The sequence below is a fragment of the Pocillopora verrucosa genome, chromosome 12 (genome assembly GCF_036669915.1).
Source record: "Pocillopora verrucosa isolate sample1 chromosome 12, ASM3666991v2, whole genome shotgun sequence".
Taxonomy (NCBI): domain Eukaryota; kingdom Metazoa; phylum Cnidaria; class Anthozoa; order Scleractinia; family Pocilloporidae; genus Pocillopora; species Pocillopora verrucosa.
In genome coordinates this window covers 5820155-5885742 of record NC_089323.1, presented here as the reverse complement: position 1 = coordinate 5885742, position 65588 = coordinate 5820155, and the positions used below count along the sequence as shown (strand labels likewise).

General features: G+C 39.7%; 2 protein-coding genes and 2 pseudogenes across 3 annotated transcripts; all 4 read right to left on the bottom strand.

Annotated features, from left to right (window-relative positions):
* Nucleotides 1-11747: 11747 nt before the first annotated feature.
* On the bottom strand, nt 11748-43628 carry LOC136277491 (uncharacterized). Of its 2 annotated transcripts, none has more exons than XM_066159691.1 (20): nt 43547-43628; nt 42910-43265; nt 40388-40433; nt 40140-40213; nt 39293-39440; nt 38836-39051; nt 38079-38286; nt 37647-37735; nt 36810-36950; nt 34587-34730; nt 33614-33810; nt 32681-32756; nt 32538-32575; nt 32167-32248; nt 32028-32065; nt 31584-31668; nt 31442-31479; nt 30325-30388; nt 24188-24322; nt 11748-17558 (listed from the first exon to the last, which is right to left on the bottom strand). In XM_066159691.1, the coding sequence occupies exons 1-20, from the start codon at nt 43575-43577 to the stop codon at nt 12469-12471; spliced, it is 7296 nt and encodes a 2431-aa protein (XP_066015788.1). In that variant the 5' UTR covers nt 43578-43628; the 3' UTR covers nt 11748-12468. The 2 variants fall into 2 exon arrangements, with proteins under 2 accessions (XP_066015788.1, XP_066015789.1); XM_066159692.1 differs by having other exon boundaries at nt 34587-34727.
* Nucleotides 43629-54850: 11222 nt separating this feature from the next.
* On the bottom strand, nt 54851-56984 carry LOC136277111 (putative ankyrin repeat protein RF_0381; annotated as a pseudogene).
* Nucleotides 56985-61749: 4765 nt separating this feature from the next.
* LOC136277110 (uncharacterized) overlaps nt 61750-65588 on the bottom strand; it is a 5079-nt pseudogene continuing 1240 nt past the window's right edge.
* On the bottom strand, nt 62527-64841 carry LOC136277493 (uncharacterized). The gene is made up of 2 exons (XM_066159704.1): nt 64516-64841; nt 62527-64212 (listed from the first exon to the last, which is right to left on the bottom strand). The coding sequence occupies exons 1-2, from the start codon at nt 64811-64813 to the stop codon at nt 62921-62923; spliced, it is 1590 nt and encodes a 529-aa protein (XP_066015801.1). The 5' UTR covers nt 64814-64841; the 3' UTR covers nt 62527-62920.

Sequence of the window (65588 nt, the reverse complement as noted above, 5' to 3'; positions counted from 1 at the left end):
GGGAGGACCAGATACCCATATAAGAAAAAAAAAAAAATTTTGAAAATCATTAAAAAAATAAGCATCGGTTATTGTGGAAAGTTTTAAAACAAAAAAAGGATATAGGAAAAAAACGATAAAATGAAAAACAAGTGACAATAGTTAAGAGAGAAATATTCTTTATAATGATATATTTTTTATACAAAATAAGACACCAGTACAGAAACTAGCACAATATGTCGTTTTTTCATCCAAACGCATCTTGTTCGTTATCAATTCCCCCTGTTTTGGTCCTATTTCCGCCCAAAATATTGTTTTTGCTCTATTATTTTTGAATCAGCATTAGACATTTTTTATTGTATGAAAAGACAAGGAAAACCCAGGAAGAAATCTTATTGAGGTCTCAGTAAGAATCTCATTAAGTTTCTTCCACACAGGGGCGCCAAAATCCAAAGGTGAAGTAAGCAGAGAGATTACCACCGCTGAAACCTAAAGTAAGTACTGGAGATGGTGTCCAGGTTTTCAAATGTTCAAAAAAATGTTGGGGTGTCAAAGAATACCACAGACAATCAAAGTTTGCCATCAGTAATTTTGATTTACACAGTTTACGATTTATTTTTCTAATTTCATTTCTACAACTGTAATTACGAATGGAACAGCGCTTGACCCAATTGGATGAGTGTCCTTCAAAAGATCTTGACTGTCCATTATTTGTGAAGCTATTTACACTGTATACAAAAAACTTGAAAGGGAGAAAGTATCAACGCAGAGCACTTTTTTGAGCTTAAGATGTAAGCTCTTTGATGGATTATTTACCCGTGAGAGATGCTTATGTTAAACACTCTTGTTCAAGTGATGCATGTGACAATGAATATTTTTATTGAGAATCTTTTAGTTGCATCACTTATTGCGATAGCAATTGTGTTCTGCCTTCGGTTTGGATCACCTGGACAAACTCCAGCATGAATGTGAACGTCATTGAGCTATTGGTCATCGAAAAACTCGTTTAGCATCTCACAGTAATTATGTAAAACACAGCTAGCTGCGATGACATTGCAGGCATTTTCAAGTTTTAAGTCCTGTCTCTCTCCAATGCTTCTCAGCCTTCCCTTCAATCGACCAAAGGAATTTTCGACAACTACTCTAGTCGTGCTGAGTTTAATGTTGAAACTGCGTTCCCCTGGGGTCAGATTTCCATGATCAACATATGGTTTCATCAACCAATTGCTGAAGGCATAAGTTGAGTCAACTAATATCATGGGAGGAACTTGTACACCAGATATCATCACCGACATGTCGAGCGGAAGAAAAGCTCTGGCATAACATAAGGCAAACAATGGAGAGTTCTTAAAGACACGTACGTCGTGTAATATACCCGGCCATCTAACTCATATATCAAGAAATAGATAATTACAATCTACTAGCCCCTAAAGGATTAATGAGTGGAATCCCTTCCTGCCGTGGTCCAGTGATTGGGACATGGCAACCATCGACTGCTGCAACCACCTGGGGAAAACCCGCGCGGCTTTTAAAACCTTCAATTTTTATCTCGGACTTCAAGTTGATTTTGGGGAACGTTTATATAATTTGGAAAAAGAACGCTCACTATCACATCGCATACTTGTCGCACAATACCACAAACAGTGGATTTTTTCGACTCCAAATGGATTTCCGATGGTTCGATCGTGAGCCAATATAATGTTATGGCGACTCGATGACGCACTGCAATGGCTTTCCTGTAATTGGTGTCCTTTTTAGAGATATTTGGCGAAAGTTATCGGCAAAGGCGATTAAAAGCTTCTTCAGGTATAGGAAAATTCTCATTCCAGTCCTTTTCTTCTCAATCTTGGTAAGTCTCTTCCCTAAATATCTGCGACTGGGGTTTTAGCCAAATACGGCGAACAGGAAGATGTTGGAGAAGAAATCGAATCATAAAAAGAATAAAACAATGACGAAACTAGACGTCTCCGAAGCACATGACGATTAAACCGTCTCTGTGCGTTTTTCTGTCGGTTTTGTGTAATTCTGGGGTTTTCTCGCAGCCGTGACTGCGCCAACAAAAACAGGATATTGTGAGTTAAACTGACCGCTATTTTGTTTGCGTGTTTATTTTTATTGACAACAACCAACATCAAAACAAGGCTGCGCAATACCTATCCGACTCTGCAGAGTGAACGGTTCTTGAATAACACGTTTTATAAAACCATGTTTTAACAAACTACGTTAAATGAAACTTGTTTAAATTGGTGTGAAACTGCGTTCCCCTGTGGTCAGATTTCCATGATCAACACATGGTTTCATCAACCAATTGCTGAAGGCATAAGTTGAACCTAGGTCGGTCCGTATTTGGAAAAAACCGTGCCCCTTGTCTTGATTACTTAAGACCTCGGGCACGGTTTCTCCCAATACGGACCTCCCGGCTGGCGAATAACAAATATACATTTGTATAATATAAGAAAATTCCAGACCAAATTAAAATAATTTCATATTTAGTGTTTCTTTTTCGTCTGTGGGATTAATTCGTGTCTACCGAACTAAAATGCCTTACAGTTTCCACGCTACCACATAAAATTTGAACATTTTCACGACCTTTATTATTAGATATGTACGTAATTACTTGTATTTGAAAACACACTTCCCATCTGCGCGTCCGTAGATTTCAATGACTCGCAAGGCCACTCTTATTTTGCAAAAGCCCTTCTCACAGGACACTTGCCATTCGTATGGTGCTCACGTGATAGGCAATGTAAACGTGGTTTCGGAAAGTAAGCAGACATGAGCGGAGGCTCGGTGCCGGATTTCGTAGTCAGAAATCGACACGAAATGAGCTTCTGATGGATTGCGAGGTGTGCGCTTGATTGACTGTCGTTACATGTGACGCACATGTTGAAATCCATTCCGCAAACCGCCCACAGTACTTACTTGAGGTTTCAGCGGTGGTAATCTCTCAGTTTACTTTACCTTTGGATTTTGGCGCCCCTCTGCGGAAGAGACTTGATGTGGTTCTTACTGAGACCTCAATAAGATTTCCTCCTGAGTTTATCTTGTCTTTCATACAATAAAAAAATGTCTAATGTTGATTCAAAAATAATGGAGCAAAAACAATATTTTGGGCGGAAATAGGACCCCATGTGTATCGAGGTAACTCCCGGTTGAAGAAATGATGTTCAGGAAATTTTAGAGCAGTATCACTGAAGATTTTTTTAAATTGATAAGTGGTGACTCAGCTCACCTTCTATAGTAACTTATCTCAGCAACACAAAAGAGCACCGTAAGATATAAAATAACACAAATGATAGACAAGCATCTTTTCTTATGGGGACGAAAATAGTCACAGAAACCACAATCACCGCATTATCATTAATGCAGCTATGCTTGTTTCTGTAGCTGTGTCGGTAAATGTGTCCACCGGTGCCGCTATGGTTGTCTCTGAGAGAAAAAACTAAATATTGAAAGAACTGATAAGTTCTAATATAATAATTTTGGTCGTGAGTCAGTAACTGAGTCAGTGGATGAGTCAGGGAGTCAATGAGTGGGTAAATCAGTCAGTCGTCAGTCAGCGGTCCGTCAATCAACCAGGAAGTCAATCAATCAGCTAGTCAGATAGTCAGTCAGTAAGTACCAGCAAGTCAGTCAACGAAAACCAAATCAATTCGATGAGGTAGCCATGTTCCTGCAATGAACAAGAGAAGAGAGAGAAGCGATGGCGGGCGGTCGACTGTTGAGTCGCTCTGCGACACTAGTAATCCTTATGGTAGTTGAATTGCTGTTACAGTCGTCTGTTCAGAGAGTTAAGATTATAAACCCTTCCTCGTCACTTGCTATTGCGTCGAACGCCGACGCCGCGACGCGTCGCCGCCCACGTACTCATGATGTGCCGCCATTGTGTAAACTCCAAGCTGACTTGAAACTACTAAACATCTCACTCGCCGCTTCGTTCCTAGTGGTTCTTGCGGGTGATGTGAGTTTAAATCCTGGCCCAGAAACAGATCCTTGTGCTCTGTGTACTAAAGGTTGCCGAAAAAATCAAAGAGCCGTGCAATGTGATGAATGTGATCGCTGGTTCCATGCGAAATGCATAAACATGAATCATCGTGAATATCTTGATATTAGCGACTTGGCCGCACATTGGTCTTGTATGGACTGTTTGTTTCCCGGACCCTTTTCTGCTTCAAATGTTACTTGCAACCCAAAAACATCAACGTCTAACGATTCCATCGACGCTCCTAAAGTTTGTCTGGTGAGAGGACTCAAGATCGCCCACCTAAATGTCAATAGACTTGTTAATAAATTGGATGGTGTTCGCAAATTGATGTCACCTTACAATTTTGATGTGCTTACACTAAGTGAAACCTGGCTTTCCTCGAACATACCTGACTGTGAAGTCACTATACCAGGGTACACACCAGTTCGAAAAGACCGCAACGGATCGACAAAGTTAAACGGTGGTGGAGTTTTGTTTTATATACGGGATAATATTCCTTTCACTGTCAAGAAGGATCTAGCAACGAATAAGGAGGAGCTGTTATGGGTTGAAATTAACAGACCAAAGTGTAAACCTCTTCTGATTGCTGCTGCATATAAACCCCCAAACGTGAAAGAAGCAAATTTTTTGGAAACTCTAAGCAATTCCTTTGCAAAGATTGACCTTGATAAGAACGGATTAGTACTAATGGGTGACTTAAACATCGACCAACACGGGAAAAGTTCCGCAAGCAGATTGCTGAAATCATTTGCCGTAGTAAATGACATGAAACAGCTTATAAATGAACCAACAAGAATTACAGAATACTCAAAGACCCTTATTGATCTTATTTTTACAAATAGAGAACACAAGATTGTTCAATCTGGCGTCATCCATACAACTCTAAGCGATCACAGCTTGGTTTATTGCGTGATGAAAGGAGGCGTTCCAAAAATTTCACCAAAGAAATTTGAATATCGGTCTTTCAGGAATTATAATAAGTCGGAGTTTATAAAAGATCTTAATCAAGTCCCCTGGCCAGTTGTTGAAAAAGAACGAAAAAAGGAAAACAAGAAAATGAAAAGTGCTTAAAAAATGCGACTGTAAAATATATTAAAGTTCACACGGCAACCAGGTAGACAATCAGACATAGTTTGATGCTACTCTGGTTTGCAGATTTAATGAATGTAACCGAAGAAGTTACAATTCATAGACCCAACGAGAGGAGATTAGACAAAGGTTGAATTACATCATATGATAAGGTGACAAGCGTAAAAGGAGCCTTAAGCACGAGACAAAACGCGAGGGAAGGAGGAAGAAAGAGAGACCGCCATAATTTTTTTATCGCACTCCTCCTTTCCCACGTTTCTCGCCTCACGCGTTTCTCCCCTAACGCGATTCTCCCCTCGCATGTCATCTGCTTTTCGCGCATCTCGCCCGTAGCGTGCCTCAACACACTCGAAAATATGACAGACACCCTGCTGGCTAGTTTCCTTATACCAACATAGAGATTCTCATTACGATGTTAGGACAAAGACAAATTTCAAGGTGATGAGATTATTTGAATGTAAAAACAAATATCCCAAAGGAAAATACTCTTGCAAAAGCATTCTCGCCCCAGATTCATATCAAACTCTTTCCCCAGTGCGACGAACATTTGTTTTTCTCGGTTCCAGGTGTACGCAACCACTAACCCCACGTAATGCGCATGCTCTCCGTTACGAATTTTCAAAATGGCGGACAAGCCAAAGAAAGAAAAAAACAAAGCGATGTTGCAATGAATACTCAACATAAACCCTCGTTAGAAAGGCGAATCCACGGAGGAAAGATACAAAACTGTATGATACTGAGATCGATATGATATTAAATCGATACCAAAAGCCCGTTTCCAACTTGCTAAGAAGCGCATTTAATTGCCTTCCGCCACGATCACTAGCTTTCTTGACAGCCTTCTGAAGACAGAATACTTTCTTTCTGAAGACTTCTAATGTGCGGCTATTGATTATTACACCTCGAATACCTGATTGCTCAAACACTTTGTTTACGATTGTTGAAAGGACCGACTCATGGTTCTCCGTCTTCGTCTTTACATTGCTATGAAATAGTATAGATTAGTAAGCTGAAACGAAAAACTAATCAGGGATGTTTACGAAAAATCCAGCAAACAAGCTTAAAAAAGGCATATATTTAGACTTCGTACTTCAACGAACTTCACAAATCTTACTTGTTTATCTTGTAAGTAAACGATGGCAGACTAATTCCCGAAGCGCTTTCTGAGTTTCCCGATCCCTCTCCTACTGCTTTCACGCTTACAAAACAGGAAAAAATCAAAAGGAGGAAGATACAGCTGTTTTGAAACGCCATTTGACGAGGGTAAATCTGCTCTTTGTTCGACACTTTACATATCAAAACAAAGGAAATTTGTTCCTCTTTTTGATTCTGGCGGTACATTTTTAATTTGCGCCTGCGTAAAAGAGATATCGCCCGAGACCCTTCGCTCGGTCGTGTTTTGATCAAAAACGCCTTGTTAATTTCACGCAACCGCTCGGAGAAAAGTTAAAAATGACGAGGGAAAAACTTTACCTTCAAGTTAGAAAATTAGCGAAATAGAAAGCCACAATATTATAGTTTAATATTTCAGAGGTACATTGAGTGCTTTTTCCGTAGAGAATCCGCACAATGGTAAAACATTCGAAAATTAAACTCGATTTGAGTGGGGTGTTGAAGTGGGCGTGGTCACTACATTCATTTTAAGACTATTTGTACCCCATGAGTTTGATATGCTGCTGCCGAATGTCAATTCTTGTCGAATTCAACCTTCGAAACTAACCATGTACCTCTTACTCATTAAGTAAGAAAGTACGTGCGCCTCACTCCCAGAATTCCGCTCGGCACTCTAACATCAATTTTTTTCCATTGGCCGACAAGCATGGACTGCTTATAGTCTAATTGTGGTCACATGTAACATAATTGAAAAGCCCAATAGTCAGCATTACTTTATCCGACAGTAAATCTTTCATACCTCTCTAAAGAATCCTTTTGGATGGAAAATTGTATAGAGAGCAAAAATGGGAATGGCCAGAAAAGAAGATAAAGCCAGCAGCCATGCTACAGCTTGTGCTCAGTCGGGGTACATGTATCCATTGTACGTGATACTCTTCCACTGGGCGATGCTCCCAGAAATATTAGCTGTTTTATAAAATGCGACATACGATTAGTAACATAACATTTCAATCAGATAGGGGAGGGGGTGGGGTAGTGCAGGGGTTAATTTGGCGAATGAGTATACTGAGCTTTCTCCTGGTGGCTGTGATGATAACTTTGGAATTGGTCATTTGCGTTTCCCGGAAGCTTGAAATTTTCATGCATCTTCACTTTGAATTCTGCTTGGTTACTGGTGATTTTAGGCTTTATGCTGATTGGTCTAGGTGATAACTTTGATTTACGACACTAAATCCAAAAGCCCTCGTACAGATTCTCATGACATGAACTAAGCACTCGATCTGTGTACGTATGAACGGAGCAAGACTTATGTATCACAAACGCATGGCCTTACCGTCGCAACAAGAGGTGTGATGTATTTTCAGCAAATGACAAAGTACTTGCTGGGTTTCCTTCCAATCATATCTTTGATATTATCAGAGAATTTATCAACTCAAACAAGGTGGAAAACTTTAGCCCCTCAAAATCGTCAGTAAAATTAATGAAACATTTTCAAAGCACTGTCGCACTAAGGAGAATACTCACCATATCCCCAACTGACGCCAACAGCTTCGAGAACAACTACACAAATCAAAGAAAAACCTCCACTTTGGCTGTTAAATATGTTTAGGACATAGATTCCTCCCTGATAGAAAATAATAAAAAAAGTTAAATTGTACAAACTCTTAAGAACCCTTGAGCAGAGCCCCCCACAGATTGCGAAGAATGATGTTGAAGTTGCAGAAATACCAGTTCACTGTTCGTTATAAGAAAGGGAAAGAGCTTTTTATAACAGACACACTGTCTCGCTCAGCCACCAGTGTTCATGATGACTTAACCCCGACAGTCATGCAAGAGTGCGAAGTGTTTCGTGTAGAACTGGCACAAATGGACCTAGGGGCAAATAAAGTAACCGTTGACGCATTAAACCAGATCAGAGAGGAGACCTCAAAAGACCCTGTTCTGGCAGTATTGCATAAAGTGGTGCTAAGGGGATGGCCTTCAGAAAGGAAGGAAGTGCCCGTGCAAATCAGAGTTTACTGGGACTCAAGAGACGAGATCACAGTGTATGACGGAATCCTTTAAAAGTCTCATCAAGTTATCGTACCCACATCCTTGCGATCTGAAATGTTATGAAAGATCCACAAAGCTCATCAAGGCGTAGATAGCAGTATACGACAAGCACACCAATCCGTGTACTGGCCAGGTATGCAAGCAGCAATCAGGCAGACATGTTAATCTTAGGGAGTTTGTGCCCAGTACTTGAGCGAGCGACCTCGAGAACCTATGGGGTCACACGACATACCTTTTCGGCCTTGGTCAAAAGTGAGTGCAGACCTATTTCAACTAAATGGCAGCAACTACCTCCTCCTGGTGGACCACTACAGTGACTGCTTTGAACTCAAGCCTTTGCAAAACACATAGGCTAGCACAGTCATACAAGCCATGAAAATAAATTTTGCCCGATACGGAATTCCAGAGGAATGCATTACTGATAACGGTCCAAAGTTTGTCAGCCATGAGTACTCGCGTTTCGCTCGCGAGTGCGGGTTTACCAGTCCAAAATCGTCACCCTACCACAGCCAAGGAAATGGAAAGGCAGAATCGGCAATTAAGATTGTCAAGAATATGTTGAAGAAACTACGTAACGAGGACCCGTACTTAGCTCTCTCAGCGTACCGAAACACGCCCTAACATGGCTACAACTATTCTAGCTCGTCCCAAAACTAGCATGTCCCAGGGTTGTGTAAGAAAACATTGCAGAAAAGACAAATAGGTCAAAGGTGCAGCACGACAAGAAGGCACTAACCCCGCTTAGAGTGTTCACAGAAGGAGAAAAAGTGTACCTCAAACCCCGCCCCACAAACAGGTCTCAACCAGGGATCCATGGGGAGGTAGTAGAAAAGCCCACACCAAGGTCCTGCGTGGTCAAAACAGTGATGGGACCAGTTCGCCGTCATCGTTGCCAAATCAGGAGAGCGAAAGCAGAGCCAGCTGATGGATACAGCATAGTGATGGACCAGCTTGAAATCGCATCTACGCACTCAGAGCAAGAACAGGAGATACAACCTCCAAACGCTGACTCAACAAGAGAAACAATGCCCAGCACACCCGGAATCGAATGAGAAGACACGTTACCTGCAACGATAGAATGTGGACCGCGCCGATCACAACGCGAGCGTAGAATGCCCTCAAGATTCAGAAACTATGTAATTTAAAAAACTGTTCTTATAGAACTTGTTTCGGAGACTACGTCAAGTCGAGACTATTTTAATAGGACTGGTTTTCTTTGCTTTCTTTTTGCTTGTTTTTTGTTTGCGTGTTTTTATTTAAAAGGGGGAGGGTGTTACTTAACTATGTATCACATGCTTCGTTGCACCAACATATATAACTATATTATTGCACGGACCTTTGTATACTTTACACCTTTGCACACCTTGTACATATTAAGTGATTTCAATGCATTAAATATTCAGTTTTTGGACATGTAACAAAGACGTTAACAAAAATGTTCTCCTCCAGGTCACCAGGGTTTGGGATCTCATCAGTTGCAGAATCAACAACTGGTGCCATGCCAAGTGTTCAGACATCATCTACCTCAGTAGGGTGGGTCAGCCAGTTGTCCCTGAGGATTTTGGCAAACAGGTAACTGAAATGTTACTTGAAGAAATTTTCAGGGTAATTACAATTTTTTTTTTCATAGTGAAGCAAATTTCAATTGGGTGTTGAAATTAGTGCAGGATTGCTTTGGTTCACCTTTACTATACCTCACTCTGTGATTGGTGTAGAAAAATCACATTGGTTTGTCAACCAATCTGATTAAAAGGTAATTTTAATTTATTGGCTTGTGATATGTTCCTTTGTTCTGATTGTCTGCTGTGATTGCTTTATTTTGGATTTAAGACACTCAATCAAAATGCACTTCATTAAGGGCTCTTGGATGATGATCAGCCTTACATTCATATTAGCTTTTAAAACAATGATTTAAAGTACAGCTGTATACTCTGAAATGAAACACACCATCATTATTTATCTTTCTCCTCTCATAGGGAGGCTGTGCTGACTCTCACCATCAGAGTGTTGTTCTCCTTTACATGATTCTGGGACAAAGGGATATTTCTTAAATTCTCACTGGCCCACTGTAGTAGTTGATAATGTCTCTCAATGAAAATACAAAATAAATTCACACATTTTCTGTTTGCTGGAGTTATGATCTGTTGTGAGCTGTTTGGAAAGATGTTTTTTGACTGCTTGGCATCAGTCTGGCTCTCATTCAATTGTAAAAAAGAGAGAAGGGTAAAGGAGGAGAAACAGAGAAAGTGAAAAAGATAGAGGGAAGAGGCAGTGTTGGGAGTATGATGGAGGGCACAAAGGAGGGAACAGAGAGGCAGTGGAAGGGAGGTAGTGGGAATAGAGAGAAGCATTGTTGGGGAGGATAGGGAGGGCACAGAGGAGAGGAATGAGGGGGCAGGAGGAGGGAGAGAAATATAAAGGAGTGAGAGAAACAGAGAAGGAGAGGAGATGATGAGGAAGGAAAAGATGAAAAAGATAGGACAGACAGAAATAAGGAGAAAGACTGGGTGGCAAGGAGGTGAGGTATAGAGGATGATTGGAAATGAAGGTGAGTGCAGCTCAGATAAAGAGTAATGGGAAGAGGGAGAGAGGAAAGGTAGAATAGATGATAGGTAGAGAGGGAAGAAGGGGAGATGATGAGGAAAGGAAGGAGATGAAAGAGAGGTGACAGACAAAAGAAAGGTAGGGAATGGGAAGCAAGTGGGAAGAAGGGAGGTAAGGAGAATGATAAGGAGGAAGACAGGAAGGGAGGAGGCATGGAGAGGGACGGGAATGGAAGGGAGATAAGGGGAATGATTCGAAGGGAGGGAAAAAGGGAAGATGAAGAAGGGATTTAGGTTGACAAGAGATGAGAAAGGAAGAAAGGAAGGCAAATGGAGAAGAGTAAGTGGGGAAAGAAGGTTGGGCTTGGTGGTGACACACAGTAGGTTCATTATCAATGTTATTGTTTTCTCTCCACTCTGTAATTTTTTTTAAAAATTTTCTTAATACTATCATCAACTCTTTTACATCATTCAATTTTTGAGGCATCTGAAGGAATTTTTTGGAGTGTTGTTCAAAATACAAGCACAACAGAGTGATGATGACAACAGTGTAGCAGGGGGAGAGAGTAAAATCTTGCTATCATGTGTAGGAGCTGGATACACGAACATCAACAAGACTATGGGGTAGAAAACTAACAGTAGAGGGGTCAGGGATATTGAGACCTTGATTCTACAACTAGGGGACTTTTGTCTGTGCATTGCTGTAACTGTGAGTCTGTTCAAGATGTCTGGAATGCCTCAAACCTTATGTGTGCTGGTGTCCATTTTAAGTAATCGAAGTCGTTTGTAAAGAAATTTTTTTCTCGCATTTTTTATTTCCGTAACCTAAAATACATGTTCTAAAATTTGTAATGAGAAAAATGTCATAGGCTGAGACAGGGTCTGAGAGATGGCGATTTAATTATTTTTTCATATTATAGAGTGAATGTAAACTGTCTTTATCTCAAATAAATTCATATTGAGACATAGAGTGTTATTAATGGAGTTCTATTTTATTTGTAAAAACTGTAAGACTAAATGCTTCATTTTAAGGTTACACAAAATCACTTAATTTCTTGTGAATCCAAGTCACCTTTCTTCCAAGAGGGACCAGGGTTTACTCTCGTTCATAGGTTAAAAGGGAAGGGGTCCCTCAGCTGGGTTTTATCATTAAAGGGAGTAAGTTACTAAAGAAACTGTGGTGCTGTGTCGGTGAGGGAGTATAAAAAGATAATTAAGCTTTATCAACTGAGTTGTTAATGTAAATTGGCCACCGTAGAGAGTTTCTAAGCGTTAGCCCTTCGTCGCTCTGACGAGAAATATAAATTTACAAATGTTTTTTGTTATCTTCTCTTTTGATAAATGATTGACACGCTTTCGACTATTACGCAAACTAAAATTTTTTTGGTATATAATTATGATGTTTTAATTGGGCGTAGATCAAGCCTAAAAGGCTCAGCGGTGTTTCTCCTACGCATGGTAAGGGAAGTACCACACACACACCAACACCGCATCGCCCCCCCCCCCCAAACAACTGCCCTTTTCACCAATTAGACTTAACGTCATTGATCCCGCTAATACAGTTGCGCAGTATATACTCTACTGCTTGACTTGATGTTCTACCCTTAACAGTTTTGATCTTCAAGTGTGCAGCTCAGATAGAGTCGCCCAGATACTTCTGTGCTACTCTAAATCATTGCTCTATTTGCGTGCTTCTCCACGAATAAATCAACTCATTTGCAAGGACCGCCAGAAAGATTGAAAAGCTGACAAGAAGTGCCATGAGGAAAATTGGGTTAATCCGAGACAAAAGTAACATTGAGCTGTGTCTGGGTGTTTTTCCCCGAAGAGTTTAATACTTATGTCAAGAGCACGCTGATTGGACTGAAGTGCTGAAGAGAAGTCCCCTATTGCATGCTGGGTTACTCCGAGAGAAAGGTAACTTTGCGCTGTATCTGGGTGTTCTTCCCCGTAGAGTTTAACTCTTATGTCAAGAGCACGCTGTTCAGACTGAAGTGCTGAAGGAAAGTCCCCCAAGGCATATTGGGTGACTCCGAGAGAAATGTAACTTTGAGCTGTATCAGGGTGTTCTTCCCCGTAGAGTTTAACTCTTATGTCAAGAGCACGCTGTTCGGACTGAAGTGCTGAATGGAAGTCCCCTAAGGCATGTTGGGTTTCTCCGAGAGAAAAGTAACTTTGAGCTGTATCTGGGTGTTCTTCCCCAAAGAGTTTAACTCTTATGTCAAGAGCACGCTGTTTGCACTGAGCTGCTGACGACAAGTCCCCTGAGGCATGTTGGATGACTCCGAGAATATGGTAACTTTGAGCTGTGTCTTGGTGTTCTTCCCCTAAGAGTTTAACTGTTATGACAAGAGCACGCTGTATGGACTGAACTGCTGACGACAAGTTCCGTGAGGTATGTTGGATGACTCCAAGAGAAGAGTGACTTTGAGCTGTGTCTTGGTGTTCTTCCACTAAGTGTTTATCTCTTATGTCAAGGGCACTCTGAAAGGACTGAAGTGCTGACAAAAAGTCGCCTGAGGCAAGATGTGTTAATCCGAGGTTGAAGTAACTTTGAGCTGTGTCAAAGTATTCTTCCCAAAGGAGCTTCAGTTTTATTTCAAGAGCATGATGATCAGCCTGAAGTGCTGAAGACAAGTCCCTTAAGGTATGTTGGGTTACTCCGAGAGAAAGGTATGTTTGAGCTGTATCTGGGTGTTCTTCCCCGAAGAGTTTAACTCTGATGTCAAGAGCACGTTGTTTGGACTGAAGTGCTGAGGAGAAGTCCCCTAAGGCATGTTGGGTGACTCCAAGAGAAAAGTAACTTTGCGCTGAGTCTTGGTGTTCTTCCCCAAAGAGTTTAACTCGTATGTTAAGAGCACGCTGATTGGACTGAAGTGCTGAAGAGAAGTCCCCTAAGGCATGTTGTGCTACTCCAAGAGAAAAGTAACTTTGAGCTGTGTCTTTGTGTTCTTCGCCAAAGAGTTTAACTCTTATGTCAAGAGCATGCTGATCAGACTGAACTGCTGAAGAGAAGTCCCCTAAGGCATGTTGTGTTACTCCGAGAGAAAAGTAACTTTGAGCTGTATCTGTATGTTCTTCGCCAAAGAGTTTAACTCTTATGTCTAGAGCACGCTGATGGGACTGAACTGCTGACGACAAGTCCCCTGAGGCCTGTTGGGTTACTCCGAGACAAAAGTAACTTTGAGCTGCATCTAATTGTTCTTCCCCAGAGAGCTTAACTCTTATGTCAAGAGCACGCTGCAAGGACTGAACTGCAGAAGAGAACTCCCCTAAAGCATGTTGGGTCACTCCAAGAAAAAAGTAGCTTTGAGCTGTGTCTGGGTGTTCTTCCCCGAATAGTTTAACTCTTATGTTAAGAGCACGCTGCAAGGACTGAATTGCTGATAAATAGTCGCCTGATGCATGTTGGGTTACTCCGATATTGGAGTAACTTTGAGCTGTGTCTAAGTGTACTTCCCCAAAGAGCTTAACTTTTATATCAAGAGCATGCTGCAAGGACTGAACTGCAGAAGAGAAGTCCCCTAAGGCATGTTGGTTTACTCCGAGAGAAAAGTAACTTTGAGCTGTATCTGGGTGTTCTTCCCCAAAGAGTTTAACTCGTACGTCAAGAGCATGCTGATCAGACTGAAGTGCTGAAGAGAAGTCCCCCAAGGCATGTTGTGTTACTCCGAGAGAAAAGTAACTTTGAGCTGTGTCTTGGTGTTCTTCGCCAAAGAGTTTAACTCTTATGTCAAGAGCACGCTGATCAGACTGAAGTGCTGAAGAGAAGTCCCCCAAGGCATGTTGTGTTACTCCGAGAGAAAAGTAACTTTGAGCTGTGTCTTGGTGTTCTTCGCCAAAGAGTTTAACTCTTATGTCTAGAGCACGCTGATGGGACTGAACTGCTGACGACAAGTCGCCTGAGGCCTGTTGGGTTACTCCGAGACAAAAGTAACTTTGAGCTGCGTCAAAGTGTTCTTCGCCAAAGAGCTTAACTCTTATGTCAAGAGCACGCTGCAAGGACTGAACGGCCCAAGAGAACTCCCCTAAAGCATGTTGGGTTATTCCGAGAGAAAAGTAACTTTGAGCTGTGTCTGGGTGTTCTTCCCCGAAAAGTTTAACTCTTATGTCAAGATCACGCTGATGGGACTGAACTGCTGACGACAAGTTGCCTGAGGCCCGTTGGGTTGCTCCGAGAAAAAAGTAAGCTTGAGCTGCATCTTGGTGTTCTTCCCCAAAGAGTTTAACTCTTATGTTAAGAGCACGCTGCAAGGACTGAATTGCTGAAAAATAGTCGCCTGACGCATGTTGGGTTACTCCAAGAGAAAAGTAACTCTGAGCTGCGTCTAAGTGTTCTTCCCCAAAGAGCTTAACTCTTATATCAAGAGCACGCTGCAAGGACTGAATTGCCGAAGAGAACTCCCCTAAAGCATGTTGGGTTACTCCGAGAGAAAAGTAACTTTGAGCTGTGTCTGGGTGTTCTTCCCCGAAGAGTTCAGCTATTATGTCAACGGCACTCTGCAAGGACGGAAGTGCCGACAATAAGTCGCCCAAGGCACGATGTGTTAATCCGAGGTTAACGTAACTTTGAGCTGTGTCTAAGTGTTCTTCCCCAAAGAGCTTAACTCTTATGTCAAGAGCACGCTGAAAGGACTGAACTGCAGAGGAGAAGTCCCTTAAGGCATGTTGGGTTACTCCGAGAGAAAAGTAACTTTGAGCTGTGTCTGGGTGTTCTTCCCCAAAGAGTTCAACTCGTACGTCAAGAGCGCGCTGATGATACTGAAGTGCTGAAGAGAAGTCCCCTAGGGCATGTTGGGTTACTCCAAGAGAAAAGTAACTTTGAGCTGTATCTGGGTGTTCCTCCCCGAAAAGTTTAAGTCTTATGTCAAGAGCATGCTTATTGGACTGAAGTGCTGAAGAGAGGTCCCCTAAAGCATGTTGGGTTACTCCAAGAGAAAAGTAACTATGAGCTGTATCTGGGTGTTCCTCGCCATAGAGTTTAAGTCTTATGTCAAGAGCATGCTTATTGGACTGAAGTGCTGAAGAGAGGTCCCCTAATGCATGTTGGGTTACTCCAAGAGAAAAGTAACTTTGAGCTGTATCTGGGTGTTCTTCCCCGAAAAGTTTAAGTCTTATGTCAAGAGCACGCTGTTTGGACTGAAGTGCTGAAGAGAAGTCCGCTGAGGCATGTTGGGTTACTCCGAGAGAAAAGTAACTTTGAGCTGTATCTGAGTGTTCCTCCCCGAAAAGTTTAACTCTTATGTCAAGAGCACGCTGATTGGACTGAAGTGCTGAAGAGAAGTCCCCTAAGGCATGTTGGGTTACTCCGAGAGAAAAGTAACTTTGAGTTGTGTCTGGGTGTTCTTCCCCATAGACTTTAATTCTTATGTCAAGAGCACGCTGATTGGACTGAAGTGCTGAAGAGAAGTCCCCTATTGCATGTTGGGTTACTCCGAGAGAAACGTAACTTTGAGCTGTATCTGGATGTTCCTCCCCATAGAGTTTAAGTCTTATGTGAAGAGCACACTGTTTGAACTGAAGTGCTGAAGAGAAGTCCGCTAAGGCATGTTGGGTTAATCCGAGAGAAACGTAACTTTGAGCTGTATCTGGGTGTTCTTCCCTGAAAAGTTTCAGTCTTATGTCAAGAGCATGCTTATTGGACTGAAGTGCTGAAGAGAGGTCCCCTAATGCATGTTGGGTTACTCCAAGAGAAAAGTAACTTTGAGCTGTATCTGGGTGTTCTTCCCCGAAAAGTTTAAGTCTTATGTCAAGAGCACGCTGATTGGACTGAAGTGCTGAAAAGAAGTCCCCTAGGGCATGTTGGGTTACTCCGAGAGAAAAGTAACTTTGAGCTGTATCTGAGTGTTCCTCCCCGAAAAGTTTAACTCTTATGTCAAGAGCACGCTGATTGGACTGAAGTGCTGAAGAGAAGTCCCCTAAGGCATGTTGGGTTACTCCGAGGGAAAAGTAACTTTGAGCTGTGTCTGGGTGTTCTTCCCCAAAGAGTTTAACTCGTATGTCAAGAGCATGCTGATCAGATTGAAGTGCTGACGAGAAGTCCCCTAAGGCAAGTTGGGTTACTGCGAGAGAGAGGTAACTTTGAGCTGTATTTGGGTGCTCTTTCCCGTAGAGTTTAACTCTTATGTCAAGAGCACAGTGTTTGGACTGAAGTGCTGAAGAGAAGTCTCCTAAGGCATGTTGGGTTACTCCGGGAAAAAGGTAACTTTGAGCTGAGTCTTGGTGTTCTTCTCCCAAGAGTTTAACTCTTATGTCAAGAGCACGCTGATCGCACTGAACTGCTGACGAGAAGTCGCCTGAGGCTTGTTGGGTTACTCTGAGGAAAAAGTAACTTTGAGCTGTGTCAGGGTGTTCTTCCCCAAAGAGTTTAACTCTTATCTTAAAAGCACACTGCAAGGACTGAAGTGCTAATAAATAGTCACGTGATGCAAGTTGGGTTACCCCGAGAGAAAAGTAACTCTGAGCTGTTTCTGGGTGTTCTTTTCCAAAGAGCTTCACTCTTATCTCAAGAGCACGCTGCAAGGACTGAAGTGCTGATGAGAGGTCGCCTGAGGCATGTTGGGTTACTCCGAGGTTCAAGTGATTCTGAGCTGTGTCTGGGTGTTCTTCCCCGAAGAGCTTAACACTTATATCAAGAGCACGCCGTTTGGATTGAAGTGCTGACGAAAAGTTGCCTGAGGCATGATGGGTTAATCCGAGAGAAGAGTAACTTTGAGCTGTGTTACACTCTCTCTGATGGCCAGTGAAGTGTGGAACCTTTGAAGGAAGATTTGATGGCGGGAGGAATGGCTTTGAACCTTAAAAAAAGCAAATTGATACAATCATGAAAGAGCTCATATCGGTATTTTAAAGAGCAAATAAAAATGATCATGTAAAAGGGTACAATTTACAGTAAGAATAAAAATCTAGAAAATCAAGTTTTATGGAAACAGCTTTAATCATGAGCTTCGTGCTTTTTTCCGTGAAGTTGTAATATTAACAACATCCTACAAGAGTCACAATGCCCGTAAATATAGTGAATGCAGAAAAAATTCATCTTAGGGAAGAATAAAGGATTTTTAAGACATGTACAAAGCATTTTTGCAAAAAGTGGAAGTTACCCCGTTGAACTATTTCTAGTTAAGTACAGAGTAAAATTGCTGCTGTCTCTAAGTTGTGTTAATAAGACTCTGCCACACTGCATCTTAAAATTGCTGTTAATCTAAAAATCGTGTACAGTTTTTTAATCAGTTTACACCTGTTTGATCTTGATTCATCTTCACGAGAACTATACTTGCGATTGACAGTATCTAGGTGACCAAGAATGACGAGGGTGGGAGTTAAGCCCTACTGTTGCTTGAACTCTGCTTCACACTGGCTTCCATACTCTCACCGTCATTCTATTTAGCTTCTTTGCCTCTCTCACCCTTATATTGTGTTGGGCAAGTCGTATCAACTCTTCCGGGGTATTTTTTTGCTTTAGTCTCTTCCTCAGTCGAAGTGAGCTGCTGTTGAGGTACTGGTTCCCCTGGTTCATTGTCAGCAAATTTATGTCTGGATACATGATTTGCAGGCACTTGCTCAAGTCCTTGTGTAGTACCTCTTAAGTACCTGTCAGGTCCCTCTTTAGTCCCTGTCAGGTACCTGCTCAAATACCAGTCAAGTTCCTCTCAAGCACCTGTCACCCACTCTTGAGTGACAAGAACTTCACCCCTTCCACATCTGTACTCAATACTGTCAACGATCATTAGACTATTCTTGATTCCCTAGGTAAGTCTGCTCGCACTTACTCTGAACAAGTCCATAGCCTTTTTCGGAGCTCTGAATTCAAACCGCTATTGCTCCTTGGTGTCGCTCTTAGTGAGGACTGAGTAGATCTTTATGCCCTTTTCTTCGCCATGTCCATGAGCACATAACGAGTCACCTTGACCTCAGATTCTCTCTTCCCTAGGATTAGATCAATAAGGTCCTTCTTCTTCAAGTAAGGGCAGTACTTTAGACCAGCTACTGCTGCCATGATTTACAGTTCAACCAAACTCAAAGCCTTCGCTTCCGTTTTGCTCAAGCTTGTCATTTAAGTAGGTGCAAAAAAAAAGTGAATTTTGCAATAGGACCACCGCCAACCAACCTAACAAGTGCCGTGTTTAGATATGGTCAGAGAGAATCCATTCTGTCTCTTCTTGAAGTCAACTCTGAGATCTTTCAAAGTGGTAACAAGGGGTCTAGCCTTTTTCTGGTACTGTTTTTTTATCTTATCTAAGAGATCGCAGTTGATTATGTAAGTGTTGAATGAACTCAAGCGATTGATGACGTTTAGGGGTTTCAGACCTTGTTTGGCAAGGCCGAGAAGAGAAGGAAGATCATGATCGAAACGAACATTTCTATTGAATGGAATTTTTAATCATGATCGCACCATTTGCATTATCAAATTAAACATCCAGCCTGTTTTTGAAGTGCTTTTTTAAGCTCTTCTCCGATCGCTTTGAGTGTGTAATGACCCGAAGGAATTTTCCAATCCTTGCTTGCCTTGATCATCAGAGATTGAAATCTCTTAATCTTTCTTCAAATTTTACCAGGTGTCGTAGAATGTGAAACTTAGCAACCTGATGTACTGAAGCTTACCAGGAGATTCTCTGAGGCGAACCGTGCAGTCATCTGAGGCTGCAATCAATGTGAGCACAACCATTTTATATCGTTCCAGAAATTGAAAAGATGCACGGAGAATTGCTGACAGAGCAAGAGCAAAAGCCTGGGCTGAATTCAGACCTGAGTAAGTTCAAGGAGCACGTCACCTTCGGCAGCCACACTTTACTTCAATCAGTCAGATGGAGTTCAGTTCAGCGTCTTAAGATCAGACAGAAGATACTGGGGTAATGATATCAAGCAGGCAATGGGAACTGGAGGGTCCCAGTGTCACCCTCTCTCTGAGTTGAGAGCCAGCCTCAAGTTCTTTTCTCTTGTGCTCAAGAGCGTCAATCTGCTCTTGATTCTATCTTACTCCTCGCTCGTCCTCTTGTTGCTAAGTCTTGGCTTCCATCTACGAACCTCTCATCCTCTTCGATGGACCTCTGCAGTTCCTCATTCTCCTTATCCTTCTGACTGATCAACACTTCACACTCTGAGCCAAGGATTGGTTTGAATCTCTTAATGGAATTTGCAAGTAGACCTCTGCCTTTCGTTTGATGATCCTTACAAGGTCTTCTCTCTGCCCAACACGTTTTGCCATGACCACTCCTTTGTACTCATTGAACGAAACTTGTATGCCAGACTTCTTGGTTCCTCAACTCATCATTGCCACGAATGATTTCAATGCTCTTCTTTAACTTCGTAGACCAATTCCCTCCTTGAAGGATGTCTCAGCCATCTTCGCCCCTTCCTCTCTCAACTCTCTGTTCAAAGTTGTCATTTCAAGTTGTTCACCTGATGGTCCTGGAGTTGAATTATGATCAGGTTGAAAAGGCCTTGTTGTATCTCCATTGTTTTCATCATTGTTGCCATCACTGTGGAGATCAGTATCTCCAATGTGAGCCATTTTGGGACTGCAGAAATGAAGTGTCCACCAAGGAAAATAGAAGCAGTCAGTGATCCGAGTTGTCTCACATTCAAGAGGAAGAGGTCAAACAATCTCAAATGAGATCGCTCGGTCCACAGAGTCACATTCAATTCGAACAGTAAATCTCCAGATGATGTCTGGATGGTTTCAGTTCCAAAGCTTCATGAAAGAGTAGTTCTTGTGCCAGGGTCTCTTGCACTCATCTTCAACCTCACAGTAAGCGGGCATGCAAACCATTACCACTTGAACAACGTGGTAAGAACTCTGGTCCACAGATTGTATGTCAAGCTCATAGGTAGGTTCTGCAGGACACAGACGGCTAAGATCAGTTGAAGCTCTATGAAGACCTCTTCTTGACTGAGTACGTGAGAGCAAGCGTGCTGAGGCAAGGAATCCAGTTTGCTAATCTTTCGAGGATTAGATACAGTGCAGAAGACAAAGACAGTACAGGTGTTTACTTGGAGAAGAAGCTCAATAAAGTGTATGGAAGCAAGTACAGGATTCCGATTGATCATTGCATTCTGAACAATCATGGAGCCTTCTACCCAAAGGGACTTTTAAATTTGCACGTCTTGGAACTCAGACTTGTACCTGCCAGAAATGTCGTAAGGGGATGGGATCTAACAAAGCTTACCAATGAATTGACTAACGTTGAGCTTGAGTATGAGGTGATTAACAACCAATACCGTGACATGAAATTGCAGTAGTGGAAAGAGATTTATGTATGAGCATGCGAACCATCACAAGATGATCACAGTCAAAAGAGCAACTGATTCAATCATCAATGAGAGCATAAATGTTGCAAAGAGATCAATGAGAGGACTCCTCTTCTATAATTCACATCCAGCAGGGGCAAGAGACTCTAAGAAGATGTCCAATCCTGACATCACTGAAGTGAAAGTGGACGTAAATGGTATCCTGAACAAGGTTTTCAGCCGAGGGATGAAGAAAGGAGATATGTGCTAGGAGGTCTACAGAGGATTTGGAAAGGAGAGCAGTGCAATGAATGTAACAGACTTCTATGCCTGTGACATTGTCGACCTCCTCGTCGATCCCAGAAGTATGAGGGAGAACGACTTTCTTGGTTCGTGGTTGAAACTGATGAATACGAAGGAAAGACTGTGGCTCAAGATTCACTGATCAACCTGAAGTTCTGGGAGTGTGAAATGCTTGATCTTCATCCTCACAGATGCCAACTTTGGTATTGAGGACCGAGAGCTTCAGAGTGTGACTTACTAACTAAAATTAACCCAGAAAATTCGCCCTTCAACCCTTTGATTGTTGGTCCCACCAATGCAGGGAGGATCAGGTTCTTAGTGAACCAGTTGAGTGGTCTCTTCAAGGGGGGGTTTGACTACATCTTACTCCTATGCCTGACCCTCATTCACAACAGAGCATATGAGGGGTTTGCAGGTGCTGAAAATGGGTTCCTCATCAGAGTCCCCGACAAGACCAGACCAATGATTGATATAAGTTAGTTAGTTACGCACTTGAGGGGACTAGCACTAAAGGCCTGGATAGCAGTGAACATATTTAAGAAATATAAGACTTTTTTAAAACATGTTTTGACAGTTCTTCTGTAATCTTCACTTCTGATTTATATAAAGTACCAAGTTGAATTTAAAGTTTATTACAAAAAGCTCATTGTTCAACACAAGAGGAAAAATGAACTCGTGAACTGGCTAAAGCGCATGACATAAGGGGATCTGCATTTGGGTTCTCACCCAGCAGATGATGAGCATCACGAAACCATTTAAAGAGAATATCTCTATCTTGGTTCTCTTCTATACACCGTCAGCTAAGACGTGAAGATCATACTTGAGAGCTACACAAGTGAGTTGACAAGGGACAAGAAGAAGAGTCTGATGGATGAGTTGAAGAGCATTGAATACTCACACTTTGTCTTCTCACTCCACCATCTTTACAGCAACTGAAAATCTCGTCCTCAGCCATGTAAAATTGAAGTGATTGAACAAGATGCATAGAATGACTTCTTGGGGCAGTCTTGAAGCCAAACTCTTGAGTGATTCAGATCACCGAGAGCAGCTCGCTGTTCTCGTTGCACGTGGGAAGGTAAAGGAGATGATTTCAACACCTTTCTTCAGCTCCTGATGGACCTGAGTGACAACTTCTCGGTCAGGAGAGAGCTGGAGATTGCTGCTGATCGACTGAATTTGAAGTAAGCAAGTGCTGTTCTTATCACTGCAAAGAACATCAGCTATCACCTGGCTGCTGTGGAGGAGCTGGATACCAGTCTTTGCGAGGAAGCAGACTAAGTTGTCGACTGAGTAGCTTAGCCATTGCTGTGAAGGAGGCAAGCTGGGAGGCTTGGAGGTTGGTTTGTGAAAAAAGCTGTCGTTTCTTTTGTTTTTCTACAAAAGACAGCAAGAAACGACCTGAACATCTTGCAGAAGCGAGATGACTGGGACTCAGAGGCTATTTGAGACTCAGAAAGTGGAAGCTCCATGAGTTGATAAAAAAGAGCCCCTATCCTTGCCCTTCCAGTTCCAGACATCAACACTCCAATACTAAGAACGAGTCGGGATTTCAGGCGGAGGATTGAAAGAGGTGACTGAGATGAGCAAAGGAGAGAGATCAGAGCTATCAAAGAGACGCTTGGCCTGCGATAGAGAAGTGTCACTCTCACTCTAACAGATTGACAATTCAGATCATTATGTTCAGGGTCAAATGAGATGCCTCGAGAGTGACAGACAACTGCAGCTGTTAAACACAATAAAGGTGGCTGTTGGGGTGTTCATTGCTGTGCTGAGGTTGTGTCGAGCTGCCCCAGCTGATGAGCACTCTTTTTGTCTGTGGCGCTGTTCCCAGGTTTGGTCGATGGCAATTCTGAGGCAGTGTTACAACCAACTTAAGACAATTTTTAAGTCTGCCTGAGACTGTCTGCTAGCGCGTTGAAAAGGTTTGCAAGGCAACTACAAATCGAGGGTGTTGGGTACAACCCCCAAGAGCTCATGGAAGTGGTAAGGCCTGAAGTCTTTAGGATAATGAGGGACAGCCATCATACAAAGGTCAAGATGATACTCCCTTGTGAGATGGTGAGCTGTTAATTGCTGTGTTGAGGTTGTGTCAAGCTGCCCTGGCTGATGAGTACTCCTTGTGTCAAGCTGTCTGTGGCATTGTTCCCAGCCCTCTCCCACAACTAGTCAAAGCTGGTCAAAACCGATCAGAACCCGTCAAAACCAGTCAGAACTGGTAGAACCCAAAGATTGTCTCATGCTGTATTTCGGGCTGTCCCAGACTGTCATTTACCCACTACTAAATGCATCTCTCGAACAATAGAGTACGAACAAAAAGGACAGTTTTAAGTGGGCAAGACCATGTCTTAGTATATCTGTAATACTCCGTTTTTTGTATTAGATTTTTCTCTCTTGACTCTATATTATCAACTGATGCCTGAGCTTACAGATCAGAGCTCAAGGCTGCATTGCGAGTTAATTCTTTCTCAGGTTCTTTATCTTTTGAACTAGCTGCAAAGGGACAATGATGGATGCAACAACTTTATGTACTTTTAAGGAAAACGAGCGTGGGCTATTTAAGATTTTATAGCATTAAATTACCACTTTTTAGGCTCGTAAAAAACCGACTCAAATAAATTCCTTATTTAAACCATGTTGGTGACATGACTGCAGAGTTACTTTAGGGGGGGAAATGAATATGATCTAAATAAAATAATCCACTTGAGAGACACCAGTTCTTCCTACGTTTCTTTCTCTTCACAGAAGGTTTTATGAGTGAGACCAAAAGCTTGTAGGAGTAATCAATTCCATTGAGAAGCTGACATTCTCATGCAGCAAAAGGACCAATGATGAAAATAAAGCCTTTGTGTAAAATTATAAAAGCATCATTCGGCTGAAAAAAGTTGACATCCCTCACCTTCAGAATCAGACTGTCCAGAGTCAACTTCAAAAGATCCACAAGAGGAAGTCTTCGCATCAGCAAAGTAATCGCTCGAGGTGTCGCCCTTGTGGGATGGCATGCCCCTAAAATCTTCTTCATCTCCAGACTTAACTGTAGAAGTAAAAGAGTTACATATTAGTGACACTTTGTGTTATTGTCTTAGAACGAATTTGAGCACATACATGTAAATGCATCGGAATAAGGTGTATTAGAGCAAAAATACCAGGTTTTCCATTGCATAATTACGAAACAGATGGCGCAATTCTGTCAATTGAATCAATTACTGGTATATTTTGACCCGTGATAGCCTATGGGATCAGTGAGTATCTTAGAACCGTATTATAAGGATAAATCACCAATCACTTAAACAAGATCCACAAATTGACTTTGATCTAAGAGGCTCAGTCACCTCTCATGTGAATCACAATGTTGTCGAACCCATGGTTCTGATATTTGTCCATAACCATAAGATCTGTGGCAAGATGTGAGCAGTTCCGAATGCAAAGGCATTAGCTACAACTGGTGACATTTTGCTCCCACGATATCTTGAGAAGCAGTCCAGCAGAAACTCGCAGGCGCACGCGGCCGAAGTGTCAAGCGTTCACGGTATGGATCTATTATGTGTATGCATGGTGTTCCATTTCCGCCAAAAATCAAAGATGCAATCGGACATCCAATTTTATCGAACAACATTTGATTTTGTTATGTCAACGATAATCGTGCGCACTTAAACTCTTAATTTTTCGACTCAATGAGCAACATCGTGAATCATTTTTTATTCAGACACGGTTTGATGCTATTTTGGTTTACAGATTTAATGACTGTAACCGAAGAAGTTACAATTCATAGACCCAACGTTTCGATACCCCTATCATGTGCCTTCATCAGGGGTGATCTAAATGCTGCAATAAGAGGTCCTTTTATATGATCACTAATTAGCTGTCTTTTTTCTGACGAGGTGTAAATAGGCATCAGGAAGTAAGCCGCCATCGTTACGATTTAAAGGAACGTGGGCGGAGTTAATATACCAAGTCTCCAAACAAAGGCGCTAGTGGTAACGCCGATTAGTGGTGATAATTCTAGAATTATCCCACCCAATTGTATGGTTAGTTAGGCATGTGTGCTCCGATAAAGCTGAATTTTCCTTTTTGCAAAAGAAAACCGCTTTTTGATGCTCTTTCTGACGTGTACCAAACTGACGTTTGGTCTGTCTGATGTATTAGTTGTCACAGTCATTGCAAGGAATAGAATAAATGGCGTCGGTTCGTTGTTCTTTCGGGACAGGATCCTTAGGTTTGGGGAAAATATGACCCAAAGGCTGAAAAGGTTTTTGAACAACTTTATCGTTGTGGCTATTCAAAATTCTCTTGATGGGTTCAATAACACCTTGAATGTAAGGAATAACAGCAAAACCGGTTGCTGGTTCCCTTACATCAGGAGCGCTACTTGTTGTACCTGGTTTTTGGCAGTTACGGAGAAAGGTTTTTGTACAGCCATTTGCCTTTAGGACATTAGACACATATTTCCTCTCCTCAGCCTTCGAATCGAGTGAAGATGGAAGAGAGTCAGCCCTCCTGAGTAAAGTTTTGGCTACAGGCTTTTTATGGCAAATAGGGTGGTGAGAATCGAAAGCGAGGTATTTGTCGGTGTGGGTGGGTTTACGGTAGACACGTGTCTCTTAATTAGCCTCAACCCCTCTGGACACATTTAAGTCAAGAAAGGGCAAATGTCTATCCATTTCACGCTCAAGGGTGAATTGGAAAGACGGCTCTACTGAATTCAAATGCGATAGGAGGCGCTCCGCCTCATTTCCGGATACCGCAAAAATAACTTCATCGAGATATCCAGAAAAAGGGTTTAACGGGTGAAGTGGCTAAGGTCCTTTGTTCCACGTCTTCCATTACCATGTTGGCAATTACAGCAGTGACAGGGGAACCCATAGCTGTACCAAAAGTTGATAGTAGGTGTCGTTATATGCAAATTACGTGGTTTTGAGGCAAAAGGACAGCAGATGAATAATATCCTCCACAGGCAAAGAAGTTTTTTGTCCTAGGGAAGCATCTTTGAGTCTCTCCTCCGCAACCTTAACGGCAAAATAAACTGGGATTTTATTGAAGAGCGAAACAACGTCGAAAGATACTAATTCTTCACAAGCATTAAGAGTCTTATCTCTTATGAAATCCGCAAATTCGCAGGAATTTTTGACAGTGTAATCAATATTCCCAACAACAAGAGAAAAAGTTCTCGCAAGATAACCAGAAACTGCATAAGTCGGAGAATTAATAAGAGAGACAATGGGTCTCAAAGGAATTCTCGGTTTATAAATTTTAGGTAAGCCATAAAAAAGTGGACATAAGCCGTCACTACTGTATACCATTTTGGACGTAGAGTCAGTAATCTTACCAGCTTTTTTCTAATCAAGCAACATTTTGTTTAACTTTCTCTGAGTTTTACTGGTAGGATCAGAGTTTAAGACTGTATACGTACTCTTGTAATTAGGCAGAGACAAAGCTTTGTCGTGATATTGCTGTTTGTCCATAACCAAAACACAATTACCCTTGTCAGTAGATCATACGAGCCTGTCTGCATCCTTTTTAAGAGCTATAGGTGCATTGAAAACATCCTTTTGAATGTTTTGGGAGGGGGTTTAGCATGCCTTAGTATGCTGCTTACTTCTGCTCTTATCAAGTGCTTACGGTCGTCGTTGAGTTGAGAGATGCTCTCCTTGACAAAGACGAAAATTTCAGCAGTCGGTATTTTGCGAGGAGCAAGAGCAAGCTTCAGACCCTTCTCTAAACCACTCCGTTTCAGCGCAGATAACTCTTTGAAGGAAAGGTTCACGACCCATTATCTTTGAGAGATAAGCCTGAGTTAACAGACCTCTTACTGAGCAAATGACAGGATTTTCTGTTGTGTTTCTCTCTCTGTTTGGTAAACGTCTGTTGTTCTTTCGAACTGCAGAACTCCTCGACCCAGGAAGTTTTGGAGTTGTTAATCAAAGCAGAGAGTTCACTGAGTGAACGACAGAATAACACATGCAAACACAGTATGGAACTGTGACATTCATCTATTCTTAACTTCAGAAAAGAAAAACCAGTACGGACCATGTGCTTGTATCCTTTAGCACTCCATAAAGGAGGCCGAAATTTCAAACTCGATGGAAGCACATAGTTTTCTTTACAACGGTGATTGAAATACAAATGACAGCGATACTTAGCAATGCGGACTCTGATGTTCGTGAGCCGGTTGACCCTTGTAGCAACAGTTTGACCATACTTTTCTCGAAAATAAAATATATTAAAGTTCACATGGCAACTAAGTGGACAATCAGACATGGTTTGATACTACTCTGGTTTACAGATTTATGGAATGTAACCGAAGAAGTTACAACCATTGATCATTGTCCACCTGGTTGCCGTGTTTTTTAATACACTTCATTTTTCATTGTTAGCGTTCAACTTCAATCCTTGCCTAGTGAGTGTCGAGTTTATAGACATAAGTCTAAAAAGGCCTTAATTTATAAGGAGAAAATGCCCTAACATTCTAACGTCAATAGTAATCTATTGCAATCTTCCACACTTCGATGACAATGTTAAACTTTGCCTTCTCAAGTTCGAGCTTGTCAAGCCATTTTACTTTCTCTCGCGCAATGAATGTTGAGTCCTCAGGCACGATCCCGAATCTGCTAATAATTATGGGATGTTAGAAATGACGTCATTGCTACGTCTTAAGCGGGACTCCTCTTTGCCCCTGGAAACGAGTTTGGACTAAGCGATTATTGCCTTTGTAGAGATGGCGGATTTGGAGAGCGCTTAGCAGATCGTGAATAATTTGGCTGAAAGATTGAATACGTGGACTGATCATTGTGACAGATTTGGTATGGGAGTTATAGTTTTAAGGCTTGATATTTTTAGCAGAATCCTAGTAAACCTTGACATTGACCAGGAGATGGAGGATACAGTGGGAAATCTCCATTTAATCGCCGTTGCCATGGAAAGATCACAATATTCAAGTATTACGAGCGAAGGATACCGCCCCCCTGTAAACTTCACAGGAGGACTTGGAAGGCCATCGTTTGAGATCTCCAAAGAGCACCTGGCTTTTCTGTTGGAACAGGGCTTCGAAGTACAGGAAATAAGTTCCATTTTCGGTGTGGGAAAGATAACAGTTGAAAGAAGAATGACTGTGTTTGGTTTTAATGTGGCGGGTAAGTTGAATTTGATGCTAATTTATTAATAATTACAGGTAATATATATACTAGTGCTGAGAAGAAATAATTTTTAATATTAACGTGTGCAATGTTAAAATGATAAGTGTATTTGAAAGGAATTGTTGCTGGCTGCTGAAAAATTGTTCTCCTCATTCCTGGATTTGAGGTGGACATGTTAACCCTTTCACTCCTGAGATCTGAAAGCTAATTCTCCAAACCGATACCATATATTTCTATGTTGACCATTCCCTAGAATTTGGTGTTCTACTCCTTAATTCTCATTACCTGTCTATTTGACAGTGCATGAAAATTGTAAGGAGAATTTAAATGCTGGTCACTCCTGGGAGAGAAAGGGTTGATATAACTAAAAATTTGCCATGCCTCACAAGCCTACAGATGTGGTGCATTTCAGAATCCTCAAGTTTTGTTTCCATTTGTTCTTTTGTTTGTTTGTTTGTTTGTTTTGTTTTTCCAATTCAATGTTTCTTTTAATGTTCCTTTCTTTAACTCTTTCTTTCTTTCTTATTTTTTTGTTTTGTTTTGTTTTGTTTTTTTTGCACCTATGGCAGGCCTGGTTGCTTTTTTCAAAATGGCGAACAGATTTCCTTCTTTTGGGAGTTCTTTTGCTTGGATTTGCGCGAGATTTTCGCCGTATGTTAAGCATCGAAAGTGATTTTTAAGCAGGAGTGACTCATAAAGGACGTGACGTTGAACAGTGCGAAACAGGCAAAGACTAAGAGTTTTTTTTAAAAACCATTTTCAGATCCAAACAGTGCTTGATATCAATCCTTAGTAATCACCAATTAGTGTATAACCTCTGCAGTTTTTTTTTTAATTTCGCTATATAGACTTGGAGCTTAGTGGATCTTCCATCTCCTGCCGTTACTGTTATTAGGAACCACTATTTTCATGCTAACAGGAACTGTTTTTTTTAACAAGGGGGATGACGAAGATTTCTTTGTTATATAATTTATGGTTACATTGTTACACAACGTACGTCTTAGGATGATAATTTGTGTAAGCATACTTCGGATATCTTGCTAGTAAAATAGCACGTCTTCGGGGGCTTGCAATAAAGTAATTGGTCTTTCATGAACGTACGCTTGGAATTTACTTCAGATTTGTGGTGGCTTTTGATGGCAATTTACAGAGAACGCATGGGAGATTATTGTGAAACCTCGACAGATGCCTTACATTTCGGAGATAGTAAGTGTGTTGAGGTTCGATTATCATTGCTAGAACACCACCTTTTTCACGAAGTTACCGCGATCGCTGCTACCTAGCAAAAAAGTTATTATCTAACACAAGCCTTACTAAGCGGCATCCATTTTTAAAGGGCCCGGAAAGCTTGCATAATGAGGGATATCCGCCATCTTGTCTTAGATTGTTGGTAATGTCAATGAAAACGGTAAGCTTCGAGGAACAGATAATGTGCAAGGACAAATCTAAGCCTGTAATTTTCATGCCAAATGGAGCCTGGTTATTGTATTGATTGTCCTCCACATGTTTTTACACCAAAAAGGACAAAATGCTTGCAAACAGTTTATCATTTAAGGCATGACATTTTCACTTTTCTGCGTTCGCTGGCGTGGCTCTTTGAACAGACAAATATGTCCCTAATTGTTCTATAACAACAACAAAACGCTCTTCTCATATCTTACAGGAGCGTTAAACAAAGACTTGGACAGGAATCGGACGTAAGGTTCAAAAACTAGGGAATATCCGTGGGGCACATGAGGTAAACGTAGATACTTTGTGCAATTACTTTTGCTAGCTATAATATTTTGTAAAACCACAATTTTAATTACTTCAGTTTCAATCATTAGGTAAGGTTAATTTATCTTTGGAAAGTACCGTTTCAAATGCCATGAGCAAATCATGTAACAGTTTCGGGAACACTTACCTGGAGTAGTTAACTTGATGGTTTGGGGACTGATCCTATCCCAATCTACAAGTTCTTTGCTTTCCTTTGTTTTTCGACGCATTAGGTTAAATTTTTATGAAAGAAATGGGAATCAATTAACAGCCACGGAATTAATAATAATAATAATAACAATAATGATTTAGCAGAGGGGGGGGGGGGAGAAAGAGGAAAACTGGAGGACCTGGCTGAAAATCCTTGGAGCAAGGATGAGAACCAACAACAAACACAACCCACATTTGACAACGGGTCCTGGAATCGAACCTGGCCACAGTGGTGGAAGGCAAGTGCTCTCACTACTGCATAATCCCCTTTAACCATACAATTATGTGTCTTAATTGAATGATGAGGGCATGTAGAAAATTAGTATTTCTTGAACCTGATTACTGGAGATAATCTCCACTCTCCTAACAATACTTTAGCACAATGCAAGTTCATTCTTGGTCTTAGTGACATTTCAGTTCATTACTGTTTCACATCCCATCCAGGGAAGAGTATAGTAATACTGTTAGTCTCTTCATGCAATATATTCAATAGCGACGTGCTCAGAGAAGAAAAGACTTGGCTCATAAGCTAATTTTATCATTTTTTCAACCTTCAACTCCTGAACTTGGAAAAACAAGTTTGAGAGCCAAATACCTTTCTCCTTTATTCTCCCTCAAGTTGAAATGCATAAAAGCTCTACAAAAATTTCAGCTAAATCAACAATCTTTGAAAAATATCAAACCCCAATACCAGTGCCAAGAACAAATCATTGACTAGGCACATTGATGGAAAAAGACAATCTACAGCTCACCATAAAAACTTAAAATTTGAAATAGAAAACATTTTTCCCGCTAAAAATGTATCAGTTAAAGCTCATTAAATGTTTCATATTCCTAGGGATTAACCAAATTCTCCCCAGGCCTCCATGCTCAGCTGTACCTGGCTAGCAGTTGATGAACACTTGGTTGTCAGATGACCACAGCCTTTTTTATTTTGTTTTGTTCATCTGATCATTCCAGTCATTCTTTTCCCTCCCTCCCCTCCCAAGAGGCTTTCCTTGTGCCTGATTAAATAAGCGGATCACCATGGAAATTTCTAAAATTAATAAAATTACCTTCACAGAGCCTGATGATGGGGAAATATCTTTAATCACTGCAATAGATTGGAAGAAAAATTTGTAGAAGGAGATCAAAGAAATCAACTTTTCATTTGAATAAAGCATATGCATTTAAATTAGACCCAGTTAAAGAATGTACCTCCACGTTGGTCCACATCAGTATCTGAGTTAGTGCAGATTTCCTCCTGTGCCAAGTCTAAATCTTTGGTAGAAATGTCAGACATCTGTTAAGACAAGGATTATTTAATAGTAGTCAACTTTAAAGCCTTTCACTATAAACATCAAGACATTCACAACCACATGATGATGACAAGACATTGCAAATTAATGAAAATCAAGGATTTCCACTGGCCACCATGAGGAGAAGCTGCCAACTGCACAGACATCCCAAGCTCATGTCCTGAGAAAATGCAAACGACATCAATTCATGAAAGTGTCATACATTTGAGACCAAATGGTGTTAAGTTTTGGGGGGGAATTAATCATTTGCTTTTTCTGGTGACATGAGTTTGAGATGTCTTTGCCAACTGCAGCCAGTAAATTGTTGTATTTTCATGTAAAAGATACAGAGCTTTGTGTTTACCTTCTCAGACCCTGATGAGGAGAAAATATCTTGAACCACTGCAACAGATTGGAAGGAAAATTTGTGGCAGTAAATTGAAGAAATCACATTTTTTTTTTCAAAATAAAACATTTAAATGAGACCCATTTAAAAAATATACCTTCAGGTTGGTCCACATCATTATCTGAGTTGATACAGATTTCCTCCAGTGCTGAACCTAAATCTTCAGAAATGTCAAATATCTGTTAAAGCAAGGATCATTTATTAGTGGTAAACTTTCAAGCCTTTCACTATGACTGTAAAAACATTCTCAACCAGATGGTGATGAGAAGAACCAAATTGTCAACTAGGGTTGCTTTTGGATAAAACAAGAAATACTCAGAGCTAAAAATATGAGAAATATGAGCTACAAATTACAGAAAATTGATGTTTGAAATGGTTCATGTCAAATAATTGATGAACTGTGTGGGTTTCCTCCTACCTGATTAAATTTGCTGATCACCATGACAATTTCTGAAATAATATAATTACCTTCACAGAGCCTGATGAGGGGGAAATATCTTGAACCACTGCAACAGTTAAGAAGGAAAATTTGTCACAGTAAATCAAAGAAATCAACTTTGTATTTTTTCAAAAGAATAAAGCATTTAAACTAGACACATTTAAAAATATACCTCCAAATTGGTCCATGTCATTCTCTGAGTTAGTAGAGATTTCCCAGTCTGAATCTTTGGCAGAAATGTCAGATACCTGTTAAGGCAAGGATTATTTAATGGAAGTAAACTTCTATGCCTTTCACAATAAGTATCAAGACATTCTCAATCAGATGGCGATGAGAAGACATTACAGATTTATGAAAATTAAGGGTTTCCACTGTCCACCATTTGGAGAAGCTGCCAACTGCACAGTCATCCCAAGCTCATGTCTCAAGAAAAAGCAAACAACATCAGTTCATGAAAGCGTCATACATTTTGTGACCTAGTGTTTCGGGGGAATTAATCATTTGCTTTTTCTGGTGACGTGAGCTTGAGATGTCTTTGCCAACTGGGGCTAGTTATTGTTGTATTTTTCTGAAAAAGATACGGAGTTTTATGTTTCGAACTCAAAGTATACTAAAGCCTACTGGAGTAAACCATAAATCAGAATTGTTTCATTTAGCTTTCACTTCCATCATGATTTATTTTTCATGTCCTCATTCATTTAATTTTACTTTCTTTCAAGAATATAATTCCCAAATATTGTTTTTATTCCGCCCCAATTGCTGAAATATTTTGGGCAACTGGGGCGGAAGTAAGCGTTTAAAGATTACCCTCAGCCAGCGAACTTATGAAGTGCAGTCTGGATATTGTTTTGTTTTTCAACCACTCGTAGACTATCTCTCGGACATCCTTTATGCTATCCAGAGCCTCCTTCAAGTCACTATCGGCTTCCTTGATTTCTATCGAGTTAACGATTGACTCCCCAGTTCAGGTTGTTTGGGATGTACCAGCTCCGATAAGGCTCAGCCGTGCTAGTAAAAGTGGCGAGGCAGCTCCTGCTGTCACTATTGTTACAATTACTGCGAGAATGCTCGCAACACCTCCCAATATGCTACTAGAATGACCTACCTTGCCTTCCATCCTTACATCGTCAAGTTTATCCGCCCCTGTAGGGTGACATTGGACAGCTTCCCGTATTTTGGGAAACATAACTTCCGCCTTTTCTCGAAATTTTTCGGCAACTTCTGTATCCTGAAGTGACTGGACATCATGCACATCAACGACCTCTAAGTTCATCGCTCTCGCTAAATTTTCACCCCCATTCACTAAGTTTGAGCAAAGAGAAAAAAAACATTCATGACTTTGTCACATCTCAAATTTGCAGAGTTAAGCTACAGTTGTAAGTCGTTACCATCTCCAAATGTACATAGTACATTTAAAACATGGAAAGTTGTGCAAATATAGCAGATACTGCAAATTAGTTTATAAAAAAAGACAAAATAATTCCCTTTACTAATTGGGCGCGTGAAATTCTTTCAAGCAAAGGCCAAATTATTGATTTCCCTTGCAAAGCAATTGAAGTTGAGAAAAGGGGAAGAAAAAATTTCAAGGTTATGAAAAAAATCATTCGATTGATGAAATTATCAGATTGGTATCCCCATAATATTAGTCTGTTGCGGTCGAAATCTATAGAAGGGGTATGAAAGAACGGTTAAACCTAAAAAATTCGAATGAAACTTTTATCATAGCTCTGCTTGAAAGTACATTGCCATTTCTTAAAAAGAAACCCACGTGGTAAAAAACAACACCAACTCAAACCCAAGGTCAAACAGGATAATTATGTGTAATCAGTGAGCTGTGGCCTCATTCATCAAGAACATTCACCTCTTTTTGGAAAAAATTATCATTACAGCTGTTAAATGTTTTTCACAGTAGTTGTGTCTCAATTTAAAAAGATCAACAGCCAAATGTTAATGCATGCAGAAAAGCGCTTCAATTATTTTCTAAACATGAAAAGCCTCTTGATGAAAGAAAATATATGCTAAGGAATTCGTTGGTTAGGGAGTATTTGTAAAATGGTCTAAAATGAAAAGGGAAAAACCTTTGTCTGACGTAATGGAGATGTCATCTTCAGAATCCGAACTTTGGGGCTCCTTAGAAGATGTCTCTAAATCTCCTAAGTACCCTGCATCCTCTGACAGATCACTTGTGAGGTCACCGCCTTCATTCTCGGTGTTACATTCTGCTTGGTTAAAGGGAGACGAAAACCATTATGAGAGAATTCTCACGTAAAAATAAAAAAAGAGGAGATTCTGTATGGCTTGTGTTGAGATAAAAAGACGCTCCTCATTACATCACACAATGATCACAAATTCAGCTATGTTTGATCGATATGTACATTGCCATATGTTGTAATATTTCAACGCCGCAGCTGAAAGAAGTTTTAAGTATCATTAAATGTATGATGGAACTGTGGCATCCCAGTATAAATATTTCGCGATCACGGTTTCATCACTAACTTAGACCATTTACATAGGAGTGATCATTCTTTTGCCGTGATTACGTCGCGGGCAAGTGTGATGTGAGATTGATCACACCAGTGATAAAAATGTGTCACAGTAAAAATATTTTGTAATCACATTCACAGTCATCATGAATTACGCCCGCAGTCAAGGCAGTGATAACGTCTCTGAAAAGCGTGATCAGAGTGATCACAACAGTGATGAGGGTGTATACCGGTAAAAATATTTTGTAATCACAGTCACAATCACATCCAACACCGCTCGTGATTACGACAGCGCAAACTCTTTTGCCGTGATAATGTCTCTCGCATGCATGGTAAGAACGATTACTACAATGATAAGGGTGTTCACACCTAGTGATCAAGGTTTAGACCTTTATGTTTTTGTTGTCACACGATTCTAAGAGGAGATTCAAGTTGTAATATTCTTTAAAATCCATCCATCCTATGAAAGGAAAATCTGAAATCCTTGTGAGGATAATAACACATGGCTTTCTGTGGACATATTTCACCCTATACCCACTCGTAACAAATTGATACCAATCATTTTTCTTATTTTGATAGTCGAGCTTTGACTTATTTTGTTTATTTTAACTCAAGGCGCAGTAGACATACACTATTTCATTGGTGTAGAAGCTACATGAGTTAAATGTGAACTCAGAAATGAAATTTGAGCATAAAGATTTTTACTTGGTATGTCCAAGCTAACCCTGTCCAAGTTACTTTTGTCACGGAATTTAAATCATCTAGAAAAAAATCGCCATTGCATATCATCAGAGCTAACTGACTTTTTTAGGTGCCATATTCTCGCTTCTGCTTTAAGGGAATAATCTCTGACAATGACGTAATTTTCTTGGCGATTGAGATCAGTATTATTGCTCAGGTTTATCGAGATGCACGTGCTCTGATTGGTCAAGAATTGCATCCTATTTTGCAATAATCACCTAGCACGAGGTAATTATATCTCGAGATGGCTGTTTTGGGCTTTGGCATAATTCGTAGGAAGCAATAAACGCAATGGAAGAAAATACAATTCTGAAGAGCAAAATGACGCTACAAAATTTGGTGCAACAACTTTCAAAGGAAAAACATGAGGCTTTTGCCATTTAAATTAGAAAAATCAGTGAAATTCAGGTGGAAACTGGCTGATTATCTCGATACGAATAATCAAAACAATTGTAACTAAATGGCTTCAACAACAAAACAAATTTACAGCAGAATTCGAAAGCATCTGAGTAATTGTACTAAAACAATTATACGCCTTCGGCGAGTACTTGTTCAACAAAAGATAACAGATGACGTCAAAATGTCTCATGTGCTACTTTTTTATGCTTACCACATTCTGACGTCACCAGTGATTTATCAGAGAGGTTAAGCACAGTGTTTACGGCATACGGGAAACGACGAGGCGCACTTTCCTACCCTTTTTGACAATTTTTTTTTGCGCTCCAGCGTTTTCAATGTAAAGGGGGGAGGTTTCACGTTAATGAAAATGTGAGTGAAAAGTGTTTTCTTTTATGTTGTTGTAAAGTATTAGCAATCGTGTGCTCCGAGGCAAAGCTTCTTCACTTCTTCTTTGAAGTAAAACAACTGCCTTACATGACCACCTTGCATTGACTTTACCAAGACATCACCGGAAAAAAGAAAAAAAAACTTAAGCAACACGAGCTTCGTGCAAATTCTTTGTAATAGTGACTTTAGGATTTAAGGAGATTAAGGAGGTTGCAAAGAAAACTTTCGAAACAATGGAATACGCTGTTTGGGGGGTATTCGTAAAATGGTCTTAAATGAAATGGGAAATACCTCTTCTTGACGCAATGGAAATGTCATCTTCAGAACCCGAACTGTGTGGTTCACTAGACGATGTCTCCAAATCGCCTAAATATCTTGCGTCCTTTGACAGTACACTTATGAGATGATAGCTTTCGTTCTCAGCATTAAACTCTACTTGGTTGACGAGAAAAAAAACCATTATGAGATAATTTTAACGTAATAGAAATGCGCTTATTCACTTTCTCAGACAATAACCATAAACTCATTTATGTTTGACTAATATGTATATTGTCTTAATTATGTTAGCACCGCATCTGAAATAAGTTGCAACTATCATCAAATGAATGACACAAGTGCAGTGTACCCGTAAAAATATTTCTTGATCACGCTGTCATCACAAATCACGCATATGATCACTCTTCATCTGTGTTAACATCTCTGGCAAGTATGATGAGAGTGATCACAAATTAACAGCGACAAGGGCGTTCACAATAGGTGATCATGCTTCAGACCGTTATTATTTGTGTTGAAGGTGATATCACACGATGCTGTGGGGGATTCTAGTTGCGAAATTCCCAAACATCGTGATGGTGAGGATTCTCACGTGTTGGTTTCTATATTACAGGTGGTATCCTTGCCATGGGCAGATTTTACCCTTGTCCAACACTTGTGACAAATTGATCTGGAGCACCCTTCATGTTGTGATGACCAAGTTTACTCTTAGTTTAAACAAGGTGTCATAGACACTACTGATTTCAGCAGTGTAGAGGGTGCATGAGTAACAAGTGAAACCAGATATGAAACTTAAGCACAACCTGAAGCTCAAAATGTAAGAGTGATTAAGTGTCGCTCAGTTACCATGCTTACTTTGAGCTTCCTCGGCAGCAGCCTGTGCAAGTTCTGACCAATTGATTTTCTTTGGATATTCGTTTGAAGCAGAGATCTCTACTGAAAATCTGCAAGTTAAAAAAGATTAAATTCACTACAAACTACATGCATCTACTCACTACAATAAATAAAAAACAAATGCATGCATCTACACACAACGATATGTAAAAAAACATAAAACTAGTATCTCCTAACCGTATGGGGGGGAGGGGGGGCCTCCATGTTACTTAGTGCATCAAGCCTTATTTTTAGACTACCCCTTTGTTTCCTGGTCTCTCACCTCGGTGTTAAGTAATAAATTAAGATTACCACTAAAAGTTGTTTGGATGCATGCAATACTACTAAAGTACAATCCTTGTCACAATGAAATCATGACAAGATTTCTAACTTTCAGTTCTATGGATGATGTACCTCTTGGTCACGCCTTTCAGGTAACAAGCAGTCTCGTTGTGGCCATGGTCTCTCGCGACCACCTCAGGCAATGGTCGACTGTCCTTGTAAGCATCGAAGACCAGTCTTCCAGCCGAGGTGGAAAATATCATCTCAAGAAACTGCTGAGCGCCCTCTCTTGCAGCAGAATAAATCAGGAGACGTAAAAACTGCACTTGTTGTGCATTTCCTGGAAATAAAAATTGAAAAAAAAGGGAACAAAAGGAAATAAAGGGGAAAGTCATAAAATACCAGTCTTGTAATTGTGTAATATATATATTTAGCCGAGCCTAAAAGCGGACCTTGAATTTTTTTCCCGCACTTCTCGTCCACAAAACTAAAGCCCCTAAGCTTTTCATTCGCAACTTCTCCGTCTCCGTGTAGAGAACTGATTCTATTATCGATGCTATAGGGTTAAATTTTTAGGTCAATAGGCAATTTTTTGAAAATTTTCAAAAGCAGGGAAGAAAATTGTGCAAACCGTTAAAAAGTTTTTCCAACAATATGGAACAAGAAAATGTAAATTAATCTCAAACCCAGAGTCTTTTCAGTTATGTACAAGTGTTGCGCACACGTTGCGCTCAAACGTTCGCTGAACAAGAGTAAAGCTATGACATTGATGTGCCCGCGGTATAGTTGGCCGCGCATGCTAAAAGCAGCACCTTGTACGTACGTTGCCTTGTGACTATAAAGTATATATTTGCTGAGGGTATCTTATCAAAAAGAGATAAAAAGTTACCAAAAGGTCCATATTTTTGTGGGTCTCCATCACTGCTATCAAAACTGCTGGCAGTGTGGTATGCCACTTCCTCACTGAAGTTTTTAAATTGGTTGGGGTTTTGAATCATGAAATCTGCTTCTTCCTCATCAGGAAAGTAAAAAATTTCAGTTGACCCTAGACGGGTATTGTTTTGATCTTCCAAGATAACATTGGCCCAACCAGATGATGGTGCCCCTGAAATAAAATCATTGAAAGTTGAAGATGTAGAAGTGCTGTAGCTAAGTTGACAATATTTGCTGGCTGAAAATCAAAACACATCCATATAGTTCAACATCAATATAGCTACAGCCTTTTACATATAATTACAATAAAAAATGAACAATGCTGTTGATTAAAAAAGTTAAAGGAACAATTGATTAAATAATGTAATATTATTTCTTAAACAGGGTATAATTCGTAACAAGCATCAACAAACCTGGGATAGGGAGTCCAAATATACCTTTAGTTGTAATGGCCAGTTCAACATTGCCAAAGATAACCTCTGACTTGAGAAATATTGCATGGACAGTGGTAACATTTGTGTTGAGACATGGATGAAATGAGACACAGAAAGGACCTCCACCCTAGAGGAAAGGAAGGATTAAGTGTCTTTAGGAAAGGAGGTAAGTTTCTAAAGAAATTGTGGAGCTGCATCATGCAGTATAGGAGAGTATATAATTTGGTTTTATCAAGCGAGTTGAAAATGTAAATTGGCCATGGTGGCTGTAAAGAGTTTTTAAGCTACGTTTCAATCATTTGCCTTTCATCAATCATTCTGATGAAGGGCTGTTACTCAACTCAAGATTTCCCCCATGCAGCTGAGCTTCTGATATCATGTGATGGTACAGTTACTCACAATTGGACTTAAATCACCTCCAATCTAAAGTTTGAGGAAAACTATAATTATAGTATTATTTTCAGATGCAAATTAAGCAATGGGGCTACATATATACAATGTCATTGATATTCATGTAAACTATAAGTGCTCTAGCTCAGCTTATTTAAAACCTCATCTAAATCAAGAAGGGGCACTTATTGGAAGGGTGCACTATGTCAAGGGGGACGCTTCAATTAATATACTATACAGGGTCCGCAGAGAGTTACAAAATTTTTCAGTCTCTAAATTAAAGGTTATGATTACATGTACTTCAAAATTACCATCCCATACTCCCAGTCTTTTGAATTTATATGCATGTCACACCCATCACCCAGGGCAAAAACTTAACTCAAATCACGAAATGACTAGCAGTTATAAACTATTAGGCACCTAAGGCAGACTTTACCTTCAAATGACACTCTTTAGGTTCCATATCAACCTCATAATCAAGGTCTCCTAACAACTGCAAAGACCTATCCTCTAGAATGTGATAAGAAGTCAAAGAAAGATAAGTTATTCCTACAGTTAGGAAATTCAGAGTAGCTAAAATGCATTGCATTCTGTGCGTATATATATTATAACATGCATACCAGATATCAAAGTAAAAAAGTCTCACATCACAGACAATTGGGCTGGATTCTTTGTGACAATTACCTTGTGTCAATTCTGGATCACTGACTGATATCCCACTTGTCTCAGACTAAGAAAGATGATCACAAATAAAACTTAAATTAATAAAATAATGCACTTTATTTTAAAGTTTCAGTTTCAATATCATTAATATTAAACTTTAATTCAAAAGTAAAACAAGAAGATGGATTGCATCAGGTCATTAAGTTCCCTTAAGCTCACCCACTGTGAAGTCTAATAGCAAAATTTTGCATGTAAGCCAGGTTTGTACTGATTTCAGTGAATGCTTTATCACTCACTCACTGCTCTGCATATGCATGATTAGTCTTGCAAAGTAACCTAATAATAAACTTTATTCAAGTGTCTATACACTTAAGCCATATCAGCTAATTGGGGATACTTATATAAATAAATATATATATATATATATATATATAAATGAATGAATGAAGGGGTAGAGTCTATTGGCATAAAGTGCTCAATGCTGTGGTAGCAGAGCTAAGTATACATAAGTTAAAGAATTAAAGGATGCATCGATTCTCTGTGACTCTGAGTTTTGCGCCTAAGCGCTTGTCAGACAGAACTTTCTGTCTGATGAGTGCTTAGGTGTGAAACTCAGAGTCACAGCGAATCAATGCGTCCTCTTTAATTCTTTAACTTATTTATATAAATATATATATATATATATAAATGTGGGGGTAGAGTCTACCTTGGGATAAAGTACTCAATGCTGTGAAAGAATCAAAGAGGACGCATCGATTCTCTGTTACTCTGAGTTTCACGCCTAAGCGCTCGTCAGACAGAAGTTCTATTTTATTTTATATAAATAAATATGTGCAGTTCTAAATGGGCCTATCATACTAAAAATATGAAAGATATATGTACATATATCATTATGCAAACAAAATTAAAAATTTGATTAAATAAATAACAAAATGAAAGTTTAAGAACTACAACAAGTGTTTACCAACCCCCATTTGTCTTTCATCAGGTGCCCAGCCAAACCAATCTTCCTTTTCTTATAATGATTAAATATCTTTAATTTGTCTCCTATTCACTCCAAAAGTATGGACCAAAGTATTTTTCAGAATGTTTACCAGAAATTATGGAGTTATATCATGGAATCATGAAGTCAGACTTAGTTACGTAAATTGTAATTAGTGTCCAGTCTTTGAATTAACTCAGAAGTATACTTTGGAGATATTCCATTTTTCATCTCAAACATCAAAATTGCCAAATATTGCAGTCCTCTGCTGTAAAAAATTTGATAGGCTAGCCTTCTTGTCATTAATTACAGTTCTTAGAGCCTTCTTCTGCATTCTCTTCAGTTTGCATTTATCAGATGCTTTTGTAAACAAACATACAATTGAACAATTGTTCAGTCCAAGAGGGATAGCTGAAGAGACACAACAAGGTCTTCTCAGGAACAAGTTTCCCCATCCATGACAGATTTATTGCAGAATGGGCTTTGAAACACATTTCTGACCTGAAATATTCACCACGATTAAGTTTCCTATCTATAACACTTCCTAATAAACTTAGAGAGTTTGTGTATTAAATCTCCTCATCATCAACAGTAACAGGTGTCTCTGATGTGTCTTTCGCTCTGGAAGCTAGGAAAATTGCTTAAAACTTGTCTTCATTTGTTAATAGGAAATTGCTTTTATACCAGTTAGCCACAATCACTGCCTCATTATTTATGGTTGACTGTCACAACATGATCTGATCAATTCAACTTGAGCCAGATGGAAAACTAAACTGTCATTTAATACCTTTAAAATGATTATGCACCCTAGGAAATAGGTGATTCCAGAAAATATCTAATATACTATAATAAAAGCATCCTCTTGTAATTCTTATTTCATAGAATTCTAGGCCAATGCAGTGTGACAGGTGAGAGGGTTCATACTGGACAGGAATTCCAAAGTCATTAGGAGGTCTAATATTCCCTATGAATTTCTGTGCATAGTAGTTCCCTGGTTATTGTATTGCACTGCAAGTCTTCTTTAATTTTTGCAGAACAACCATTTTAGATAGCAGATAGGGTTAATTGATATGCCCAGAGGACAGTTGTCCTCTGTTACACCATTGTTCCCCATAGGTACGTTGTACAGTCGTCATTAACAACATCTGTTCATGTGATAAGCATTTACAAACCCACTCAGCAGTTCTAAATTGGGGTTACCCAAAAACTCCTATGTAAATATGAACTGTACTCAGTAAGACCACAAAAAAATTATCTTTTTGGCAGTACCCAATAGACAGATAATTTTAGGAGAATTTATCCAAAAAGCATATACTACTTAACAACAGAGCTTGTACAGATTTTTTAATTGCTGCTGTCTGGAAATGTTTATAGTTAGACAAATAGTGATTGAAAGGGGACTAAACAATGTTAACCAAAAAATTCCAAAAGAGAAGGCAGGCTAATGAGGGTGTGTGGGGGAAATAACATTATGGATATTACACCAAGGTGTTAAACTTCAAAATAATGTCCGAAATATACTAAAAACGACAACATTTACTGGAAGTCTATTTCAAATTACCTGATCACCCGCAAGTTCTTCACTTGATCCAAAAAGTGAATGAAACACTTTGGAAGGCAATTGGAACTCTCTCTCAACAACTTTGTTATTTTCACTAAACTTTCGGCATTCTTTGTACTCTTTTGCGCCGTCATCTCGATAGCAACGAAGAAGAAGAGCCTCTCTAAAGCTGTTGCTTGCCCTACTGCGATCGATGCTTATGTCAAACCCGGGGTTCTTCTTAGCTCTATACCCAATATAACGTTCTACAGCAGCCTCCCAATTGATACGGAACCGACCCTCCTGATTGACAAACCATGCATACTCCTCTCCTAGGATCAATTCTCGGATGAAATGGTACACTGTATTCTTGTTCCCTAAGCGAATAAAACACATTGATCATTAATGTTTTAATTCGAAAAGTTCTTGTTAGAAAGACAGGGGGTTAGACGTAAACACAAAACTGTGCAAAGTTGATGTTTTCATCTTTTAGTACCCTCTTAAGTAAAGTGGGCTTGGATAAGAAAGAAATTAACTGTAGGAAATAAAAATTCCCGTTCTGATTCAATCAAGGTATAGTGGACCAAACACAAGAGAGTCTCCTTTCCTAGTTGACACATGTTCCTAGAATTCGATGGCAGTTCGTTAAATTGCTTACCTCCCCCAAAATTCGCCGCTAGTCTCGACATGTCAGTTGTTTTAAGTGTTGACCCAACTGCATTAAAAATAAACAGAACTACTCATTAATCATACTTCCTTGTACTCGGTGAGAAAGTGCACTCCGTCCAAGTGGTTTCTAGGTTGTGATTGGCTAAAAAATTTCGATACTCCCTTCTGATTGGAAGAGCTTTTTGGTCCCAGTTGGAAAGATCCAACTTGGGCACTGCTCGCATTGGATTCATCCAACGTGGACATTATTTCTCTTTGGTAATTAATTATTATCAACTGAGTTGATAACGTGGATAGGCCACCGTAAAAAGTTCCAAAGCTGACGTTTCGAGCGTTAGCCATTCGCTCTGACGAAGGGGTAACACTCGAAACGTCAGCTTTGAAACTCTTTACGATGGTCACTTTACGTTGTCAACTCAGTTGATAATACAGGAACCGAGCAGCAAGTTTTCGAGTGGGGGGCTAAAGAAGAATGCGTGAAGGAAAATTTTTTTGTTAAATTATTTTTTGTTTAATTTATTTTTATTCTTGCTAAAAAGTGGGGGGGGGGGGGGCTAAAGCCCCCCCCCCAGCCCCTCCCTCTGCGCGGTCCCTGTAATAATTAATTACCCTGTTATACTCTCCCACCGACGCAACACCACATTGTCTTTAGAAACTTACCTCCTTTATTCATTACTCATCTCAACTACTTCCAAGAAAAAAAACGTTTTTTGTTTTGTTTTGTTTTCGTTTATTTGTTTGTTTGTTTTTTAACCGCGAACTTATGTTGCAGGAATGATAAGCATTTTCCCTTTTCAAGGTTGTTTTGCACGAGCGTTACGAAACCAAATTAGGACATCTGTCACGCATTGCTTAAGGAGTGATGAAAATCCTTTTTTTTCGCGTGACTCTTGTTCTTCCACGCGCCGCTGCAATCTGATCAGAACACGCCGCTTTCTCCTCGAGCTGGCTTAATTCTGACTGAATTTTTCTGCGAATAAATTCTAATCTTATACAGCCGTGAAGCTTGACTCATTAATCTTGTATTCTTTCTGGTGGTGCTTGGTAAGACAACATTTTAGATACAGAAAACATTTCAATTCCGACGCAACAATCGATCTTTTAGTCTTATTGACCTAATCTACGGCAGAGGTTTGTTCGTCAACCCTTTAAGGGCCTGTTTACATGAAGTTGGGGGACCCCAGGTAGGTGAGGTTACCCGCCTAGGTGGGGTAACCCGCCTGTCCATATAATTTCTTATTTTATTTTAATCACGTTTACATGATAGGTGGGGTGACCCGCCTAGGCGGGTTGCCCGGTCTGCCAGGTAGGGTAACCCTGTCAACCGTGGTGACAATTTGCCATGTAAAAGTGTCAAGGTGGGGTAACCCGGGGTCGCGTTCATAGCAAAAAGCTCGAAAGCGAAACATGTATATTTTAAAACTTTGCACATTTCCTAGCCGTCTCATGGCAGAAATCACCAGAAACCGCAATGGACACACAAGGAGTGTAAAATGTTCACATTTCGGAATATTTAGCGTTGTATATCGACCATATTTGGTTTCCCAAACTATTCCGTATAACGAAGCCGAACACCGCGTAACACAACGCGTGACGCTTTCATGAATAAAAACATATGTGTCCGAGAATTAATCTTTCGTCATTTTCGAGATGTGAGCTTGGGACGCCTCTACTCCAACTTCTTAATTGCAAGCGCAACAACAACCTCAAGAAACCTCACCCCAGCACCCCGGGGTTGTAAGATTGCATGTATACGTGTTTTTATTTTTCGACCACGGCTAAGCGAGTTGCCTCACCTACTTGGGGTCCCCCACCTCCATGTAAACAGACCTAACTCGCAAGATCTTATTTTTAATTCTCCCCTCGAGCTGCTCGACGTTTCTTTGTAAATTAGTTACAAGGATCTGGTGTTAGATCAAAATAACAACTTCCTGATAAGTTTGAATATTCTTATTACCGTTTGCTGGATAATTTGTGCCTTAGAGAGTTTTTTTACTTTTTGTATTTAAAGGGATAAAAGATGATTGTCATAGACAACGACAGACGTTCCAAAAACAAGAACGGACGCTATACTCTCAAATCTTACCGAATTTTTTCTCTTCAATTCGGCTACTACCACTCCAGAATCAGTGAAAATTCGCTGTACTGAAGAAAAATTGTGATCGTCGTGACTGAGATGACGTGACATCACGTAAACCACCGATGGAACCTTAGAACTTATCTTGTAATGATGCGTTCACGATTAGTATAATCCACTGAATAACGCCCGGAAATGCAGACGGAACTGTTTTTATGTGACACATTTTTCGTGCTCGCTTTCGAAAGCGTCCGTTTTCAGTTGTCCACACAGGGAAACGAAGCGTTTTAAGGGAGGATGTCAGCATCCATCGCACAAATTTGAAATATTGTGGCAAGTCGCCCAAAATTCGATACTTTCATATTTTGTAGCCTAATGGTGGTGTAGTTTTTTTGAGAAAATACATTTTAGTTTTCGAGAAATTATTTTTTTCGTTCGATCGTTCAAATATGCAAATTTTCACGCTGAGTATTACCCGAGTTGTGTGACCTCATGTAATGAGTAAACTTGACCTCCGGTATTTCTGTCAACATAATCCTTTGTTTTATCATCTAAAGTTAATCCCCTGCCATTACTGGAGCTGGCTAAGAAATATTCATTTTTTGGTAAATATTTTGTCCGACATACTTTTCCTATGTCGAAAAGTAACATCGTAACAAAGACAGTTTTAACAATGACCGATATGACAGAATCTACTGAGCTTCGAGTTTTTGAAAGACAAAAGGATAAAGGATGGTTAAATGAATATTTACCTGTATAGATATTTTTGTTTATGTTGTATTGGAAATATTAGAAAATATACCTTTTGTGGTCACTAATCGTTGTGTCAGTGGCAGCGAAGAAGTTAAAAGCGGGTTGTTGCTTCGACGCTATTCAAATTTATAGTATTTAGACAGGAGAGCAAAGCGTGATGCTCTGGGAATAAAAACTTTTAGGGGCCTTTTACATGATATCGGAATGAGTTTTGTTCAAGAACGAGTTCATTCCGGTTGCCACATGATACCAGATTAAAATTTATTCGAAACGAGTCATTTCTGAATGAGTTTATTGGGGTTTTCACTCCAGAACGAAACACTCATTCTTGTACTTGTATAATGTAAACGCGGTACGACTCTTTCATCAGTGTGAATCCTCTTTAGGAGCGAGGGAAGCAAAGAAAAAGACAGAAAAGGAAATAAATAATTGTTTTCACAGGCTAAATTATCTCGCATGTAAACTCGGTATGAAATTAATTTCGTTCCGAAACGAAACTCATTATGGAATTATGTAAAAGGTATCTTAGGGACGGAACATTAGATTTTTGAGGTGGGGGGCGACTGGCGCAAATCACTTTTTTTTTCTCACTGGGGGGCAAATCTTTGTTTTTGGGTGCTGACGGGGGGGGGGGGGGAAGGAAATAGGAAATGGGCAAGGATGCTTGTCGTACCTTTCAGGGGTCAAAGAAACCAGAGACCTGGCTGGTGCGTTTTAGGGTGTTTTTCGCTCAATAAAACACCTGAAATAAGCATTAATGGGACGATTTTAATGACCTGGCTCGAGCCTCTAGAGCACATCGATCAAGGAATTTTTATTTTTAGAATTTTTCAATTTTTTACTTTTGAATCGGTACTTTTTAGGGGTAGACATCAATTGTTGCCACTCCCACACAAATAAGACTCAGGTACCTTTAATAATTTTATAAGGGTCGTTTTCGAAATTTCCGGCGCGCACCCCCGCCCCCTAATGTAAATTTGTCCCCCAGGGGTGATGATACGTGCAGCACACTTGAAATTCAGCAAGGACAAATTTTCATGTGATTTTGGGTGAAGAGAAACAAGTTTTGTCAGCGTTTAGTAGCTTGTGCGGAAGGGCCCTTTACCACCGTGTGCATAATTACGCATTCCGCCAAACGGGAAGCGAACAAAGTGTCAGACATTAGTATAGAAAACTCCGCTTCTGTCTGGATTTTTGGTAGCATATTGACCAATTCCTAATCGAGACTTAAGTCTGATGGAACGCGTAATTTTGCTCACGGTGGTAAGTAGTAGCCTACTTACCGGAGCCAGGCTGTATGAATTTTTCCTGACATTTTGAGTATCGGCTTTTGGAATCGGCTTAACCTTACCATTGCAATGGCCGGACACCTCTTTAGGCACTCTACATCTACTATTGGAACCACAACTCTACTCAACATCTATGTGTGGGGCAAAATGTAAAATCATCGATATCTGTTAGCGTCTCGAAGATGCCGGCAAGCGACAAAATAAGATTAACTTCATTTTCTGGATCTGAAAACTTGTAACTCCGCAAGTGACTTGAAATGTCTTTTTTACAACTATGCAAGGGAACGACTTGAGATATGCAACTTCGGTCTTCTCGATAACTAAACCCACAAGTTCCACCAGCGAACGATTTTAAATGAACAGCAGATCTCCACGTTGGCATGTAAGATGAGAAGCTTACACAACAGATAATTACCTAACTCAGTATGTAGCTTGTCAATCAAATTTACTTTTGTAACCATTCTTTGACTTCGATCGGCAAAGGAATCATTGATGGATCTTTAGTTTTCTAAATGCAGTAGTTCCTAGAAGGTTTTTCTAGACATCATGCAAAGAGGAAAAAAACCCATCTCTTGGTATTTCGGAGATTGATGTAATATGTCAAAAACTTGTGCTTCATGTTTCATCAGGGGTTCCAAACACCGAGAAACAGATGAGAGCACGAGGCCGCAGGCCGAGTGCTTGTATTGTTTCGAGGTGTTTGGAACCCCTGATGAAACACGAAGCACGAGTTTTTGACATGACTTCTCAATCACGTCTTAAAAATACAATGCAATAAAGCATGCAAAAATAATGTATTCCCTGCGGGAATGGTAATAGCTCATGCAAGTCTCTGCCTGTATTTTGAAAGTCGTTTGTCGCATGTTAGCAGTGTTTTATTGTGTTTGATGATTATGGCTGAGAAGGAGAAAGGAAGACCGAGTCGTTTCCGTTTGCCGAAAAGTGCAGCTGAGGAAGAAGTCCTGGCCAATGAAGCTGTTCCATCTTCTTCAAAGTACAAAAACAAATGGGCTTTAAAAATATTTCGGGAATGGCAGCAGCAAAGGGAGATAAAAGTGCTGATTTTAGATACCGGTGGTCTTTACCAAGATTATGAATTGCACAAGGTTAATCCTGTTAGTTGTGAAATAGAGGATATGGATGCCATATCTCTTAACTACTGGCTCACGAAGTTTGTAATGGAAGTCGCCAAAGATTCAGGAGAAAGTTATCTACCCAGAACTGTGTACGAGATAGTGTGTGGTCTGAAGCGTCATTTGGGAGACAAATATGGCGACGAGGCGTTGAATCCACTTGATGCTGCGAAAAAAGGTACGGGAAATTAAACACGTTGTTTTTGCTTGTTTGGTATTTTTTATTTCGGGAATGGTTTCAGTTTTTCTTTAAAGTGACATACTCTTGTTGGTGGATTAATTACAATAGGTTCAGCATTTTTCGGCGTGCCTTAGATGCAGAGATGAAAAATGCTACCAAAGAAGGCTTCCATATCAAGTGCCAAAAGGAGGAGAAAGAATTTGTTACCGCCGAAAAAGAAAGAAAATTCTGAGAGATGAACTTATTAGGAACGAGCTCGGCTAAGTCATTATTGTATACAGTGTATTTTTACCATTGGCAATGGAAAAATCTTTGGTTTACGAGGTGGAGATCATAGAAATATTGTGTTAAATAATTTTGAGCTGGGGTCTAATTTTATTGAGTTTCAATAAAATTCTTATAAAACATTTCATGGAGGAGTCTCCGATCTGAAATATATTCCCAGAACAGTTAAGCATATCTGTCACGGAGAAGGCGTAAAACACGAGCCTTGTCTTGTTGAAATATATTGATTGTATTTAGGCTTAGTGGAAGTTTTGGAAAGAATGGTAATGTATTTTACTACAAGGTATCTAAGGCCAAATTTGGTTTTGAAAAAGTTCCAGTCGGTGTAAACACTCTAAATAAGGTATTGCCAGATTTATGTGAGGCAGCAGGGGTAAAACGGAAAACTGCGCATTGCCTACGCGTCACATGTGCCTCGTCTCTTATTAATGTTGGGGTAGAAGAAAAGCTTGTACGTGAGCGAACGGGACATCGGTCCAATGCTTTATTAAAGTATGAGAAACCTAGCGAGGAAAATAAAGGAAAGGTATCTTATTTGCCGGGTCCAAATGCTGTGTTAAGTACTTCCAAAGGGGAATCTTGTAAACAAGAGGATGAAAAGCCATTAACTTCCTTCTTTAATGCTGCGTTCCACGAGGGAACTTTCTAGAATTGTAATTTTCACGTCGTGAATAACTTTTCGAAGTACGGTAGTGAATAAGTGTTTTCGGGCGTTTGAGTGCGCATGACAGGCAAACACGGTGATACATACAAACGCGCAAATCTGACTCAAGGATTTCCTATAATTTTTAAGAATTCTGAAAGACAAAGATAACAATTTAGTATGATTTGCGACGACATATCGATCACATTCGTGGCGTTACTATATGAAATTCACAAAAATGGAATAGGAACTACACTAAGGCATAAATCGACAGTTTGAAATTGAAAGGAAAGTAAAATACAATTGGTAGTAAACTATTGTACATGAAGAGTAGATCCTCGTGCAGAAAATAGAGTTAAACCCTATGTGTAAGCTAACCGCGTGGCGATTCGGAAAAGTAGGGAACAAGATATGCATAGTGAAATGCGAGTGCGTTTGGTCGGAAGTCTTGTTGAATCACTACGTAATTTATGGAAAAAAATAAATCAGTTGACAAGAAGTCATCAAAAACAAAGGTATCAAAAAGTATCTCGCTGATTTCGAACGAAAACATTTGTTCAGGGCGATAGTCTTCAAGCTCTCGTTAAGCTCTTTGAATTGCGGGAAAAATGTCGATTTAATTTCATGCTTTTGGTTTCATCGATCATTGCATCAACACAACAAATACCACATGTTCACTTCTCAAAAAATGTAAATTAAACTGTCCGTACCCCAGTTATATTTCTACATAGCCTACATAGACACTGCCCAATTGTTACATTTCCTAAAATGAGTGATTTGACTCATCCATGTTAAAATATCCGAGAAAGTGTGAGGTTAACATTGTTTATTCGAACTTATATAATTCCACCCAGTTCCATTCCATCTGTAATCAGTTCGCTGCATTTAAGAGTATTTTGCAAGTTTTGCTGTATTTCGACGAGTACGGAGGCTATTTCACTCTTCCTCACTCAGAAATACTAAACACTCGACTTCCCCTAACAACATCAGTACATTATACAGCAAGCTGAGAAAAGAAGACTCTATCATCTTCAGAGTGTCGTATTGATATAACACCAAATTCTCCTAACTATTTCAGTTCGAAAGAAATTTTCGTCTTATATGTGATTATAAAGAGTAGCTTAAGCTAGCTTCGGCATTGAATGTCGGGTAATTTTCCTTTTACAATTTCTGAAATAAATATTTCTCAAAAATACGGTATGAGGAAACAATCATAACTGGAAAGGAAAGAATAATGGAATCGAGAAAGAAATTTACAATATCCTATAAAAACAATTGATGAGAAAAGTTTAAAAAAATATTATTTTCATTTTCCAGTATCCTTGTCTTCAGGTATTCAGGAGACTACCTTTATGAGCAATCGAACAGGAACCGTTTATGGGACTATCGCTGTGGGTCTCGCTGTTGCCAGTTTCCTTCGGTTTTACACACTAAACGTGATCAACAGGTAATAGAGTTCTGCAAGGAATACTTAGTTTTTTTTAAAACAACTCGGTACTGGGGCCTGTTTACATGGATGTGGGGGACCCCAGGTGGGTTAGGTAACCCGCCTAGCCGTGATCGCAAAATAGCTCGCGTTTACATACAATCTCACAACCTCGGGATGCCGGGCTGAAGTTTTCGAGTCTTTGTGGCTTTGGCATTTTACTCAGTCAGAAATGTGACGATCGATCTTTGAGTGAAACTGTGCCGATATCACTTCATGATGAAGGTTAAGTAGAGCTGCGAGGTGCAGAAACTCCAGAAACAGATCATTCCTCCAATGGCCGATCTACTCACCGAGCCTGAAACCATCATTGTTCCTGAACGTAGCTTGTATCGAGTCCCATTTGTAGCCTTACTTGACCAGCCAGGCGGAAAGTCTTTTATCAGAGACTTTCAGGATCCGCATCGTCCCTTCTCTGACGACTCCCGAGTTCATTCAAGGCTGCCCAGCGGATTATCACAGTCGGACTGGTGCACTATAGTTGTGGGTTATCCTAAGACAGGAAAGGTGCGTTACAATAGAAAAAACCTCGACCGTTGCAGATTTACCCGTATTAGTTTGAGTCTGACGGATTAATTGAGGTTAATATAGGTTAACCCTTAAACCCGTAAGAGTGACTGGCATCTAATATCTCCTCACCATACCTCACCCCTGAATTGAACCTTAAGGTCAGGAGAATAAAGGAGCTGATCACCCACCAAACAAGATCTTGATTGTAAGAGAAATTCTCCGTGTTGGCATCTTAGGAAATGTTTAAAGAACAGTATGGAGCTCGAGAACATGCATATTGATTTAGGGTGTAAAGGGCTAAGGTGTAAAGTCCTCTTTTCGTACATTTGTCGGTTTTACCGAGTGATAGAAGAGAGGAAAAAATTGTAAGACTTTCATTGGTTGCTTGTAAATCTGTCGACCCCGGAAAGTAGTTAAATAAGAAAAATAGAATTTTTGGTGTAATTTTTTTACCGGAGTAAAGAATTTTAAGCTTATAAGCAGGTAATAATTTTCCCTTTGCTCTATATCATTTATTGAAGAAAGCCCTTTCAGCAAGTAATGGTTACATTTGAAATCACTTGAATTATCGGTAAATCTAAACACCACTGAACTCATATATTGATTTGTACTGATTTTTTCCTTAATTAATAAGTGTTACAGATTGGTAAAAAAAGAGGACTATATTTTTTGACTTTCTTCAGTTAGTTGCGAATTGGTTCACTCTTGGCATAGGTTAAGAAAAGGGAAACTTTTCAGGTGTAAGTTTTAACTGGGGTTATAAATGGATAAAGGAAGAGGAACGATTCATAATAAGAGCAGTTTTTAATTGAGTATTGAAAGTATTCCGGGGTTCCTTTGAGTTGGCTTTATTTCGGTCTGTGATAGATAGAGAAAATATCTGTGTTCTAAACCAATCAGATGCACAACGAAAACCAATTATGACTTAGCTACAAGCGTTTTCCCGCCCGTGCTTGCCTGTTTTTACCTCGAATCCTCATTGACTAATGATGACGCCGACTTTTGTTGTGATTAGTTGTTGGGATAAATTCGGTTTTGGTTTTGCGACTGTTAATCAAATACTGTACTGTTTACAATTTATTCTTTGGGTAAACCAAGTCATTGGATCAACTTAATCATTTATTGTGAATGATTGTCATCTATATTAAAATATTTGCATTTACCAAACTATTTAGTGAGATTCTTGTGCGAATCGTATCTTCGTTTCTTTCCCACAAAATAATAGAGGATTTTCCTCCCATCCCCAATAATTTTCAACCTGTAAGAACCTCTCCAAGCATGGTAGTAAATCACTTTCCTTAAAAATAGTTATCCGCGAAACCTTTTTTATGACCACAGGGACACCAGATGGGAAATAGACAATGATTGGTTGAAAATTTGAAATCTCTCTTTTGACTGGCTGGGCGTAAGGGCGTAGTGGTACAAGATATATGAAGGGAACGAAAGTAAACAATGTCATAATTTTATAATATTTTATTTACTATTGCAAATTTTTTCATTCAAAGAAAGAATTTGAAAACGTTTTAACCTTCTGAGGTGTTCATATGTACAAATGTTCTTACTTCTATCAATTTCTTTTTTTTTTCCTAAACTATTTCAAGAGGAGAAGGAAATATTTTTTGTTCTATTAATTGTTGAACACAGTTTTTGTTTTTATATAAATCCACATGTACAACTGCATCGTCTTTAAATAAAATACTGAGTTAGGCATATCGTGAAGGTTCTTCAAACTAGCAGAAATGCAAGCATCCATACAGTTGTCTTTTCGACAACTTATTTACGGCTTTCAGAACTATTGAAAACAAACAAAATAAAAAAAGAGGTTTTTCTTAGGCTGCAACCATTAACTGCAGATAAATCTGGCTCTATGGAATGAACCGTCTGAATGCCATGTCAAACTTCATTCCTGAAATCTTTGTTATTTTGAAAAAAATAATAGAAAAAAATACAAATGATTAAATATTTGTTAAATTGATTAAAATAATTATTAAATTGTCAAATTATTAAATTAAATTATTAAATTATTAGTAACTAAATTCTCCAAATTTCGGTAAGGATAGTACACTTAATCACCTCGCCTAATAGAGCATTGTTGGAGACAAGAAATAGGTAAACCTGGTCAATAAAACTTCAAAACTATCACAGCACATCGACAAAGATGTTGAACATTTTGTTCTGATCGTGGGAAAAACAAAAAATTCTGTAACCCACGAAACTTCAAGCCCCGCCCTTCCGATTTGGTGGAGATGTTTTAATAACAGAAACCTCGTTGGTGTAATAGACCATAAACTAGTTTCATATGTGACAAGCGTCCTGTCTCTTGCTAGGATTACAGGAAAAAAAAAAGAAAACAGATAAGTTTGCCGGATTACAACAACAGTTTCTATGGTTATCGAATATTTTGCTGAATACTTGGTAGAGTCTAGTGTACAGCAATAGAGCCAGCATTCTTGAGTTTTCAAGATAGCATTCCCCGGCCCTTTATTTTGGCATTCTCAGTCTTACAAGCAAGTGTCCACTATTTACAGCCATTTCCCTTGCAAGCTCGCTCTTCCTGGCTACTGTTTGTGAATGGTTGTATATCTTCATTATCGGCTGAAGATTGTTTGATAACTTTGGAATCTGAATCCCTGACGTTTTTCATTTGGTGTTCCTACCGCACAGCTAATTCCCAAGTTAGGTCCTGAAGAGTTTCCCACAACAAGTATCAACCTCTTTCAAGCGCTGTAGCCTTGGGTACTGAGTAACGTCCGCGGTTCAATGTCGGGTTGTCGCGAACCATCGATTCCGCATTGTTCAGACGGATGAAATGTTTCAAATCAATCACACCAGAGTTGGTAAGGATGCAGAAATGAGAATTTTTTCAAATAGTGGAGGAATCGAATCATGACGCATCGACATAAGAAATCCGCTGGTAGCTCTTTGTATAAATTATCTTATTTTACGAGAAACTCGCCGACATTTGTTGAACATTCAAGATCACGTTCTACATAACGTATGTTTTCGTCTTGCTCCATAACCCTTTTTGGCCTGCCTCTCGCTTCATCTGCAGCAAAGCAACCAGAGCATTTGTTGCCTCGGCGGAAGTCGTTACAGCTCAGATTAAAGACATTTGGTCCAAAATGTTGGAGAAAGCTTCTCCCACTGATTACATCTACATCTATGTCTGGTTTGCGGTAGTGACACGCTTGTTGTAGTTTCTTCTTTAACACTTGCATGTGTTTTTGCGAACAGATGGGGATGTTTGATGATATTCAAGATTGTATACATCTCTTTTTACACCTCTCCTCTGTTTGCATGCGACAAAACAAGGCGGGAGCAAATTGAAATACAAACGAGAATATTTTCGGCAGTCATGAGGAACACATAAATAGCTGTCATTCGAGGCACTTGTAATAGTGTCTGACGGTATCGTTGTATGGAAAGAGGGCGATAAACTTTAGACATTAATGATACTTCGATGCTTGTTTCCACCAAACTCGTTGCTTCTATTCTTCGACGTAACAACTTGGAGAGGACCTTGTCTGATTTGTAGTGGTGTCTGTCTAGAAATATAATTAATGTTAACATCACGTTGAACCCTCATCAGAGATCTTAAAGAGTGACTTTTACCATGTCTTAAAGAGAGATTTAGAAATTCCAAGATCTCTTGATGGCCACTTTCAACAGCGCAATCCAAAACAGTCTTGCGAGAGTTATCTAAAGCTAATACTTGGCTTTTATGTTGTACAAGGACCTTTACGATGCTTTTATGTCTTTTTCGAGAAACCAAATGAAGTGCTGTTTGTTCAAAAATATTTGCAGCATTGAAATCACTGCCGTGCTGTATCAACTCCTTCAAAATGTCTTTGTATCCGTTCTCTCCACTCTCTGCAGCCAAGTGAAGAGGGGTCTGCTTAAACACATTTACTGCATCAACAATGCTTCCATGTTCTAGAAGTAATTTCACAACGTTTCTGCGCCCAGTCTGAGCAGCCAGATGGAGAGGTGTCCGGCCAAAGAGATCTCCGTCCTAGATATCACTTCCATGGATTATCAAGGAGTGTACAATGGTATCCTGTCCACTCTCTGCAGCCAAATGAAGCGCAGTTTTCTGGGAGTTATCTCGAGCACTTAAATCGCTCCCATGTCGGATTAAGAGTTCCACCACTCTCTCAATTCCTTTAATCAATTGCAGCCAGATGAGTTGGAGTACGTACAAACACATATCCTCGTTGGGCATCGCTTACACATTGTAATAGCATTGCTGCAATTTGTTGGTGGCCATTCCATACGGCCAAGTGAAGAGGTGTCTGCTGTAGGTGACTCTTAGCGTTGACGTTACCTCTTAGTTTGGTCAAAACATCTGTGATATCTCTGAACCCAAATTTTGCTGCTACATGAAGAGCAGTTTCTATGCTGAAATTTGGAGCATCCACATTCAGCCCACACTTCAGTAGAAATTTGGAAAATTGAGTGTATCCATTACCAACGGCCCAATGAAAAATTTGACTCTCTATTAGTAAGCAAACAAGGTAAGAAGCTAGCGCATGTTAAACTTGTTGTATCTCAGAAAGAGAACATTTCCCTTCACCTTGATTGTATCCAAGTTACTAACTAAGCACAGTGTAAGGGTATTAAGACACATTGCTATAGTTTAAGCAACTTGCAACTTCATGAGAATAGTCGTACCATGCTCAAAAATAATTGGAAATGTCTTTGATAAAAACGTAATTGTGATTTAATGTGGGATAGTAACAATGATTCACCAAGAAGAGATTGTTGAAAATGTTTCACGGGATCGTCCCCCGTATTCTTGACGCATGTTTGAATCATGAGGCCGAGTCTTACAAAGTAATGTAAAACTTAAAGTTTATTGAGTTTGGAAACACACCTACCTCCAAGCTTAATGCCTGCTAATACTGTCACCAAAGCAGCGCTTAACAGAATATATCTCACACGAGAGGCTGTCTCATACCTTCTCCAGTGGCTGCGTTGTCGATGTTCTGTTATGGAAAAGTGTTTGGATTTAATTTTAGTACTAGGACAAAAACAGTTATAACGGACAAACACTCTTGTGATATTCAGCATTCCTCTGTCAACAAAGAATCGTGATACGTTATGTACATTAAACAATAAGGGTTTAAATCAACAAAACTCAATTCTAGAAGTATTTCAAGGGGATGAACAACCCTACGACAAATCACAACTTATCATTTGAAATCATCTCAAACGATATCATACTCATAAGCATTACTTTCATTGTCACTTCCACATCACAATCATCGTCAACATCACCGTCATTATCATTATCATCATTTTTAGAACCAGCATGTTTACCTAACACGAGGATCCTTCTTTGCAAAAGGGCCGAATTCGTGTACTTATGTTGATGATACAAGATATACTGATCAAAGCAATGATCTCTAGTTTTTGCGAGAGCATGTATTTGAGTTATTTTCGTTTTCAATCAAACGCGTGGCAAGATGAGGGTGTGATATTTTTTCTCTCACAAGTCTCACAATGAAGAAGGTGCGAGTTTTTTTTATTTATCTTTTGCAAAAAAAAACAGGTCCTGCTTAAAAATAAGTCTCTCTCATTAAAAACTATCAGAGTTTTACAGCGGATTTTAACAATCTTTGTTAAAAGTAAGGAGCTGTCAACAGCTTCTCCAAATTTTCGTAGAGAGCAGGCGCTGGCGCACAGCTATTTTCTTTTTTTTACTTCTTTCATTCAGCTTACTGATTCACGAACAGACTGATTATATTAGGACTAATCAATGCTTTCAATATTTAATTTGTTTTCACAGAGACAACCACAGTGGTATTGGTGGACACATTTACTGAAACAACCACAGAAACAAGCATAGCTGCATTAATGATGATGCCGCGATTGTTGTTTCTGTGGCTGTTTTCGTCCCCATAAGAAAAGATGCTCGTTTATCATTTGTGTCATTTTATATCTTATTGCGCTCTTTTTTGTTGCCAAGACAAGTTAATACTGAAAATCTTCAGTCATACTGCTCTAAAATTTCCTGAACATCATTTCTTCAACAAAAAATTACCTCAATGCACATGGGGCTCTATTTCCGCCCAAAATATTGTTTTTGCTCTATTATTTGTGAATCAATATTGGGCATTTTGTATTGTGTAAAAAGGCAAGGAAAACAAGGAAATCTTATCGAGGTCTCAGTAAGAATCTCATCAAATTGTTTTCCGCACATGGGCGCTTAAAGCCAAAGGTGAAGTAAACAGAGAGATTACCACCACTGAAGCTTAGAGTAAGTACTGCGGGCGGTTTGCGGACTGGATTTCAACACGTGGGTCACATTTAGCGACAGTCAATCAAGCGCACACTTCGCAATCCATCAGAAGCTCATTTTGGGTCGATTACCGATTACGAAATTCGAGCTTGCCCGATGTCGTCTTTCTGATTAGGGCCCAAATTAGCACCTTAGACTTACAAAGTATAATAGAAAGGAACAAACTTGGTTTTCGCTCATGAATTTGAACTAGTGTCAAGGAGTTTTCTCTTCTTCCGTTACTAATCTGTTTTTATAGTTTCCCAATAGAGTGCTTGATGCCTCCTTTTCACGGATGGCCGATCACAACTACAACATGGTGATACCTTCAGGCAGTTACTCAAAAGGAGGAAGTCAAACCACTAACGTTACAAGTTGTGCGTCAAAGCACTCAGCCGCCCGCTGACCGGTTTAACGCACAACGCAGAATCCTTTCTCAAAGCTAAGCATCACCATCCTACTGCAGATGAAGCTCAGAGGACTGGCACCGAGCCTCTGCTGATGTTCGCTTACTTTCCTAAACCACGTTTTACATTGCCTACCACGTGAGCACCATATGAATGGCAAGTGTCCTAGAGAAGGGCTTTTGGAAAATAAGAGAGATGGCCTTGCGAATCATTGAAATTCACGCGCACCCGGAAGGGAAGTGCGTTTTCAAATTCAAGCAATTATGTATATATCTAATAATAAAAGTCGTGAAAATTTTCAAATTTTGTGTGGTAGCGCGGAAGCTGTAAGGTATTTTAGTTATTAGAAACGAATTAATCTCACAGACGGAAAAGAAACCCTAAATATGAAACTATTTTAATTTGGTCCAGAATCTTCTGATTTTGTACAGATGTATATTTGTTATTCGCCAGCCGGGAGGTGCGTATTGGGAAAAACCGTGCCCGAGGTCTTAAGTAATCAAGACAAGGGGCACAGCTTTTCCAAATACGGACCGACCTAGGTCTAAAACCCCGGTCGCAGATATTTAGGGAAGAGACTTACCAAGATTGGGAAGAAAAGGCCTGGAATGAAAATTTTCCTATGCCTAAAGACGCATTTAATCGCCTTTGCCGATAACTTTCGCCAAATATCTCTAAAAGGGACACCAATTACAGGAAAGCCATTGCAGTGCGTCATTGAGTCGCCATAATATTGGCTTGCGGACACGGCTCACAATCGAAAATGTATTTGATGTCGGAAAATCCACTGTTTGTGGTATTGTGTGATAGGTATGCGAGGAAATAGTGAACGTTCCTCTTCCAAATTATATGAACGTTCCCCAAAATCAACTTGAAGTCCAAGATAAAATTGAAGGTTTTAAAAGTCGCGCGGGTTTTCCCCAGGTGGTTGCAGCAGTCGATGGTTGCCATGTCCCAATGATTGGAGCACGGCAAAGTCCAGATGATTATGTTAACAGGAGAGGATACCATTCATTAATCCTTCAGGGGCTAGTAGATTGTAATTATGTATTTCTTGAAATAAGAGTTGGATGGCCGGGTAAATTACACGACGCACGCGTCTTTAAGAACTCTCCATTGTTTGCCGCATGTTATGCCAGAGCTTTACTTCCGCTCGACATGTCGGCGATGATATCTGGTGTACAGTTCGTTTCATGATATTAGGTGACTCAACTTATGCCCTCAGCAATTGGTTGATGAAACCATGTTGATCGTGGAAATCTGATCTCAGGGGAACGCAGTTTAAACATTAAACTCCGCACGACTAGAGTAGGTGTCGGAAATGCCTTTGGTTGTTTGAAGGGAAGGTTGAGAAGCATTGAAAAGAGACTGGACTTAAAAGTTGAAAATGCCTGCAATGTCATCGCAGCTTGCTTTGTTTTACATAATTACAGTGAGATGCTAAACAAGTTTTTCGATGACCAATGGCTCAATGACGTTCACATTCACCTTCACATTCACCTGGACATTGTCCAGGTGATCCAAACCAAAGACAGAATACAAATGCTATCGCAATAAGGGATGCAATTAAAAGATTCTTAATAAAAATATTAATTGTCACATGCATCACTTGAACATGAGTGTTTAACATAAGCATCTCACTGGCAAATAATCCATCAAAGAGCTTACATCTTACGCTCAAAAAAGTGCTCTACATGAACACTTTCTCCCTTTCAAGTTTTTTGTATACAGTACAAATAGTTTCATAAATAATGGGACAGTCAAGATCTTTTTAAGGACACTCATCCAATAGGGTCAAGCACTGTTCCATATGTAATTACAGTTGTATAAATGAAATTAGAAAAATGAATCATAAATTGTGTAAATTAAAATTACTGATGCAAACTTTGATTGTCTGTGGCAGTCTTTGAAACCCCAACATTTTTTTGAACATTTCAAAACCTGGACACCATCTGAGAACAATTAAAGATGCAGTCATTGCAAGTTTGCCATTTCACACCTGAAAAAAAATTAGCACTGAAATTATGCTAAAAAATTAGGGAGTAGTTTGATGCCCATGGTGTGACATATGCTAATTTAGCCAAACATATCACATGTTCACATTAGATACTAATTTGAGTGCAAGACTTGCATCTTCCCATCTGAGTATTAGCTTTAGGCCCACAGAAGGAAGGGGAACAATCTCAGCTTTTCTATCAAAGCGTTCAGTTCAAATACTAAGAAGATCTACTCACTCAGTGACATGGCCTCAGCTGCGATTAATGTCGGCAAAACTATTTTATTCCATCAACTTTTTGCTCTTGCTAAGTTACAAGTGACTGAGTTATTATACACCAGACTTTTTTTGGTTAGTCCCTTACAAGAAAGGATAATTAAACAAACAAAATGTAAATGTATCTATGAGACTTAAAAGACATCATTCATACCACCCTCTCTCTCAGAACAACTGATGGAACCTCAGGAACAAATTTCATCATTTTAAAGGTGAATCACAACTTTATTTTCAAATACTAAATCAATTTTTCCAAGAGATCCTAACCAAAAAAAAAATAAAAAAATCATTCATTCCATTAATTTTTTGGAACATTTTTTTTAATGCTCTGGGCAAGGTTGTTCAAAGCTGGTTTAAGTCAAACCAGGGTTAGTATGAAAATTGATCTTAAATCCGGAAGCTTCATTCATTTTCTTTCTTTTTGTCTACAATTTGATGATAAGATGGTCTAAAAAAGGGGGAAAAATCATTCCCAAAAAAGGCTCTTGAATAAAGAAATGAAGAAAGCTGAATTAAAATTTAACCCTAGGTTAGTGCTAATCGGCCTTTGAACAACCAAGGCTTGCTAGAAAATTAAAATTGCGACTTAAAGAAAAACAACCATGTTTTATTTTCTCGAAGAAAAAAACAAGCATAATCAATTGCATGAAGATAATTAATTCAAGTAAAGAAAGGCTAACCAGAGCATGTCATGATCAATGATTTAAGCTTTAAGTTCAATATAGTTTTTTTTTGTGCCTTCTCCAACGACTGGGAATCGGCCATTAGATTTCGTAAAATATCTTTCTTCTTAGTGCATAAATAAAGCCGAAAACTAAACTAGCTGAAACTGTCGCAGGTGCGAGCGCAAATGAAATTGTTGAAAACGCGTACTTTTTATTTTCGAAGTAACTGCGCCAATTTTAGCAGAAACTCTTGGTCTTCCTTCCTCCTTTTCTCCTCCCTTTCTTCTTCTCGTCTTTCACGAGCCTCCTATGCGGCCAGAAAACTCCTATCAGCAACGCGCCGATAGGAAACAAATGCCTCCAACGCCTTTTCGATTTTTGTAAAGGCATCCGTCGTTGACAGCTTATGCTTCTTCGTAGCGAGTTTGAAAAATGGCTTTTTAGTATCTATTGTTATTTCTGCGAAGGAACACATGAAATCTTTAAACAAAGAGGCTAAAGTCGAGAATAAATCATGTGAAAGGTTGTTTGAGCCAATACTTATCTGAATTGTTGTACAACTCTATTAATAGTCCTTTTTACAGTTCCCGGCGCCATATTAGATTAGTAGCCGCGCAAACACGATAGCGAGGCTGCCGGTGACCCGCGTATTACAAAAACAGTAAATACAGCTGATCGGAGAAGTCTTTCGTGGTTCAATCGCTTCTAAAATGGTGCTAGTTTGCAAGGATATGCAGATTACAACGCTAGAAGATATCCAGAAGTTAAAAGTGAAGGATTTAAGGGAAATTTTGCGTTCTAATTCGGAAGCGACGGGCGGAATAAAAGCAGATTTGATTTTAAAAGTCTACGCGATACTCATGCGACACGTGCTACGACCGGGTGAGTATCAGCGGCAAAGTAGCGATAATACTGCTCAGGATCACCAGAATACAACGGAAAATAGTGGTGACTTCAAGTACGATGAAACTTTAAGACAAATCTCTGCTCTCGGATGGTCCACTGATTTACGTCAGCTTCCCGAACTAAATTTTATTCAGCTTTACGATTACCTGGTTGTGTCAACGCGCAAGTACCGCCACATTGTGCTCAAGGGAACAAATTACTAGCATGCACTGTGTAAAAATACATGTACAATTTCATTTTTAAATGAAATAAAGTGGGAATTTTTGGTTCCATGATAACTTACTATATGGAATCCCAATAGTTATTAATATGCATTGACATGCAAGTGGTATTATTTGGAATACAAAATTAATGGAACCCAAGGGGCTGATTACAGGAAGCAGGCTTAGACTGATAGCTGGGCTTCTGCCACAATTTTAAAATGCAAAAAAAGTAAACATTTCTACCTAATAATAAATAGACAGCAAAAACTAGAATCAAAGATTGGCCGGTGGTAGTAAAGGGGGTAAAAAGTTTGTCAGAAGGCCACAGACAGTTGAAATTTGTGTTGCATAGGGGCTCAATGTATTAGGTAAGGTACCATCTAAAATGTGGTAGGTCTTAATGCGGCCAATTGCACGCTCCACGTGAATGCGCACTGAAGCAATGCTCATAGTCTCTTCAGTTTCAGCTGCTGTCATTTGATCATGGCCAGCCAAAAATGGTGGCATGTTTACTGTAACGCCAGCAGGTACAATTGCAGAAATGTCAAATCCGCGATCAACCATGACATTATCACCCACTTGCAACAAATCTAATACACCACTCTCTCTTGTTATTTGCTTGTCAGACACACGCCCACCCCAGAGATCTGACAAAAAAGTGACCTGTCCATTTGGGGTTACCCCAACTAGCAACTTCCAAGTATTATGGTGTTTATAATCTGACCATGTCTCTGACTGAGCCAGCATAGCAGATGGTCGCTGAATGAATAGCTCAGTACAGTCTAAAATTATCCTGGTTGTGGCATACTGGGCAAACTCCTTAGGCATGTTTTTGCGAACAAGCTCCTGTGTGGGAAATGGAAACAGGTCCTTGAGCTCATGATAGAGCAAATTTATCCAGGTGATGCAGATCCTGGAAACCAGGCTGGCACTGATGCCAAATCTGTCGGCAAGGTCCTGTACAAATAGACCAGCTTTCAGTCTCATGAGCACCAGTAGGAACTCATCCAGAAAAGTAAGCTTCCTTGATGGTCCAGGTTTACTCTTGTTATCATCAAGTTGATAAGGCTGGCTTTCCTTTACTAGATTTTCACCCTTCCAGTACTGCATTTTGGAAAGCTTTGGCTCAATGTATTTGTAGAAGCTTATTAATGCCTCATAACTTGGGAATCCGGTGTAAAATAAAACAGCAGCATTGTCATCTTTAATTTTGTCAATGGAAAATTGACGTTCCAATAACACAGCATTTTCCTTTTCTGCTTCACTGAGTTTTTCCTGGCAGTCAGCTAGCTGAGTTTCAAGTAATTCAATTCTCCTTTGCAGTTCAAGGACACAATCAGGCTCTGTTTGAGGGGACTCACACTCCACTTCAGCTGCATTTTCATCACACTCTGAAAATGAATGAGCAGCATCAGTTGACGCATCAATAGAAGGAAATACTGAGCAGGATCCAAACTGCAATGCTGATGCTGCTACTCCAACAGTTGACTCATCCATCTTTCTTTCCTTTGGTGCCTTTCTTTGGTTCGATTGCTTTGTCCAGCTAAATATACATGGCTCTGCACCTTGTAAATAAATAAATAAATAAAACTTGTTAAATGTGACAGTAATCATTTCAGATTTATTTATTATGAGTTAATCTGCAATTAAATTGATTGCTTTTGTGAAGTCCAGCAATATTAATAAGCATACATTAAATATTCTATCATTCAATGACAAAAATCACAAGACATGAAACAACCAAAATCTTTGATTTGGGAAAAATTAAACGAATCCTTGTTTCTAAAGATCAAAATATCTTTGAATTTTGAGTTTTTCATAGCTCAAATCACGAACGCACACAACAAAAGCTCGACAATATCACAAACCTGTCTTCAAATTCCAGCGACCAGAAAGTTTTTTCGAGATATCTTCTGCCCGAAAATGCTCATGACAGAGGACAGTGGCGGTGGAAACAACAAAGCCGTCCTGTCCGTGTCGTCGCTTGATAAGTGAACACCACCGATTCCTTCGCAGAGCGTCCTTAGGAAACTCGAAGAAATGATAACTTGTACGAGTACCGTTTACATTATAGGCGCTATTATTGCAGTCAAAGGCTGCACAATACTTTCCTCTTCTCTTTCGAGGGGCGGAGGATGTTTCCCCGACGCTTAAGCTTTCATTCATCCCACCAAAGACTCGACAAACCAACGAAACGCTTGAAAACACCAACAAACTCTTATGCGATGCCCGAATCGGGTCACCGGCAGCCTCGCTATCGTGTTTGCGCGGTTACTAATCCAATATGGCGCCAGGAACTGTAAAAAGGACTATTTTGAAAGAAAAATTGTACAGAAATTTCGTTAGAGATTACAGACAGCGCAGGCGCCGATATTGAAATATTTTCTTGGCTTATTGTCTGACCCTCCAATCAGCGAAAGTTTTGAAAGCTCACCTGTCACACATTCATCCTTGTTTGGTTGAGGAAATTTGTCGGCTATTTTGTTGTTGCTACCGCTGCTGGTGCCGCCGCTGAAGAAAGGCAGCCCTACGTTTAGTTCATCGTTCTCTGTATTTCCATGGTCTTCTTCCTCATTATTCGCCTCAGAATCGCCAATGATAATTTGCGAAGAATTTACTACAACCTTCGGTTTTGTACATGGCTTTTGAACAAGAAATTCATCGTCTTCGTCTAAGAACGCCGGCTTCTACGGTCTTTTTACATTCATCTTTGTAAGAACAATACGCAGCTACTAAAGTGTGAATTCTTTTTTTGCAAGCATCTTCTTCTCGGTCTTCGTAGCCTGCAGCTCGAACAAAATCGCTTATTTATTTCCAAAAAGGCCTCTTTCTTGTACAGAACAATAATTTCATTTGTATATTTTCGTCGTAGTTTAATAAAACTAGTTTATAAAAACAAGATTTAAACATGTGTAAGCTTTGGTGTGAACGGGGTATTCGA

Bases quoted from the DNA above. Each gene is read 5' to 3' on its own strand.
- LOC136277491 (XM_066159691.1), bottom strand. From the start codon at position 43,577: ATGTCGAGACTAGCGGCGAATTTTGGGGGAG. The intron at 34,731-36,809 runs GTATTTCCCATT...CCTTTAACCAAG, and splicing joins TTCCATTGCGTCAAGAAGAG to CAGAATGTAACACCGAGAAT. The intron at 31,480-31,583 runs GTACATTCTTTA...AATCTATTGCAG, and splicing joins TGATGTGGACCAACGTGGAG to TGATTAAAGATATTTCCCCA.
- LOC136277493 (XM_066159704.1), bottom strand. From the start codon at position 64,813: ATGAATGAAAGCTTAAGCGTCGGGGAAACATCCTCCGCCCCTCGAAAG. The intron at 64,213-64,515 runs GTTTGTGATATT...TTTATTTACAAG, and splicing joins TCGCTGGAATTTGAAGACAG to GTGCAGAGCCATGTATATTT.